General features: G+C 31.9%; 5 protein-coding genes and 1 pseudogene across 9 annotated transcripts; 3 read left to right on the forward strand and 3 right to left on the reverse strand.

Annotated features, from left to right (window-relative positions):
* The first annotated feature begins 8,533 nt into the window (after positions 1-8,533).
* LOC100810045 (mavicyanin-like) lies at positions 8,534-9,380 on the forward strand (annotated as a pseudogene).
* Positions 9,381-10,815: 1,435 nt separating this feature from the next.
* LOC100810576 (transcription factor ABORTED MICROSPORES) lies at positions 10,816-13,397 on the reverse strand. The gene is made up of 8 exons (XM_041013557.1): positions 13,309-13,397; positions 13,042-13,224; positions 12,859-12,937; positions 12,659-12,727; positions 12,364-12,570; positions 11,660-12,247; positions 11,168-11,431; positions 10,816-11,019 (listed from the first exon to the last, which is right to left on the reverse strand). The coding sequence occupies exons 1-8, from the start codon at positions 13,395-13,397 to the stop codon at positions 10,834-10,836; spliced, it is 1,665 nt and encodes a 554-aa protein (XP_040869491.1). The 3' UTR covers positions 10,816-10,833.
* Positions 13,398-24,214: 10,817 nt separating this feature from the next.
* LOC100811116 (uncharacterized) lies at positions 24,215-28,579 on the forward strand. 2 transcript variants are annotated; one of them, XM_003555167.4, is made up of 5 exons: positions 24,215-24,588; positions 25,041-25,220; positions 26,297-26,437; positions 27,308-27,519; positions 27,678-28,579. In XM_003555167.4, exons 1-5 carry the CDS (start codon positions 24,570-24,572, stop codon positions 28,431-28,433), a joined length of 1,308 nt encoding a protein of 435 aa, XP_003555215.3. In that variant the 5' UTR covers positions 24,215-24,569; the 3' UTR covers positions 28,434-28,579. The 2 variants fall into 2 exon arrangements, with proteins under 2 accessions (XP_003555215.3, XP_006605864.2); XM_006605801.4 differs by having other exon boundaries at positions 24,216-24,492; positions 25,000-25,220.
* Positions 28,580-32,045: 3,466 nt separating this feature from the next.
* LOC100811651 (pre-mRNA-splicing factor syf2) lies at positions 32,046-35,103 on the forward strand. Of its 2 annotated transcripts, none has more exons than XM_006605803.4 (6): positions 32,046-32,713; positions 32,850-32,994; positions 33,307-33,518; positions 33,599-33,839; positions 34,460-34,596; positions 34,683-35,103. In XM_006605803.4, exons 2-6 carry the CDS (start codon positions 32,871-32,873, stop codon positions 34,908-34,910), a joined length of 942 nt encoding a protein of 313 aa, XP_006605866.1. In that variant the 5' UTR covers positions 32,046-32,713; positions 32,850-32,870; the 3' UTR covers positions 34,911-35,103. The 2 variants fall into 2 exon arrangements, with proteins under 2 accessions (XP_006605866.1, XP_006605865.1); XM_006605802.4 differs by having other exon boundaries at positions 32,046-32,624.
* A 2,202-nt stretch (positions 35,104-37,305) lies between these two features.
* On the reverse strand, positions 37,306-41,719 carry P42-1 (conversion of hydroxypyruvate to glycerate). 3 transcript variants are annotated; one of them, XR_005890152.1, is made up of 15 exons: positions 41,339-41,719; positions 41,138-41,221; positions 40,847-40,987; positions 40,269-40,390; positions 40,016-40,097; positions 39,546-39,618; positions 39,376-39,467; positions 39,207-39,281; positions 39,005-39,112; positions 38,837-38,914; positions 38,485-38,529; positions 38,274-38,388; positions 37,973-38,136; positions 37,656-37,752; positions 37,306-37,433 (listed from the first exon to the last, which is right to left on the reverse strand). XR_005890152.1 is itself a non-coding variant. In NM_001248059.2 (13 exon segments), coding segments are annotated over 13 exon segments (1,161 nt in total). In that variant the 5' UTR covers positions 41,462-41,525; the 3' UTR covers positions 37,899-38,113.
* A 21,984-nt stretch (positions 41,720-63,703) lies between these two features.
* LOC102661645 (B3 domain-containing transcription factor VRN1) lies at positions 63,704-67,193 on the reverse strand. Its single transcript, XM_014772534.2, has 6 exons — positions 67,107-67,193; positions 66,354-66,858; positions 65,955-66,094; positions 65,587-65,805; positions 64,537-65,004; positions 63,704-63,781 (listed from the first exon to the last, which is right to left on the reverse strand). The coding sequence occupies exons 1-6, from the start codon at positions 67,191-67,193 to the stop codon at positions 63,704-63,706; spliced, it is 1,497 nt and encodes a 498-aa protein (XP_014628020.2).
* Between the last annotated feature and the right edge of the window lie 4,896 nt (positions 67,194-72,089).

Here is a 72,089-nt window from a genome sequence, read left to right on the forward strand (position 1 = left end):
AAACCACTAGACGTAGTCATTTGTTGGGTTTGAGCCTATTAGAGTCATTTGTTCCTTTTGGTCTATCGATACCCTCCGGTTCATAATGGTCATTGTCCTCAATGACGAAGGAACGTGCTGGAAATGTCGCAAACTTTGGACGCTTGAGCTGATTGATGAGAATCGAAGGGTTTGGAAGTTGTGTCTGCAGGTGAGTTAATGTTGGGAAAGTAGATGTTTCTTCTTCATTTGTAGTAAACACACCTTTTGTAGCTACGTTCTCAGAATAGACCTCAGGAGATAAACATGGTGTCGAAATGGGTGGTGGTCCAACATAACGTCGCAGAAGGGAGACATAGAAAACATGGTGAATGCGCGTGGAGTCTGACAAGTGTAATACATACACGACCATTCCAATTTTTTGTGATTGATTACGTTTAACCACACCTAGTCACCTTCATTGAAGGAGACTTCGTGTTGGTGTTTAGATGATTGATGACAGTGCGATTGTGCAGATCTGGAATATCGGAGGTCCCTTGAAGGTAAGGACTCATGCCAATGGAACTATGAAAAAAATTCCACCCAGTGAAGGAAGGTAAACCATTCACCTGCGAAACATCTTAAATAAACTCCAATTGATCTGTTAGGATAATAAGCAGTTGATAACTTTAACTTGGTTCATTGTTGGTGGAACAATTCGCGCCTGAGAAAGATGCAATCTTTATCGAAGATAATCGAGCGAGGAATTCCATGAAGCCAAGGTGTTAATTGTAAAATTCCTTGGGATAGCAATAAAGTGTGCGTATTTGGAAAGTCGGTCTACGACAACCCAAATAACAGGTTGCAAAAGGCCTTGGGACTTATTGGGAACATATTTATTTTGCTGACAGGTTACACAAGCTTCAGCAAATTTCTTAACACAATTGGAGATCCCTGGCCAATAAAAGGAAGCTGCAATTCGTGGAAGTTAAGGTGTTGTGAAATTCAGACAAAACCAGATATCCCAAGCATGGTTGTTAAACTCTCGATTTAAATCGTAAAATCTTACGATTTTACGATTCTACTAAGGGTTGACGAGTTAAATCGGAAGTAAAATCGAAATCGGAGTAGACTCGTCCGATTTTACGTAGACTCGGACGAGTTTGGGTAGACTCGCGAGTCTGCTCCGAGTCCACGAGTTTATGAAAATCCAAAACGGCGTCGTACAACAACCCTCGAAAATGACTCTCGCGACTCTTTCTACTCACTCACTCTACCTTGTTCAAGCTACTAACCCCCCAAAGTGACTCTCGTTGAGCTACTCGCGTCGTCGTGGTTGTCGTCATAGCTGTCGTGCTGCAGTGCTGGACTGCTGAGCTAATCGCGTCGTGGTGGTCCTTGTCATTGTTTGAAACTTAAAAGCCCGCACTCATCGAAAGCCCTCATTTCCTGACCTAGCTCCAAGCTTTGCTCCACGACGCTAAGGTGTTTTCTTTCTCAAAGCTTCTTTGTTAATTCATCTCTGTTAATTGAAAGTTTGAAATGATGCTTATTAAGGAAGTATCTGTTAATTGAAATTCTAGCAAGGCTATTGTTAGCTTCATTGTAGTGTTGAGTTTTGGGTTCTATTGCTAAATTAAGGGAGTATTTGTTAATTGAAATCTCTGTTAATTGAAAGTTTGAAACGATGCTTAGTGTTGAATTCTGGCAATGCTAAGGTGGTCCTCCGAACATGGACAAATTATCTGTTAATTGAAATTCTGGCTTCATCAAGGGTGGGTAGTGGGTTCTGTTGCTGTCCTTTTGAGTAAACTCTTACGAATTTACGATTCGATTCTACGAGTCAAGTTTACGGAACCTCCACGATTCTACGTAGAATCACGAGTTTAACAACCATGATCCCAAGGGTGGCTGGCTTTGAAGCTGGATTAATGCCTGGAAGTTAAGTCTGTTCTTGAAAAAAATGAGTCCCATGAAAGTGTCAAAAACTTGGTTTTTCTTTAGCAAGAGGGGGTATTTTTAAGTGCAATTTTCCAATCAGAGTTACTTTTAAAAAAATTACCCAAAAGAGATAAGTTGTGATCAATGTTACGACTTTTGAATTAGAATTCGTAACACTTATATTTTAATTTTATTTGTTTTAATTGAAGTCGTAAAATTATCTATCATTTCAGTTAAATATTTTTTTACAACTTCGAGGTCGTAAGTATTTTTTTTTTGTTTTACGACTTTGAAGTCATAAATTTTATTTAAAAAATTATTTGTTTTTTGTGTTTTTTGAAAAATATTTTTTTTTTATTTTTTACGGTTTATTTTTTTTCTTCTAATTTTTTATTTTTTTTAAAAAATTTAAATGTCAAATAAATAATTTGATTTTACTTAATAATATTTTTTATTTAATATGATGTATATTTTTTATGGTTTTATTTTATATGTTATTAATTTATTTTAATGTTTTATTATTTAAAATATATTATATATTTTTAATATTGTTTTATTTAAATGTTTTTTGTTTATTTAAAATTTAGATAATCTATTAATAAAAATACATAATAAAATTAAAAATAACATAATTAATACATTAATATAAAATGCATAATACAAATTAAAGAAAAACATAAAAAGTAAAAATTATATTAGTCATATATTTGTTTTTATAGACAATTAGTACGATTATGCCCTTCACTTCTACATAATGAGCATTTCTTAAACCTACTTGAAATGGTTCGTCCATCTCATCATGTATTCGAGTAGTGGCCAGCATTCCTGTTGTCTGTTGTCGTTTCGAAGGATCAGACATAAAATGTGGACTTAAATATTGAAGCCACGTGTCTTCACTTCCAAGGGAATGAAAGTGATGCTGATAAATTTTGAAAATATTTTTCAACTTGTCATGCATCATAATTTAAATTGTAAAAAACACACACTGCATAATTTAAATTGCATAAAATGTGGACCTAAATATTGAAGATGTAATAAAGCAAGAATATGATGCATGAAATAGGAAGAAACATACCCTATTGATGACTCCTTTTTTTAAGTCAACATTTTTAAACTATTTGTTGAAATTTGATGCAATCTGGAAAATGCAATACACAGACGAAACATTCGGTCCGTTCCACCCAACGTGTTCCGATTGTAAAGCTGCTAGCAAATTGGTTCCTCTGTCTGATATAATACACAAATTTGGTTGCGGTGTAACATATCTCCGCAAATAATGCAAGAACCACATCCAAGCTTATTTAGTCTCGCTCTCAACAATTGCAAAAGCAAGTGGAAAATTGTTCATACTACCATCTTATCTGAAGGCAGTCAATAAAGTACCACGATATTTACCAGTTAAAAATATCTCATCTACTTGCACAAGTGGCTAGCAATATTTAAAGTATTCAATGCGGTTAAACACCCAAAATACACGATTAAGAATCACCCTAGGAGACTCATCCTCACCTTCCTCCATTGAAGATGAAGTTTTGTATTTTACTAAGGTACTTGGTACAAAATGTTGAGCAGTTGTCAACCATATAAACAAATAACTGTATGATTGTTCGCAACTTCCAAATGTCATTTCAAGGGCTTTTTGTTTAGTTGTCTATGTTTTTTTTATGAAACAATGTAACCAAACCATTGATGCATGTTTGCAATCAAGGTTTTGATTTCGATACCAAAATTTGTTTTCACTAAATGAACAATATTATGAGCAATTACAGAAGAGTCTAACCTAACATGATCTTGTGATATGAAAGAATTTGTGCAAGTGTGAATACCGTTTAATTTCTTCAACTCCCACCTCTTGCGTATTTTGTTGAACGATATTCTCGCTCTCGAATAACATCCATTATCATATTGACTACACATAACAACGTACTTGTCACTCTTGTTCTCGACCACATCAAAATTAAATGAATGCATAAAATGAAATTGTTTAATGGCATTCATAGCTGCTTGTTTTGATTAAAATGTCAAGCCTTCGTAAAGGTCATTTGTACTAGCACTCCCTCTGTTTTGATAAGGATTTTCGTACTCTTGATTTTCTCAAAGTTGACTACTAATAGTTTCAAAATATGAAGATGACTCACTTTGATTGCTTGGTTCACCATGTTCATGAAAATTGTGTTGTTGCTTGTCATCATTGAAGTCGCTAGCATTATCTCTTATTATGGGTTCTTTGCTAGCCATATGTCAAAAAATACAAAAGTAATTTATTAGTAAAATGACATCAATTTGGTGTATCTATTGTTAAAAAAAACAAACCTTTTTAAGAATTGTTAAACAAATACGAAAGTGCAGTAAAAGTTCCTAGTGTTGTGTATGTAACACTAAAAAAAAAAATACCGATAACACTTTAAGTAACACGTGAAAATGAGAGAACAAACTGCTTGTTTAGATCGATGCAAGATTGTGTAAATGTGAATTATAAGTGTGAACAACACCTCCTTTTATAAATTACATCGAAGTAAACAGTGTTATAAATAGTGAATACTAACTAGTGCACCCACCGTCAATAAAAATAATAATAGCCACCATAAAATAATGCATTGTTTACCTAATTTAATATTCTAAAAACCTAAATCAATAATAACTAAACCCTAAATTAATAATAACTAAATACTAATATACTAAAACATAAAATAATAACTAAACAAATTCAATTTAACATGTATAATGATTTATCTAACTAAACTGTAAATTAATAATAACAAAGCACTAATATACTAAAACATAAAATAATAACTAAACAAAAATTAATTTAACATGTATAATGATTTATCTAACTAAACCCTAAATTAATAATAACTAAACACTAATATATTAAAACATAAAATAATCACTAAATAAAATTAATTTAGCGTGTATAATGATTTATCTAACTAAACCCTAAATTAATAATAACTAAATATACTAAAACATAATTAATTTAACACGTATAAACTAAACTAACCCTGCAATCAACATAAAATATATTAATATATATAATATATTAAAAACATGAATAAAGAAGTCGTATCATGTTCTACAACTTTGACAAAGAACATCCACCCTCCATTTTCTCAATGGTTGAATCTACACCATTCATCCATGAATAGTGAAGTCATAGACAGTTCAACAACTTTGAAGTCGTTTGAATCTTCTCGACTTCAACATGCACTTCAGTCCACCCAATTGCATTCGTTTTGCCATTTCGTTTCGCATTTTCATTATAGATTGCAGAAACCTTGTTTAATGCAACAACATTAGGTGCAGAGAATGTAGTTAAAGTGCTGGAAAATGCAGAATAAAACTGCACCATTTTGGTGTTTTACATGAAGCTGAAATAATGCAGTGTGTTGTTCAATCAATGTGCAACAATGAAAGTGCAGAAAACAACAATACTTAGCACTCGTGAAGCTTGCATATGCCTTCCATTTATGATTCTCGTGCAGTGTGTTAATGTTTGCACAAGCTAGCTTCAGAAGAGCCGACTGAATTGGCTAAAATTAAAGCTTCGTACGCTTCAATAGCTTGCATCTGTGAAGCTTGCACATGCATAAATAGTATAAAAGCAAAGTTTTGTGTAAGAAGGATGCACATGCTAGTCAAAGTTCTTATCTCGTGAAACATGCTTATAGGGTCTCTTACATGAAATGATCATACCTGTGGAATCTTGCCAGAAATAAAGCTAGTCAATAAAAACTTGTATCACAGACCACTAAAAAATTATAAGTTGTGTATATTGGACTCCAAGTGATGCATTAATATTATACAAGTTAAGATATCAGAAGGTAACACTTTGGCAAAAAACCAATACTTGTGTCAACCATTACCTTACACCACCCAACTTTCATTCTTTTCCATTGTTATTTTCATCCTTCTATCCATTTGTTGTGTTCTTGATTGTCAACCAATGACACATGCACAACCCAGACTAATTGATGGCTCCTTATTGCGCTTACAAGACAATCATATTTCAAATCAAGTGTAGGAAGGCCAAGAGAGAATGATTTGTTCGAGGTATAATTTTGTTTGGGCTTTCATCCACTTGGATCGGATAGATAATCGGGTAAAAAATGTAATCACTTTAGCTGGTTTCAGTCATGTTATAAATGTCAGAAAAGTTGATATTAACCAGCATTTGGTTAGTACGTTGGAGAACCGAGACGCACACATTTCATTTTTCACATGGAGAGGCAACCATTACTTTACATGATGTGGGCCTACAGTTGCGCTTGAAGATTGATGGATTGCCAGTAACTGGTATCCTCACCGATGATGTACGTGTTGCTCATTAGACATTACTAGGAAAAACTCCACCTGATAAGTATGTAAAGAGTAAAATGATTTATTTAAGCTGGTTGCGACAAAATTTTCAGCAACTTCATGATGTTGATGATATTGTCATTGCACAGTATGTTAAAGCTCATATCATGATGCTCATAGGCGGTTGTTTGATGCCAGATACATCAGGCGCAAGAGTTCATTTTATGTATCTCCTTTGATAGCAGATACATTAGGTGCAACACTCCACCATCTGCATATAATCTATCACCATCGAGCTCTTGTTATCGTTCATCATTACCTACTCAAATACATGACATGCGTCATAAAGATGAGGAGGATGACGATAACAACACTACCAACAATAACGATGATGATGATGACAACGGTGGTGATCATGTTCCTCAACAACAACACACAATTACACATGAGTATCCTGTAACAAGATGAGGTAGAGGTCATAAACTAAGAGGACAACAAACACAGACAGACAAATTCAGTTCAACAAGATGAGAGATCATGACGCATATCTAAAAATGATAAGTGAAGGTCATATTTAATGAATGAAATAAACAAAAATAATTAATTATATGAGAAAATTCACAATAATTAAATAGTTTTTAAAAAAAAAATGAAGAATCAAGATAAAAAAGTCAGAATATATAGAAGAATCATAATCATATTTAAGTATGATAATATATATAATGCATTTGTTTTTAAGTGAGGTGTTGCTACATCAGTGCATCACCTTGGTGTTCATCGTGATCCATTTTTTCAGAATATCGGTACCTACTCCTGTAAGTTGTTGGAAAATATTTTCGGTATTTAGCTTTAAAATTAATTTGTTGTCAATCCACCAAGTATAGTTGACTTATGAGTCATGTCAACTTATTTATAAATCCGTAATAATTCATCAGCCCACAGACATAATCTTGGTTTCAGCTAGAAGCTGAATAACAATGTATACTAACCCTCCAAATAAAGATCTTCAAATGTACCAACTCCCTTTGGTTAAAATATTGACTACGCTCTTGCAACTTGCAAGCAAGTGCACTTAATATAAGTCACTGTTGTCTAACAAAAAAGACCATAAATCACTCGCAAAATAAATAAATAATAAAAAACTTACAAATGAACAATTAATCAAGAAAGTAGTGAACAAAGAGATGCAACAGTGAGACACAATACACAATTTACAGTATGTATAATCATCCGAACTATATCTTAAGCAGGAAAATCCATTCAGGTAACTTACTAATTCAATTTCAAATTCAAACACTTATATAGCTCAATGTAAGATTAAAATTCGGTAACTTAGCTTATCTACACGGCAATAGACGTAATGAATAACAGGACACCCTGCTTAGTATCCTAACACAATGAACAACTTTCCCTAAACTCACAATTTTCAATAACTATGAACAACACGAGGGGGAGATTACTGTGAACAACAATGTCTAAACTCCTACGTACCCTAATCTTGTGTGTGTCTGGAATCAATTTGGTCCTACAATGAGTCGGCTATGATATTCAAGAATCCTCCGTGCAACACAATTTGAGGCACGATTCTGGGACTACAACATCATGATAATACTAAAACTAGCCCAATAGGAAATTTTGGTGGCTCATGGCCGAAGCCCAAATAATTTGACAGATGAGCCATGCATAAAACAATAAAAATCCCTTAAAATAACAATCCTTCAATCAACAGTTGTCCATTGGCAATTGTAAAATAATAAATAGATGTTCTTATTCAATATAGTGTGCCCATTTGCTATTTTTTTATTATTATTGAGATTTGAGGCCAAGGACGATTAAGTTATTAATGTCTAACGGCAACAAGAAGACCAAACATTGTCGATATAGTCTATGACCATGATGAATCGCCTGCTGGCTGAGAGATAGACATAAAATAAATAATGGACAAACAAAGTGCAACAATAATTATGAACCCTTATTGAAGTTTCACATAAAACTATAGCATTTGCGTAGCAATAGTTACTTAAGTGTGGCCAAACATAAAACACAACGTTAAGGTATCTTGGGTGTGAAGTTAACAATCATTCGGCCAGCTATGCCCTTCCAACTTTCAAGGTGTGATACTTCAAGTCTGTTTTGGGTCCATTAGGTAATTTTCTATTTAATTATGCACAGCTTATAATGGCAGCTCCCATTTTGTTTGAATGTCAAATCATGACGTAACACACTTCCCCATATTGATAAAATTACAAGATCATTTAGACCCCCACATTTGAACTGCTTCTTCAAATACAAGCAACTCTTGGCAAGTGGCTATCCACCCTCATTTCAGCCACTACTTCATGGCATCTTATTTTTCCAAGGTCATGGGGGTTACAAGTTTTCTCAAACATTGCACCTTCTTGCTGGCAATTCTTACTTTGCTATGTAGTTTTCCCTTGAAGCATGTCAGGGCTAGTGTTTACACTGTTGGTGACCAAGAAGAATGAAGTAGCCAAACAAATTATGCTTCATGGGCAGAGAGATACAATTTTAGCAGTGGCGATGTTCTTGGTATCTCACTCAATCTTTTATTTATTTATTTTTATCAGTAAATATTAATTGTTAATTTATTAGTTTTTGTTAGAGAAATAATTGAACCGGTGACCTTTTTCTCTCTCTTTTCTTTCTTAACCATTCAACCAACCTTAATCTTATCTTGATTATAATGTTTGATTCTTGGTTTTTTTGTTTTCATCAATACAAAACATTCCTATAATTTTATTATCTTTGAAAAGAGTCTCTATATTTCTTGATTATAAGTCTGCTGTTTTGGTTTAGTTTTCAAGTACGTGAAAGGGCAACATAATGTGTATGAAGTGACAGAAGACACTTTCCGATCGTGTGATGCAAGTAGTGGAGTGTTGGCCAAGTTTGAGACTGGAGAAGATCAAGTAGCACTCAGTGAGGTGAAGAGATATTGGTTCATTTGCAACGTAGCAGGGCACTGCCTTGGAGGCATGAGGTTCGGAATTGAAGTAAAAGATGGTAATAATAATGTTACTAATTCCACGGATGTTGCATTTAACCCACCAATTGAACCAACTCCCTCGGATAATTCTTGTACCAGTTATTATGTATCTGAAAGATGGGGAGTGATTAAGAATTTGACTCCTTTAGGATTATTATTGTTCAACTATTATTTTTGATAAATGGTCAGGTACTTAGGTACGTGGATTTGATTATTTATTTCTGCATATCGCTTTCATAAGTACAATTTTACAATTCATTAAGTACAAAAGAGGGGGTCTTCTTCTAAAATGGCAGTATAAAAATGAAAATTAGACTACTACCTGGGTCATCCATGTGTTTGGTGTGAAGGTCAAGCAAGCAATTTATGATGGTTAAGGGACTTTTGTGTGTGAACAAAAAGCATATATACCCATTTATGTCTAGCTATCAAAACATGAGCTTGCCCAACATTACATGTGGTCTATCCCGTTTCCCATGTTTACACGAAATCTTCCATGATACACAGCCATTTATAGAAAGAGCAATACATGGTGACATAAACTCTTCTTGTATTTTGTTTTTTTCAGACTGATTCAACTGTGACCCCAATAATAAACTTAGATGTCCAAAGGTATTGAAAAAAAAAATAGAAAACAATTTTTTGGAGTAAAAAGACTATTCCAATTATAATATAAAAAAAAAACCCTTAATAAATGAAAGAAAGAGACATCTTTTATACACTGTCAAAGGATTTAAATCAAGAAAAATTAAAAAAAAAAATGAAATGAGCGGGAACAAATGTGATGTGTCTAAATTTCTTGAAATAAGTTTATTAAAAGTTACAGTGTAGAGTCTAAAAAATATTATTTTGGCTTTACACACTTACATAAATATGTTAGTCAAAATTATGTCTCCAATCATAGCTGAGGGTGCACAGGCTGGTGAAAAAGTTAGTTTCTTTGGGTGGTGGACAAGTTTTATAGAACATTAGATTCATCTGGGTTTCATGGGTAAATTATGCATCCACCTTATCCAATTATTTCTTCCCAGTCACTCCTTTTGCTGAGAATGAGAATCAATTACTTTTTTTTTTTCATTGCTAAAGACTGACTCGAGTTTTCGTAAGAAAACAATTTAAAGGGAATCAAATCACATGTTATCCTAGTCTATGTAATGGATGAATTTAAAATTGATCCAAATCATTGTACAAACACCCCTTGTTTCAAAGTGAATAAAGTGTAATAATAATTTTCATTTGAACAATAATGATTTTTTAAAATTTTACTTAAACCTTTGATGGATTAGGCCTTGTTCTTATAACTAGATTTCAAAATTTTGGTTATAGCTAGATTTCACATCTCTCAGTTTTCATCACATACTTGAGCCGAAGGTAGAAATTCGACTTTGATTAAGAGATCCAAATCAAGGTCTAAGAGCAATTTTTGGTTTCAATACCTTTTCTACATAAAACTAAGTCTCAAATATATATCAGATTTCAAAAATTATTTTTAAGGGTTGTCAATGTTTTGCCATGTTGTAAAATAGAATTATTCCATATATTCATTAAGCATGTTAAAGTATTATTAATTCAACATTTTATTAAAAATGTCTAATAACAAAGTTTGTTAGAGAACACATGATGGTCAAAGGTTAACTATGAAACTCGTGCGGGTAGGCACCCATCTGGTTGTGGTTGTGGAGTTGATGTTGATCGCTTTCCACACTATTTCCCGACGTTGCTGTCATCTCATGAGTCCACCCTCTGTAACGGTTCCGCATAAGCTCTAGCAGTGAGTCTCTTACATCTTCAGCTTCAACCGTTTCACTATCCTTTTTCTGTTCAAACACCCACAAAAAATAAAAATAAAAAAACTGAATAATCATTGTCATACAACCAATCATACGGTGTATGCATATGAATTGACATGATATGCAAAATATAGATGGACTTAATTTTAGAGTTACAATTAAGAAGTTATCTTACTTCCACTTTAAAAACATTTGACACGAGTCCCGTGTGGCTGGTTACCGTGGCATGCACTACATCCATGCCAATAGTGTTCAATGCCTCCATCAGTTTCACAAACCCATCAGGCCTGTGCTCACAGAACACCTTCACAAAATACTCATTCCCATCTATCAGAGCCACTTCCACTTGCGGCTGCATTTCATTAAGCAAATTTGCACTCAAAATCAAGTCACAAAAGCACAATTTGTGCACAAACAATACAACACCACTCATGCATGTCTAATTAAACTAAAACAAAGGCTAAGGAAAAATTATTGTATAGTCCAAAACTATCAATGATCATGGTCCAGACTAATTAATCTCTTCATGACATGTACCTAATTTTATTAATTCTTTCTCGTAATTTAATAAATTTGGCTACATGTCACGTAAAGATTAGTCATAAATAATCATGAACATGTGATGGTCCCAGACCATACAATAATTTACGGTAAGATATACAGGTACCTCCATCTGCTGGGTCTGCTTGTCAATGACAGTAGTACCTTCCTGCTTTTGTTTGGAGACATAGCCATTCCCTGATGTTCCCACATGCAACCCAGTTTGGGCCTTATCATGTTCAGCATTTGGCCCAAGTTCACTTACACAATTCATGCAGTTGCTTTCAGTGTCTGCATTCTCCTCAAGCTCATCTTGGAGCTCCTTCACTTGCTTCTGCAAATCCTTCACATACTCAATGGCATCTCCAAGAATGGATGCCCTATCCAGCTTAGAGATCCTAGGAACCAAAGAACGAAGGTTATATAACCTATCATTGAGCTTCTTCCTTCTCTTCCTCTCAGCCACAAGGTTCTTGGATTGGTTCCCTTTCCCATTCCTCCTCCTATACTTTCCATCTTCCTCTTCTTCGTTCTGGTCACTGCAATCTGACATTGAATCTGATCTACCAACAACGTTTTTCAGCAAGTCCTTGTCCTCCTCTTGCTTCTCTTTTGCCTCCAAAGGCTCCACGTATTGTGAATCCGTTGTTGTCATGAGGCTTTTCTGATACGTGTCATGCTCATGCTCATGCTCCTGATCTTCTTGGTTGGTTTGCTTGTCGTGAAGAAAGGAACCAGCTTAGTATTCTTCAGAGAAAGCATCGCTCTTCATTCTGTTGTGCTGTTTGTAGTTGAACTGCTGCATGAAGTTCAGTGGAGAATTGCACAGACCAATACTGCGGAGGTCCATTGTGATGACATGTTCTGAAGGGTGGAAGTGTCCCTGCTGTTGTTGTTCCCTTCATTTTCATCGCCTATAAGTGGGTTTGATTGCATGTTGCTCATTGAATTCTCGTCAATGTGGAAGCTCATTGAGTGGTTCACGGCTTCAATGCACTGGTTTATGACATAATCTATTAGTTGATGATCTTCAGGCACCTGTTACAAATATATATGTAAAGAGAGAAAGTAAGTCTAATGTATTATAAATGCTCCCTAAAAGAACATATATATGTCATGACAGTACTTGTTTAGTTACAAACAGTTCAACTAGTCCACCTGGCACCGAAATCAAAACCTGGGTCCCAATTGTTTCCTGCAAAATAAATTGTTAGTACTCATCAATATATATATATATATGGAATTAGATGAAAAAAGTGAAATTCGTTTTGCACCTCATAGATGAAGTGAAAAATAAAGGGATTTAACGTGGAGAAATTGACTTACTTCCAAGATGTTAGGATCCATGCCATTGGAATAGTTCACCCAGTTGGGTTGGTTTGTTAATAGGGTCTGTGCATGAATCCTGTTAATTGTGGCATACTAGGTGAGAATACAGAACAACTGGTCTAAATTAATATTTGAATTGTAGATAAAGGGAAGGAGAATATTATAAGAAAATATACATACCCAGAATTATCTATGGGTATGGAAGTGGAAAGCTGTGAAAGAAGATCGCAGGGCTTTGTTCTGGGGTGTGGATATGTACTATCCCTGCATGAGGCCACAGAAGAGACAGGGAAAATATGTTCTTCCCCAGCATTTTGATTGCTTTCAGTGCCAGCACAACAGCATCCCAACCACTCAAGAAACCTAGAGCAAGTGCAAGCATCACATTTTAACACAATTAAGGAGAGATAGAGCAAACAGAAGAATGATTAGTTAATTATGTATAACCTTTGGTCTTCACTCAATTTCCAGTAGATACAATAGTCCCATCCGTTCAAACCCACGAGGGGTCTTAGTCTCTCTACTAAGTTTTGCATGATGATGTTCATGTCACCTGATGAAATTCATAATTGGTAAAATGCCAAATATTAATTGATGCTGAGAACCGCTAACAAGCCGACACAAAACCAAGTACTAAACCAATCAAAAATTTGTCAGATATCAAATATTGTTATAAGTAATGATTCATAAACATCTCATTATTTTAAATATTCCACCAACATTTTTTATTCTTTTTATCTCTCTTCCTATCACATTATAAATCTTATTAAACCTACATATTTTCTCTCTGGATGTTCAATGGGTGACTTGGGTGTTCATGTAACATTTTCTATTGATATATGCCTGATGTCTTATATTTTGTGTATAATGCATATATCTAGCTAGTAAGAGTTTGTCAGTCATACAGTATGGTTAAGATTTGATACGCTTATATATATATATATATATATATATATATATATATATATCCCTTGCACTTTTGAAACACCCACATGCGCATCCACGCAAATATCCCCATAAATAGAAAACTAATGAGATGTATAGACCTGGATGATGATAGTGGAACTTCCTCTTTGAGCTCACAAAAGCAAAGTGGCTATGGTTACTTCCTTTGACTAAAAGCAAGAGCAAAATTGAAGAAAAAACAGACCAGAAGAAGCAGAAGAAACAAAAACTGATATCCATAAAAACTTAGTTGATAGCAACGGTTAACTGCACCATCATCCCAAAAGTTTGAATCATATCCACCTTATGCCGAAAGTCCCATCTCAGCAAACTCAAAGTTCTCCTTGTATCAATGCCTAGGAAGAAAGGAAGATGCAAACAATATCGAAAGCACACACCCGGTTCCTTCCTTCTTTATATATCATAATAATCATACAATATATATATATATATATATATATATATATATATATATATATATATATATATATATATATTGGAGCGTATGTGGCTGTTACTATGGTAGGTGAACTGCAGAGGGTGAATGAGAGGGAGGGAGGGATTTTTGCAATGAAATAATTCTTTTGCCTTGTGTTCTGTTAAGGAAGAGAAACGAGAAATTAAATGAGGAAAGAAAGGTGAATATTGAAAGACATAGATGAGTTGGTGATGATGGCAGGAGCATATTGCATGATCCAAGATGGCGTAGAAAACCTTAACTACCTTGCTAAAGTTTTTCATTCGTTTTGGATTAGTATATTCTCTCAAACCTCAACTACTAATGTAACTCAATATTAACCCAAAAAAAGGAAACTTCATATTACATGATGTATATACAAAGACTATAAATTAATAAAATAAGGAATTTATATGCACTTAATTATGCATGTAAGTTTAATTGAGACATGCAGGAGAATCATTCCGTTCGCTTATCATTTTGGTACATAATTTAAGGAAAAATGTTAAATTAAAATTCCATTTTTAGGTGTATGATTGGAAAGAAGAGAGAGATGAAAAAAATAAAGAGGGAAAAGTTAATAAATATAATAAATAATGTGATGATAAATGAAGAGGGAGATAAAAAAAAATAGAGAAGTAATTATTTCATGTATAGATCTTGATAGTATTTATTTCAAGTTATATATTTTGATTTTTTTAATTAAGTGGAAAGAGAGATGATTAATTTTAAAAAAACTAAGAATAATTTTAGAAAAATATTATAAATTATTGATAAATTTAATTACATTAATTAAATTAACTAACATTTTTAAAGATGTAAATTAATTAAAAGAGTTTATAATAAATGACGAAGAGAATAGTTCTGTTTTAAAAATCTTAATGGTATTAGAATTTATTATAAGTTTAAAAATATATTTTTAGTTTCTCAAATTTAGATATTTATCCTTTTTTAGTCTCTTAAATTAAAAAATTTATATTTTTTAGTTTCTTAAATTCATGAATTATATTATTTTTAGTCTTTCTTGACTAATTTTTGGTGGTTTACATGTACAATTGATGTGGATTTTTTTACCGCAAGAGGGACTAAAAAATATTTCACAAATTTAAAGAATTAAAAAAATAAATAATTTAATTTTGGAGAACTAAAAAAAGACAAAATCCAAATTTAAATGACTAAAAATGTATTAAATTTTTTTATTATATTAGTATAATTTTTTTAGCTTTTCAAGAAAAAATAATAAACATTTTAAAATTTTGGGAACAAATTCTCTCCTGTATAAAAAAAATTACATGGTCAAGCGTTGTGACTTCATTGCTTATTCCACTAGTAATAGCAAGTTTTTTCACTTTGTGTTTTTAACTTTGTATGTGAAATCAACCGATATAAAAAATATGTACTTTCTAGATCCATTTTAAAACTGATTTAGAAAGTTAGTTTTTATATTAGTTGTAACAAGAACTATTGTTAGAACTTAGAAGTATCCACTTTATACATCAATTGAGGCAAGAATCATTCTAAAAAGTCCACTCTTTCATCGATTCTAGTAAAAATCCATGTAGAATGTTTGATTTTTTTTTTTTAAAAAGGAAGAAGCCCAATATGTTAAATAAGTCTCTAGAATATCAAACAAGCCTCTAAACTTAATTATTGAATATTTTCATTTTAGTTCCTTAAATATATGTTAATATTATTACTTTATTCACTTTTTTTAAAAAAATGGACTAATTTGATTATTGAGTTACACTTTTATGGATATTTTTAAAAAAAATTCAATTCAAGAACTAAAATGACTATGCTTTACAAAATTAGTGACCAAGGTGACAATTTATTAATTCTATGAAAATAACACACATATGTATATGTATATATTATATAGAATATAAATTAATTACAAATTAAATATTATGATACGCTCCCTAATTTTCTCGTTTGTAGACTTCACTATGTTATTTTACTCATTAGTAGGGTTGGCTTTGTCCCAATGGATATTACAAAACTCTTAAAGAAGTCTGGTCTAGAAAGTTGCTTTCTATAATTGTTTCTTCAAAATTCGAACGATGTAGGAAGTGAGGTCTAAAAACTGCATGTATAGTATATTAGTATTAACACTTTTTTTTTTTTTTTATCGTTGTAATGGAAACTGATATAGAAGTTACTTTCGACATCCTATAAATTAAAACAAATATTAATTTAGAAAGTCTGGTCTAAAAATTAAAAAAGATTGAAAGAAATGTTCACATTTTTGAATTAGTTGATAACAAACTTAACTGGTATATTACATCAATTCTAGTTACTACCAATCTAGAGTGTAAATATCAGTATAACAAAAAATGTCATTGTCTCATGTACTATATTAATTTTTTGAGAAACTTCTATAAATTGGAAATGTGATTTTTTAAATTTTTTATAGTAGGATTCTTTTAAACCTCAACTTTAAACTATATTATAGGCTAGAATAAAATTTTGATTCTCTTCATATTTTGTTTAATAATTGATTTTGATTCTTACGTTTTAAAATAAAAATATTTAGTCTCACAAATTTTTAAAATAAACAATTTTGGTCTAATCATCAAATTTTGCCTATATGTTAGCCTATATTTTGAAATGAAAAATTAAAATTGCAAATAGAAGAAAATAAGATACCAAAATTATATGTTAGCCTATACTATATTTATAAAATTGATTTAAAAAACATAGAATCTGATGTAGTGATAAATTCGATGGAGAGAAAATGGATTCCATTTTATATTCCTTGTACGTAATAAATAAAGGTCATAGTAATTTCTAGAAGAAGAAAAGTTTGAGTACAAGCAAACTTGAAGAAAAATGACATATAATTATGGAAATTATTTTGGCCACATAATAAAGACTTGACTGTAGACGTACATGATTTTACGTATGCAATGTAAATGGGAATGGTCCCAATCAACAACCCATTTTGTCCATCTTTTTCTTTTGACCATAAGGGATTCCTTAGACCATGCATCATGGCACCACAAATAAAATGTGGTTCTAAGGCCATCCAGGGACGTATTCTTCTTCTTCTATCGCTTTCTGCGGCTAAAGGTTGCAATCGGTGAAGGACCAAAGTCGTCGCGTGGAAAGAAAAAAAAGGAAACTTATTGCATTCACATCATTCCGATACCCTCTTCTATTGTCTACTTGTTTACGGATGCTGTTTATTACGACAAAATAAGATCGCACCAGGGAAAGTGGGAATACATGTATCCCATTAATTAATTACTTGTTTCTAGTGACATACTTGTTGTTTAAATTAAATCTGATTTTTCACGATCCCTTATGTCATGATCCCACGTCTCATACAATCTTATTATGTCTAAGATTCTTAATTTTTCTTGGGATAAATGATCATTCTTATCCTTGGAAATGTAATACAATAACAATTTAGTTCCTAACTGAAAGTTTTGTTCCAATATGTAAAACAATAGGACAATTATACCATACCGTACAACTTAACTTAATATGAATTTGATGATTTGTAAACTTTACAATTTAATACCACCGTCTTACAGTTATCCTTATAAAACCACCCAAATCATAACTTAACAAGAAAAAGTCTCTCTTACAAATCACAAATCCATACCAAGCTGTACCTTAGATATTTCTTTCCTTACTTATATTCTTTTGGGTTTGCAACTGACTTATTACAATCCTTGCAATACTCCCACCACCTTATTTATAATCATGAATATTTCCCAACACGGTAGGCAACATCAACATATTAAAATAACAATACTTATTTAATTCGAAACTTATTCACTATCAAGACTTTAGTTTAAAATTCTATTTACCAATCCATAATTTTTTCAATCTAAAATTCTACTTCAAAACAGGCTGTTTAGTTTTCTGAGAATATTTTCAGTTTTCATTTCTTAAAGACTTTTTATTTTGAATATTTATTTCTTTTTGAAAACACGTTTGCGTTGTTTTTTTATTATTATTAATCTTTTCCTCATAAGAGCATTACTACTTTTCATGAGTATAATCCAAAAGCTGACATTGAACAAAAGTATTTGTTGCACATTACTCCCAGTTGGAAAAAAAAAAAAAAGTCCCATAACAAAAAGGCAATATATTGATATTGAGGCAAAAGTGGGCATCATTACGAGACAATAACATAATCATAACTTATTATAAAAACTAATTCTCCCCATGAAAGTAGTAAAGAACAAAGTATAAGAAAGGGTGTTGTGCATACATTTGGAATTGGGTTTGGGGGCTATGTTGTCCGGGCCAATCAACGAAGAGGGAACTGTTGTCATTGATTACCAAGAGAGAAAAAAATGCCACTGGCCAACTACAATATAAATCTATGATGACTTGATTACTTTGTTGCGTTAGGAATAAGAATTAAGGGGCAATTGTCAGTCTAATTGGAAAAGAGATTGTGAGTGGGGAATTAGTGTTTGTTGGAAATCAGAGGATGAGACGGATCGATGTAGATGCATGAGCAAAATTCAGAGAACAATTCTCGAGAGATTTCATATTGATTATAAGATACAATACTCTTCCATCTTGTAATTAAGTCATGGGAGTTCATAACAATGGAGTTTGTAAAGGTCAAGGGACTGAAAATGATGGAAAAATAAACCAATATCTCTTCAACATCTAAAAAATGCTACCCTGTGTAGATTGAAAATGATGGAAACTACTTCCTCATGCAAATTAAATCTTTTTGTTGCAATTTTCTCTAAAATTGACTCCACTTAACTATTAGAGGTAACAATCAAGCTTATCCATTGTAACTAAAGCCACGATGGGTGGGTGGTATTAATGTTTGATGACTTATCTAAAAAAAGAGGCACACAAAGTTCTAACATGAAAGTGACGCTTTCGCTATGAGGAGTCTATGGATTTTGATTAGTCGACAATTTGATGGATGTTTCTAAAGATTGTGCATGGACGGCGGGACTCTAGTGACTGGTTATAGAAATTTGGTAGTTTTGTGTAAATGAAATGGGTAATATTATATTGTAGATGCTCAATATTTGAGTTTCGTTTCGTATTCTAAGAGTGTTTAAACAATGTACGTCTTGGAAAAAAAAATTAGAGGTAATGTGAGTTAAAGAAAATTACACGTACAATATACTACTATAAGTTTTTGACAGCTGGCATGTTGTGATGATGAATAGTATAAACTAAAATACATGTATTTGTTCATTATAAATATAATATTTTTTATTTTTTATTTAATACCTACTGCAATATTAATAATTCCAGGTTTTTAAGCATAATGCATTGTTAATATAATAATATTTTTGTTTAGGCATTGATATTTTAATCTACATCGGCACTGAAGGTGTTTTAATTACCCATTTGCGTTAGTTATTACAGTACTTGAGATCAATTTTTACGGGAAAAAAATCCCTCCATTTTTTAGCATACCAAATGGAACATTAACTCTAATACGCTAATAGATCCCAAAAATTAAAGTAGAAGAATAAAAAAAAACTCCTTCAAAAGCATGTTAGTAATGCATTAAAAAACGTGATTAATTTATATTTAAATTTTTGTTGACAAATGTGCTTATATTTAATGGTTCATCTTAGGGATAATTAAATTTTTATTCACTTAATTTTTTATATTATAATTTTTATTCTTTCAAAGTTTTTTTTTGGCAATTTATAGTCTTTTATTAATTTTTTGTTATTATTTTTAGTGTCTCTTTAAAAAAATTATTCATTTTTAGTCTTTTATTTATTTTTATTGCTCAAAGTAATCTCAAATAAAAAATACACAATTAACAAAACAAGAATTAACTTTTTGAGCAATAAAAATAAATAAGAGACTAAAAATAGACAAAATAAATAAATAAAACTACTAATCCTAACAAATAATTAAGAAATAACTAAAAATTATAAAAAAATTGAATATACAAAATCGAGAAACTAAAAAGTTAATTAACCCTTAATCTCCTTCAAAAGGAAAATCACACAGGTTATTGAGTAAATTTTTTTATGAAATTTATAAATTATAATTAAGCTCGACAATTGAGAAAAGAGCAGCCCCTCACATGTAAAAAACAGATGATGATGACTTGCAAAACATAATGAAAAAAAGGATATTCCAAGCAGCTGGTTTCGTATATACCGCCAAAAGAGAATTATAAGCAATAGTGGCATAGTCCTCTCCTCATTTTCTTGATTGAAATGAAGAAGGATGAAGAAATGCCAAAGTGGAAAATTTTGCGCCTAAAATTCGGTCCGCCATAATGGGAGGAAAAAGAAAAGTAACTTTTTGCAAGCGGCAAGATTTTCGGAACTTTTTTCCAGTCTCTTGCATTCTTTATATATATATAGGATCTTAGAATGTGTAATTCAGAGTGCAAATATCTAAAATTTATGTTTTATATCTACAGTAAATTGTTTTTATCAATTCATATTAAAAAAATATTAAATTCAATTTAAAAATAAAAAGCATAAATTAAAATAAATAAGAGATTTAAAAAAATTCATAAAAATATTGTTATGGAAGAAAACTCATAAAAATGTTTTATTTAAAATAAATATTATTTTTTTACACCAATTTAAAATAACTATTCTAATATATATGATAAAAATAATACTTGATTTTATATAATTATTTTTTATTTTAATTATCTAAAATAAAATATAAAAAATAGTCGAAAATAAGTATTGCATGAATACTAAAAATGTACTCTTTTGAGTTTTGACCAATGTAGACATTTTATGTTGTTATGTTTTACAAGTAAAAAAATTGTAATTTAATTTTACACAAATTATATATATAATTCTGAGGTGTATACTAATATGAGTTACCTACTTCCTTTCTCGTCTTTTATTGTTTAAATTTTAAAATAGAATGTAGCATGCATAGTGTATATATATTGTGGGGGTGAATGAATTGTTTTTAGACTTCGTACGTCTGACATGGAACCTGCAGCAGAGGGATTCTTCTGTGCATGCACAGGCCAGCTGGGTGGTGAACGTCATCCTTATCATCGTTTGTTAGCTAAGAATATATTAAGGATTTCATGTGGAGCCAGATACATATTAGTTGGGAACCAACTTTAGAACTGTTTTCTCCACCGCTATGGAGGGAAGTGAGTCACCAATCAAAGCGACAAAGATTAAAGTAAAATTATTCTGTCACTTATATTATCCTGTCGTGTATTTAAGTAGTAAGGACTACAACTACTAATTTCAGATATAAGTTTAACTTGATATTGCAAGATTGATTGATTTTAAGTTTAGAATTAATTTTAGACATTTTTTTAAGGAGTATTTTCCTTTTAAAATATTATATTAATAATTAAAAACAGTCGATTGTTAATATAAACACTTCTTCCTTCTTCAAACAAAAATTCAAGTAGGCAATGAGTTTACCTTCTTGTCAAAAGTGGACCCTTTTATTCTTAAATGTAGTGTACTATAACAGTGTATATTTTTCAGGATAACTTATTGTGCAGTGATATATGAGTCAATTTTAAATTTAAATTTATAAGATTCTTTCAGATATATTATTTCTAAATTTCAACCAAAGAAAAACGAAGAATATATAGTCTATATTAATATTATTAATGACTATCATTAAATATTTTTTTGGCTTTTATGAAGATCAAAACTTCCCATATTTTTATTCAATATTATGTATATATAAGCTAATTTATGCAAGTGATTTCAACTCAATTTTCATTTTTTTTACTAGTTAAAAAAATGTTTGATTATTCCACAAATAATTTTTTTAATAGTTTTTTTAGTAGTTTCCAAGTAATGTTTTGTAAAATACTATTTCAAATAATATTTTTTAAAATATTAATTTTTAACTTATAACTTTTTATATTTTTTTATCTTTAATATATTTATTCAGTATCTAGTTATTTTTGTTACTTCGAAAACTAATTTAACTGAACACTTATAATATATAAATCAACTAATTTTTCAATTCTTAGTTTTCAGTTAATTTTTTAAATAAAAATTTCAACTAATTTTCCAGCTAGTTCTATAATTTGTTATTTTAGAAAAAAAATATAATTATTTTCTTAAAAATAAATTGTTGATGAATATTCATAGAAGCGTGTAAGGATTTGAACTAATATTTTTAAATAAATAAAATGTTAAATGTCTTAAAATCCTAATAAATTTTAATATTTTACTTTTAAAATAATTAAGAAATTTAATGAAATTTTGAAGATACATCTTTATCGAGATTTCTCTAGTCACCACAAACTGCAACTGGAATGGTAACAAGAGGACGCCGAAATTTGTCAATGTAGTCAAAGAGAAGGTGACGTCACTTTAATTCGATCAAGTGATTTGTGTTAAGCAGGACTACCTGAGTGTTAGCTTTATTTTGAACAATATTTAAGTATTTACGTCTTTTAATTTACTAAAAGAGAAAAAAAAGCTATGTTAAACAAAATATCTATTCAGTAAAAAACAAACAAAAATAGAAAATAATTAAAATAATATTATAGTATTTGAAATTACATAATTGTGTTATAATAAAGTATAAATTATATCAGTTTGATGATTTTAATTCAAGAGTAATATTAGTTTATTTGTTATTACGTCTCGTTTAATATTTCATTTGTATTTACTATTTAATATTCATATGAAGCGTCACTCCATTAAACAACGCAATAATACATTAAAGAGAAAAAATATTTTATGTAACTACTCGAAGAAATGAATTTAAATTAGATTCTAGATGTGTTGAATTTTAAAATTAATTAATTAATAACTATAACAATTAACTGAATCTGTCATAACTAGGAGCTGGATCAGCATGTAACACGTAACAACAAAAGCTGTTACAGGCGAGACAATTGTCTAGTTTCTTGAATATTTTAATAAACTTCTAGATAAAGTTTTATTTAAGTGTATAATCATCATTTACTAAGAGTGTAACGTCCAAAATTAATCATAAAATAATTATCATAATGATGGATTGTAATTCTTAACATTGTTAGTTTATAGTTTTATTTATTTAAAACAATAAAATACATTTTAATAGAATAGTTTGTGAAAAACAGTCATGTACTATTAGTTAGGGGTATTTATGAATTGAAAAATCAATAAAAAAAAAACTAATGACCGAATAAATCGAAAATCTAACAAATCAAAATTATGAAAAATTTATTTTTTTATTAGATCAGATTTTGGATTTTAATTTTAAAAAATCAATCCAATTTAAACTAAACTTCTATCCATGTATATATTTTATTCATGAATGTATAATATCACTCTATTTATATTTTTATTTCTTATATATTTATAAAATTATCACATAATTTATACTTATTTATGAAAAATATATTTAATTAAACTAGCATTTTACTAATTATTTGAGTTAAGATAAAGAAATATAATTGTCAAATTATGAGATATGATAAATTAATGTTTCATTTATTTATTTAAAAATTACTAAATAAATTTGTTTTTATTTTTTAATATTATTAAGTGGTAATTATTTTAATTTTAAAAATTTGTGAAAACAAAAATAAATTTTTTTTTTACTTTATTTTATCTAGACTATATATATTTTTATAAAAGATAATTGTGCCAATTTAATAAAGTAAAGAAAATAACGTTATAAAGTTATTTAATGATAATATATGATATATGATAAATTTATTGATTTGTACGATGATTATTTTTAAAATTACATCAACTATTTTTTATTATTGATAAAAAATAAATAATTTGTTATAAAATGATAACGTAAAATTCAATACTAATAGTACATGACAATGAAACTCAATAAAATATACGTGTAGCATCTTAAGGAAAAAAAATATTAATTAGAAATGAAAGCATTTGTCAAGCGTAAAGAATGAAACGCTTTCACACGTACGAAAGCAGCGGCAATACGTACCAGACGCGCGTGAGTTTCTAGAAGTTTGACAAAATTTGCATTTGCTAAAAACTTTGAAATGCTTCCTTCCTTACCCTGTCTGCTAGTGCCAGCATTCAAAAAGTGGTTTCCGATTTCCTTGTTTCATTCATTTCTTTTTTTAATATTTCCCTGCTCCGCTGGTCAAAGAGCAAAATTCTAATCGTCACCCCCGCATGGTCAAAAAAACAAACGCTTCCATTTTTTCATTCACTCTTTGCTTCCTTCCTTGCTCAAAAAAAAAAGAGAGAATAGTACTCCAATCAACATACCCCACACTGTTTGATTAGGAATTCGGGTTGCACACCTACTCCTTCTACTTTCCAACACCGCTGTCTCTGTCTTTCTAGGTTGTTGTTTTTTGAAATCCCTTATCTAATGCTCATCTTTTCCTTATTATTCGCTGTTCCTTCTTTCTGTTTAATTCATGGGTGTCTCTTTCTGCTGTACGTGGATTACCCTTCTTTCTGTTTCATTTGCCTGCTCACGTTTTTTGTGTTTTTTTTTTCTGTCAAAAAAATGTGTTTTTTGATGAGAAATATACATGCTTTAAAATAAAATATCCTCTGAAAACATGTATGAGTGGATGATTAAGGTGGTTCACTTCTGATTATTGTTTTTTTTTTGTTCCTTGTTGTGCAGAAAATCGTGTCTCTTATTGTTCTTCTTTTTTCCTTTTCTTTTGGAACTTGGAAAGGGATGGGTTTGATTGGATAGATATTACTTTTTTGTTTGTTTGTTTGTTTAACCTATAAATATAAGTGATTTTTTTTTTTTACATAAAAAATATAATTTGTTTTGCTCAAATTTGAGTGAGAATTTTTATTCACTTTTTCTTTTTTTCCCCTATATGTAAGGATTTGATGTTCAATTCGAGTTTGTTGACTTGATGCAACAGTCACAGTTGGGTGGGTTGGTACCAAAGGTGAGGCAGAGGAGACTCAGAAAGAGATGGCTGAACACGGAAGAGTTATGGCAAACTGTGTATATGCTCCCAATCCCTACCATGAATGCACGGAGGCTTGCGTGCAAAGAATCAAGGAAGCCAAGCCTGGCAAGCCATCTAAAACTAAAAAGGGTACTGATCAGTTGTTCTTCCTGTTTACTCAGTTTTTCTGATTAATTAATAGCTATTAATTTTTTTTTTCTGATTAATAACTATTAATATATGTTGTGCATCCTCCTTGCTCTACAAGAGTTAAACCTATCCTGGCTTTTTTCCTGACCTGGATTTCAGTTATAAATGAGTATCAATTAGATATTTATTGCACGGCTTTTGGATTTTGGCTTATAGCATTCTTTTTACCCCTTAAATCACTTCTTTAGTGCTATCATGTGTTAACTGTTTTTCTAAAAAAAAAAAAAGTGTAACTGTTAACTTGGGATGATGTCCCCTTTAGACACCAAATAAAAACAGGATCTGGATTCCTGTCAAGGTTTTAAACTGCAGCCGTAGTAGTGATTTCGTGGTGATCCTTGACTTTGTAAGCAAATGTGGCCGCAATTGCAGTTGTGATGTAGTTGTAGTGAGTAAAAAACCTTGGTGTTGCACCTAAAATCAAGGTCGCGAATCGTTTTTTAAACCTTGTTACCTGTGTTTGGTTTCCCATGCATTTACACCTTTAACAACTCGGAACTGACGGATGAAGATCAGACAGACAACTTGTGTTTTATTTCAATAAATCAGACTTAAAAACATGCATTCAAAATTTGAGTCGTCCAATCTTCATTTATCGGTTAAAAATGCAATGATGACTGTATGAATGCATTCATAATTGACTACACTGAATCCGATTACATCAAAAGTGTAACTACTTACTGGTCTATGCTGCTGTTCTGTTTGTGTCTGTTTTCCATGAGCCCTTCATGGATATTAGTGATTTTTTGCTCAGGCTGTTTTGAATTGTTTGTATATATATCAAGTTTTGTTTGAAATTGTTATCAATTAGATGACAATGTAAGAGCAGTGCATAGAAATTAGTCTAAGAATTTAATTTGAATGAGTGTAAAAGTTCTTTACATAGTCATTTAGTCATAAATTGTCATGCATGACTATGATTGTTGACTTTTGTACTAACTACTTAGTTGGGAGAGCTGCTAGTTGGTAATGTCTGAACACTTGTAAGATCTGTCTTTTTTCTTTTTGGTTTTTAGTTTTCAAAGATTATCGCAGAAGTGTTACAGATGGTGAACTTGGCAAAAAGATGAAAGAAGAAAAACGCAGGCCCTCAGGTTGCCCTAAAGCGTCTAATCCTTACCATGTCTGTGATGAATATTGCCAGAAGGCTGATTCAGGTTTCCCTCCATTTTATATTTGCTATTTAAGGATATCTGTGGTATACAATTCAATGACATTTTTTTCTTTTTCATCTATTTAATTAAGAGCTTAAAGTGTGTCTTGAACTGAATTTCTTTGCTCACTGAATTTTAAAGCAAGATTTCTCCAATTATTTGGTTTAATCTACTTTTAAAAAAAAAATTCTCATTCACCCCATAGGCCCATATGAGAAACTAGTGGTTTTGAAGAATGTGATTGTCTCAAAGGGAAACCTGAGAAATATTTCTGGTTTCACTTCAATACTGAGTGTCAGTTCTTTTTCCAATTCAAACATGTCATGTTAACCAGCCTTTTTTATTCAAATGAGGGTAGCATGGCATTTATCTAGAGTTTAGTCTAGAAACAGATTGATTTGGAGACTAAAAAGAAGGTCTCATTTGATATAACTCAGTTATCAACAGCTTGTACAAATCAAATAAACTGCATGGACATCATGATTTCACGATTAATGGATTAATCTTCTTTGACAAAACATTATATTATACTGTCCATTGCCTAAAGCTGCTGCACTATCTGTGCAATTGGTTTGCCAAGTTCACATAATATAAGGATAATATAATATGATGACATTGACTATATATATTGTAATATGAGTGGAACTTATGCTTCAGGCCACCATCATATTATTGATTCATATAAAAATAATAGTGGCCTGAAACATGAACTTTGAATGATGGTTAAGAAAGCCGCTAGCAGCCTACCAAGGCTTGCCTGCTGATTTGTTGGACTAGTCATAATATGCTACTTTGAGGTAATAAACAGATCATTGGTATACCTGAGATCCTTAACTATATATAGTTTCTTACTAGTATTCTCTTAAATTGCAGGTACCATGTCTTTAAACTTTGACAGGAGGAAGAAGGTTGGTTCAAAGCCAGAACTCCCCGTTCTTGACAGTGTTCCACCCTCAAAAATTGGGGCTATTTATCTCTCTGATGCTTCATCGCCTTTATCAAATTATTCTGAAAAGACAAAGGAGGAGTCAAAAAGCAATGAGATCATACCAGTTTCTGGAGAAATACATGTCCAAGATGTCATGGTAGTTACCTCTCTTTTATCGCATTCATTCTCTTCTCTTTTTTTTTTGGTCAAACCTCACATTTTCTTCAGTCAACATTCTTTTATAATTATGGCCTAATACAATCAAACCCAATAAGCATATAGTTGACTTGTCTCTTGTCCTTGTTTCTTTGAAAGCCTACCAATCACAAGGTCCAATCAAAGCACAATGGGGACAAAAATGCTTCACCAAAAGTTGTTCCAATCACCTCTGTTGATGACACGGGATGTCTTACTAAACCAGATGGTGGATCCATGAATTTTTGTTTGTCTGGTCTCCATGATAATGAAGACAGTGATGGAGGGGAGACTGAGTCTGTGGTTTCTGAGTCGCGTGTCCCGGTTGGAAAATACCACGTGAAGGAAAGCTTTGCTCCCATCCTGAGATCCATCTTTGAAAAGTATGGGGACATAGGAGCAAGCTGCCACTTGGAATCAGTTGTTATGCGGTCATATTATGTCGAGTGTGTGTGCTTTGTGGTCCAAGAGCTACAATCTACCCCAATAATGCAATTGGCAAAGTCTAAAATCATGGAATTGATGGCTATTCTTAAGGATGTAGAATCTGCTCAGCTTCGCGTGGCCTGGTTGCGGAACATAGTTGATGAAATTGCTGAAAACATTGAACTCATTGATGAGCACTGCATGGCGGAGATGGCAAAGGCTAACTCTGATCGTGAAATGGAAACATTGAACAAAGAGCTGGAATCAAATCTGGAAAGTTTGGCTCAGAAAGAACAAGAGGTAACTGATATCAAAACAAGAATTGAAGAGATCAGAGAGCATTTAAGCGAGCTTGAGCTGAAGTCTTCTGATTTGGCCAAGAACATCTTGTCAATCAAGTCCAAGGTTGATAATTTAGACAGCAAATCCTTGCTAGATGAACTAGTTTAATGAAATTGTTTTTGTCTTTGAATTTCGTCCTCAGAATTATGGTAATGCTTAAATTGTAGAATATGGTACTGAATAAACGCATGAGCTATATTTTTAAGCTAGGCAATGGTATGAATACATATTGCACATGCACATTTTTAAGTTTACTTCAATTTATTATTATTTTTTATTGATATCTAAATATCCCAACAACTTTGGGTTGAAATTGCAGTCATTACTGAGAATATTTGTTTGTATGCTTACGCGACACTTTGTTTGATCATCCAGGATATTATTTGCCTGCAAACTTTATACTTTTTTTATTTGCCATATTGATAGTTCATACAGTATTGTCTGTATTTCACACGGGTTTGTAAATATTTTGGTTTGTTGGATGAAAATGAGAAAAAGGGCTTTTGTTTTTCTTCATTTTTCTTTATACGTGCTTATTTATAAATGAAGAGAACTGAACTGAGAATAGCTATTAAAAAGAACATTTATTGTTAGCAGTTGAAAAACAAAACCTGAAATAATTTGGCTCCAAAAAGAATAGAGAAAAAAACTTTTGACATTAATAGCGTGTGTTTGCATACCTTTCGAGACGTGACTTTCCATGGTTGTTGCTACACGCACCCAACACAATTGTTAGTACACTCAATAATTGTGTGCGATTCCTATTTTATCCTTTTTGTAAAATTGATATGGATTGTCTAATTACCCAAACGATTTTTTCAAAAAAAAAAATTCAAAAATGTTTTACAAATTAATAGCCCAGGTAGGAATCAAACCAATGACTTACTTTCACATTATTAGCACGACACTCTAATCATCTGAGCTAATAAATAAATTATGTTATAAAATAATTAATTTATATTTAATACACACGTAAATTTAGATAATAAATTGTGACAATTAATTTTGATCTAATAATTAATTTGTTTACATATATAAAATGTAAATAAAAATCATACATGTTTATTAACATAAATTTACTAATGTATTTTTTGACCTTACTACAATTGATTTTGATCTAATAATATATTTTTTACATATATAAATTTTAAATAAAAATAATAGGTTTCATAAAAATTCATATATGTAAACATATTAATTATTATATCAAAATTAATTGTCAAACAATTTATTATTTAAATTTACATGTGTATTAAATATACATTAGAAATTTTAGTATTATATATAGCGACATTAATTATTTTGTAACATAATTGGCTTATTAGTTCAGTTGGTTAGAGCGTCATGCTAATAACGTAAAAGTCATATGTTTGATTTTTACTTGGGCCATTAATTTAAATTAATTCATAAAATATATTTTTAAAAAAAATTAAAAAAAAATCGTTTGGAATACTTACGGATTGGACAAAATGGAAATCACGCATAATTACTGGATGTACCAGCAATTTTGCTGAGTGTACATAACAATAGCCTCAAGGTTCAAACACACGGTAAGCAAAGGATAATTGGGCTCATGTTAGTATATAAGGAGCAAAATGGAGAGATGAGTGAAAATACATGAGAATTAGTATAATAAATCCTATCATTTTTAAATTATTTTTATCTTATTTCTCCTCCACAAAACACCCAAGATTATTTTCATCATCCCTAAATTATAGAGAATATTTTCATCTCTCAACCAAACATCCGGAACACGTTAGTGGTTGGGTTGGATTGGATTCAAACAAAAAAAAAAAAAGACAAGGCCGTGAATGTATTTCTTTTTACATCTCATTTTTTTCTCTTTGCACATCCTTTCAGTATTTTGTATTTTTTTCGGAAAAATGTTTTCTCTGGAAAAGAGCTTTTATGCAATTGGTAAGGGAGATGCTGACATGAAATGAGAGGGATGCAGGGCCGCGGGGAGTAGGAGAAGGAGAGGAAGTGTGAGTGAGAGGAGGATATTTTAGGAATATGAAAAACAAAAAGGAATACTAGTAGGGTGTGAAGAAAAAATGGGGGTTTTCAAATAGAATCACTCGCTAATGAAAATTGAATTAACCACTATCTGATCCATTACCAATAGGCGGGCATCAGATTTATTGGATTGTGGGTTGGGCGACTGAATGGATCAATGTGTTAGGCCTAAATGGGGCTGAAATATTTTTCGGCCTCACCAAAACTTTTTTTTGGTTCATTTTTTATGAGTTTTTTTGTTTCTTTTTCACTTTATTTACTTTCAAATTATGTTTTCTTATATTTTTTAGTTTATTGAAATATCGAATTTGACTTATTTTAAGTGAAAGAATGAATAAAAATATCAATGAAAAATAAAAAAATTCAAGACATCATGAATTTAACCCATTTTAAATTAAAAAAATTATTAGAATTTACTGATAGTATAATTGTTTTTTAATACTATTATTTAACCATAGATTGCCATGTAGGTGAATTACTTGAATTTTATAATAATCACTTTTAAGTTTATATCTGAAATGATTTTTTTATTAGTTAACATTATAAAAATCTTTACAATGCATAAAGAGTAAACTCATCAATTAAATAAAATAAATTCTTATTTTCACATTTTACAATCTTAAAATATTAACTTACATAAAACTTAAAATTTCTTTGTAATTTAAATTTTATATTAAATATATGTTATAATATATAAATTACCTTATAATAAAGTTTTATAATAAATAAATAAATTTTAATAGGTAAATTATATTTTAAATGTATTAATAATTTAAACTTTGATCCGAGATTATTTTTAATTATTTTTATTTTTTTAAAAAAATATTAAAAACTAATTCAGAGATAAAAATAAAAGATTATACAGTTAAATAGTTAAGAAGATGAAATATATAAATAAATTTTATATATTTAAGAATGAAAATTTTGACTAATTACCAAAATAATTAAAAAGAGAGAGAAAGTCTATAATAAAGATGATACTCAATTTGATAACTATTTTTTTGTCTCCATTTTTATTATACCATTTTACCTTCAAAACTTAGATTTAAATACAAAACAAAAATTCAAATCTACCTATGTGGATAATTCTTTTCCCCTACTTTCTTCCTATAACTAAGAAGGTGGTTATTATCACTCACATCGCATCAAACAAAAACCAAAACTGAAACTGAAACCCAAATCTTGAGAAAACTGAACATGGTGGAGAGTGACAAAGGACCCCACCGGAGAGAACCGTTTTTGGTGTTGCCAGAGGAAGAAGTTGCAAAAGCTTCGTGGAGACTTAACGTGAAAGAATTTCGTTTGCCAAGCCAAATAAATGATCATCAAAATCATCGATCTTTCATTTTCTTTGGCTTTCTTTGTAAATCCACTGAGACATTCTTTCATCCTTCTTTTTCTGTTGAAATGTTTTTTTTTTTTTTTGTCTTAAGTTTATGTTTTGTGTAATGGGTGTGGTTTGTTTACGATGATGACGTGTTGAATTGTGATGAGTCTGGTCTTGTAGTGCTAGTGTGTGCTTTGAGTAAATTCAATGTACTTTGTTTATTCTTTTAAACTTAAGAATTAAAATTATGTATATATTACGCAACATATTAATATACATATTAATTTATATAATAAGAAATATTATTTTAATATATAATTTTTTAAAAAAAATGATAACATAATAGAATTGTAAATATATAAGTCGGTTAGTGTTTTTGTTTTTGAAAATTGACTTCTCTGCTATTCTTGAAAATTGACTTCTCTGTTTTTCATACTGTCTTTTTAGAATGATGTTGTTTTGATTGTGTTTTCAAAACCACATCGTTTTAGATCAAAATTAAATCATTTTGAAGGGATAAGAAGAAAGATAACAGAAAAATTATGTCCGTATTTTTGTTATATTTATAACTTTTTTAATATCTAATGCATATAATAGTTACATTTTTTGTATTATAACCCATTAATAAGATAAACCATATCAACTTTCATAATAAAACTGCGGACACAATACATGTGTTCATCGAAAAAATATTTTTTCATTCTTTTAGCAAAACTATATCCGCAATTCAGCCTCTCCGGGGCGGGAGGCAGAGATGATCAAACGAACCGTAGGGCGCTGCATTATTACAGAATAATAACACAAACCCTAGTCCCAAAAATCAAAAAGGAAAAAAAAATCAGATAACAAACTTATCACTTCGCTGCGAGATTCAATTCCCATCTTTAAAATTCTCAAATCCGAATTCGATTCCCAATTCCGCCTCTTGTTCAGAAATTGATTCTGTGTCGTTACAGGTTCGTTCGTATCTCTCTTCTCTTTCATTCGTTCGTTCAATGTTTACTGCTGACTGGCGGAACATCAAACAGCAACATAATCCTCAACTGTAATCTTTGTTCTTTCAATTCCAATTTCTGTATGCGCTACATGCTTTCAGTTTTCCAAATAGAGTTCGATTGATTAGGGTTTTTGACACGAACATTTTTGTTTGCTATGCTGCAACGCAACCGGTCATTCTCCAGGGGAAAATTTCTCTGCACGACATGTCTGATGAACGAGCAGTGCATCCTGATTGCCGGAATGCTAGTAACCCTTATCATGAATGTAGTGATTACTGTTTTAGAGTAATAGCTGAAGCCAAAATTAGGTCACAACAACAGGAATCAGGTTAGTTTTCTCGGTTGCAATCTTTTTCTATTGAGAATTCAGGTGATGAATGGTGCATTTTTTGTAGTTTTCTCTACTAATTGGATAGTTATCTATTGATTAATAACTTCTTCTGTGGCCCGTTGTTAATCCGTAAATGGTCACTGTGCTAAGTAAGTTAATAACTCTATCCTTCCATATTTCATAAGGTTACAGAACTTTTATTTAATTATGTTGAATTTTTCTTTGATAAAAAAATTTGGTTGTATTTTTGGGTTATATGCTGCTAAGTTTATCGGTCTATATTTAAGTACTGTTTTCTATATCTATCAGAAGTTGGACAAGCTAGTGGTGGAAACAACTCTAAGCAAGCCATCCCAGATGAATCCTATGTGGAAAAGGAAATACACAATGGCAGACCCGATCTTGAAGAAAACTCTGATAGTGATCCTGACCAGCCTGCTGTGCAGGAAGCAGAGCAAGAGGTTGACTACACAAAACTTTCTGCGAGACAGAAAAAGTGGATGGAGTTGAGATCCAAGATGGTAAACTGGTGAAAAGTTCCTTGTTTTTAACTTTATTTATTTGAAGAAAACCTAAGACTGATGCCTTGTTTCCCTGGCAGCAAGAAGCAAAAAAGCGTAATCAAATTGAAATAGCTGCTGAGAAAAAGAGGATGGAAGCTCCAACCGAGTCTAGGGGTGTTTCTAAACAGAAGTGGCTCGAGGATAGGAAGAAAAAGATTGGAAAACTTCTTGATGCAAATGGATTGGATATGACAAAGGCATATATGCTTGACACACAGGAGGCAGCAGAAGAAAAATACAAGAAATGGGAGAAGGATCCTGCTCCATTTGGGTGGGACGGTATGTTTTTGTTCTTATCCAAGAAATGTTATTGCACAATTAGTATGCTACTTTTGTGGCTGGCATGGTTATTCATTTTATGGCATGCGTATACTCTTCTCTTGATGTGTAAGCTTCAACGCAATTCCCAAAAAATCCAGATTTTCAAACCCACGTTTTAAAGCTTATGTCTTGGTTGTTGTTAACTGAAGTGTATGGTGCTTTTTCCTTTAAAAAATGTTCCTAGATGGACTGTAGATGTTTTCTGGATTGTTAGTTCATTACCTCTTTGGAATTACACAGATTTTTTTAGAAATGATCTATTGCTAAAATCCTAGTGAGAAAAGGCTTGATTGCTGTTGTTATTCTACTGTTAAAAATGTTCATAACGTACTTTTTATACACAGAAAAGCACATCAAAATACTTGTCTAGATTGTTTTTTTCCCACTGTATACTGCTCCTACATATAATTTTGGAGATTCACATTTTTGTTATTTGAAATCTAAGGAGAGAGGTTTATCTTACTAGAAATGTATGCCTTCTTATTGCTGTGTGTAATTGATTGCAAAATTATCCCAACTCCATAGCAAATTTCATGTTTTAGAGTAGTGATGAAGCTAATATTATTTTATTTTATCAGTCTTTAATCAGAAGACATTATACAATGCATACAAAAAGCGGACCAAGAATGTTGAAGTCGATGTAGAAGAATATAATAGAATGAAAGAAGCTGATCCAGAGTTTTACCGTGATGCTTCAAGTCTCCAGTATGGAAAGGTGTACTACCGAAACATTAATATCTCTTTTCAATATTTGCACTCCATTAATTTTTTTGTGACGAGCTGTCTTTCTTTTCATTATAGGCACCAAAAATCTCAGAGGAGAAGATTGATAGGATGGTACGGGAGCTAAAGGATAGGGATGAGAAGCGCAACTCTTTTAGCAGGAGAAGACGCTTCCATGAAGAGAAAGATATTGACTCAATCAATGACCGTAATGAGCATTTCAACAAGAAGATTGAGCGAGCCTTTGGTAAATACACGCTGGAGATTAAAAATAATCTTGAGCGAGGAACTGCATTGCCTGACTAAGGTACTTATGTAGTGATGTGTTTTATTTCACACTGTCCTGATAGTGATAAGTTTCAGTGGTGGATTGCACTTTTTAGAGTGCTTTTTAATCATGTAATACTATAGTCTAATATTTTGCAATGCACATGGAGCATTGCGGAGTCATTTCGAACTTCAAACATTATATGCTTGCTTGAGATATGGGTTCTTCTTAGAGGTACTCTTTCCAGTCATTATGTAGATATGGAATTTATACCTCCCCACGTATATGTAAGTCTGAGTTTGATCGGGGTTAGGTTTTTTTCCCTCTCCTTTCATTTGGGATCGTGATCTAATGCATTTGGGATTTAATTTGTTATCACTTTTCGTAGGGCTCTAAAAATTGTAGTTAACTCATTTGAATTGATGGAAAGGAGTAGGAATAGAATGAAATTTAGGCTTTGTTTGGATTGAAGAAATGGCATGAGATGAAGGAATGAAATGAACTTTTAATTAGTTCTATTGTTTGGATTACTTAAACCACAATGGAATCAAAAAGAGATCGAACATTTCCTTTCAATTCCATCCAAAACACTTATTTTTTTCATACCCTCCAATATGGGAGGTAGAGGACAATATGTTGGTTGAAATTAAATGAAACGTTGAAAACTTAACCTGCTCATTGAGGGTTCTTCCGTTTCAGTTGGCCATGCACATTGACACACGGTCAAGGAAGTCTTCCTGAACTATTTAGTACCTCACTCATTTTTTAAACAGTGAAATGGATTTTTCTTTTCATCATAAAGTATCCAATGAAATGGTATTTTTATTCTATATTTTGCGTTCTATTCAGTTTCATCCTATTTCGCATTATTCCATTCACTATTAGATACCCAATTATAGCACTGAAGTTGTTCCATTTTTTTGGGGTGAAGTTGTATAATTGAGTAAATCAATAATTTGATCTTCTGAAGTTACATGCATTATCGTATTAGTCCTCTTAAAAATTTGGGTCTCCAATCAATTTTAACTCTTTAAAGATTTTGTCAGTAAATGTGTGTTTGGATCAGTTCATTTTGAGAAAATATTAGCTTAACCTTTAGCCTTTTGATGGAATTTTTTAAAATAAAGTGATTATTAAGCTTAACCAAATATGCTATAAATAGTCCCTTGGGATTGAACTTATCTGTAAAATTAACCTCCACTTACTATATGATAGTCGCTAACAATTACTGTCAAAACTAAAGGTTTACTGCTGGTGTCTTTAAGGCACAAAATTTATACCATCCCAAAATATCATGGTGGAATCATAAAAAAGTAAAAACAACTATTTGTTGCTTCATCTTCATCATAAAAAATTGAAGATTTTTCCTCACCATGAATCTATTCTAGTAGTTGTTTAATTATTATCATTAATTTAATTATTCAACTATATAGTTAGTGGAGAGCAATATTAATTTAATTATTTAACTATTATAATAAATAATTTATACTTTCAATAATAAGAAGAAATAAGAGTGAGAATAAAATCTAACATATATATATATATATATATATATATATATATATATATATATATATATATATATATATATATAATGGTAAAAAAAAATCTTAACATAAATATGTTAAGATTTTGTGTTAGTGCGGGGTTAGGTAAAAAAGTATATTTCCAAATTGTTATCGTTCTTGTAAGCCAAAGAAAATTCTAAATAGTCAAAGTGATTTTATTTTTTTTAATTCAAGTTGGTTCAATCATTTTTATTTGTAAGAAAGACAATATCTATCCTTAGTCATTAATTTGTTTGAAAGGTAAAAAGAAAGGTAATATTGTTCTTCTAAGGAACAATAGAATGTATTCTCAAAATTACAAATTAAATAAGTCATATTTTACTCAGACTGATAAATTGAGATGAAATTATAATTAAAATTGCTAGTAAAAAATCGAAATAACTAGTTAATAGTGAAAAGGACTTCGAAATTACTAGTTAATAGGGAAAAGGACTTTAAGGGTAGGCACAGGTCCAATTTAATTACATGCATATTCCATATCAAGGAAAGGGTTAAAGGAGAATTACAATTATTAATACACACGTGATTAATTAGAACAAAAATAATTATGTGTGTATAATGTATTAATAATTGTAATACTCCTTCACAATAATAATAATAATAATAATAATAATTGTGCCAGTAAAAAAAAATTATATTCTCCTTCTCTTAAACAATCCAAAATTAAGTGATTGTCTGCATAGAAATGAAGTGAAAGAAAATAGAAAGAAAAAAAATATAAGATTTAAATACCAAAGAAATGTTTACACTTCAAATGAGAAGAGTGAGATAAAATATATAAATATAAGAGAGATAAAAAAAAGAAAAAAGTTTAATATATTAAATAATGTGATATGAAAAGAGAGAAATATAAGATGGATATATGAATTGAAGCATAAAAAAACTAGAATTATAATATTCTTACGCAATTAATGTCCTGTGCCTGTAGCAAAATTATACAGGCCATTTCCCACGACACGAAACGCGGATCTGGTGCATATACCTTGTGAAATACTACCGAAATTGAGAGACAAGAAGGAAACAGAGAAAAATCAGATATATAAAAATAATGTGATGTTTATTCTACAGAGGATCCCGGAGAAATTACAAAAGAAAGAAAAAAAAAACTTATAAAGCTTTTCTGTAATAGGACGATGTGTATTCTATGCTTTTCTGGTTTTTGCTTTTGTTTTTGTAAGTTCAGGATGGCTAATTTGTTAGTTTGAATTTACGTACATGATCTGTCATTGTTGATATGTTGTGCACTACTACAATGCTTTTGTTAACATTTTGTTTGCTTGTGTAAGAGTCATTGGACATTTTCTATGAAGATCTGTTGACAAAAAAAAAAGAATAATAATTTGATGAGAAAAAATTTATAGAAATTAAGTGCAAAACAATCAAAATTGTAGTGAGAATGGAGGCTCGTAATATGTTGTTAACCTTTAAAAGTAAAAACAATCCAACTAAACTAGTGTAGGGACATAAGGTATAACTTCATTTATGTTTAATTAATGTTTGAAATACTACAAACACATGATGCTATTATTAACCTGACAGTCTTTATATGCACAGTGCCATCAGCACCCCACATACACAAAAAAAAGAACAGACTAGCCACAGAGCCCAACTCAACAGACAAAAATTGGTCATTTGTGCAATTGAAGGCCCTTGTAGGATAGAACCATGTATGTTTATAGCTTTGAAGTTGGCAAACCTGCAATTTGAATTCAATTAGAAAAAAAGGCAAAATGAATTAAACTTTTTAACTTCTCCAAAAACTAATTTTAACTAGTAAGATATTTTTTTCTTCTGTAAGTTTTATATTAGCTCAAGTGTACAAAATGTTATTACCCAGGGCTTTTGCATTAACAATGCTTGGGGATGCAGCTGGTGGTTGAGCATTCTCATTGAGGAATGGTTCAACCCTATTGGCATCAAACCAAACTGGGTACCCTTTGATCTTCCCCTGCACATTTTATAATTAAGGACTATAATCAGTTTTACGACACACTTAGAATTTACAGTGACCACAGAAATAAGTCAAAAATGGAGAGACATATACCAGCACGTTTAGAGCTGCTAGTGTAGCCATTCCCTCACGAGTCCACTGAAAGTACATTTACATGAAATAATTGAAAGTGAGTCAAGCATAAAAGACTATATTAATACTGAAAATCCTTTAGCATATAATACTATAGGGTCTTGCTAACCATTGTCCTAAGGACACTGATTAAGAAATTAAAAAGAGAGATTTAATATGTAAATCATAGGGAAGCACAAAAAAACATGGAAAACGCAATTCTGTCTCCCAATAAAAAACTTTTTACTCTCAATTTCTTAACCAGTGCCCTAAGGACACTGGTTACTGGTTAGCATTTGCCTATATTATAGGGGTTAGGATTTATAATAATTACCTTGGAGGCAGATGCAATGTGGGGTACCACAATGGCATTCTTCAACTCTGCAAGCCCGGGTTTCATGTAGGGCTCTTCCTAATAAATATTTCAATTTCACACAGACTTAAAAAGTGGTTTTTGTAATATTGAATCCAATTATTAAGTGACAAAAGAAGGGTCAGTTACCTCAAACACGTCAAGGCCTACTCGAAACATCGGGTTCTGTTTTAAATGCTCCACAAGTGCAGCTTCATCAATAACAGGTCCTCTACTGCAGTTTATAAGAATTGCTTCCTGTAATAGGGACAACAACATTACAGAAAACAATTTTCATCACTTGATTTTTGTAAATAATTGAGAGCAAAAACATGTTCCAATAAACTCTTACCTTCTTCATCTTAGCTAGTCTTTCCTTGTTGACTAGATGATAAGTGGTTTTATCCAAGACAGGATGAAGACTAATCTATAGAAGCACACATGACAAACCATATTATTCGGAATAATCAAATGTAACATGTTTCAGCTAGTACATTAAATTTTCAGAATCAAATTCTTACTATATCTGCCTCCTGGAGGACCTCATCCATGGTTGCTGCCCTTTTCCAAGTCACGGGGGTTTCACCACTTGCTTTCAAGAATGTAGCATAGGCTGCAATGGGTAAAAAAGAACCATTAGTTCACACTTCACAGTAATTTGGTTTATAAATAGGACTTGGTAGGACCATGCCTGTGATAAACTTTTCTAGTCGTGTGGACTGGTAGAGATCATAGTAAATTAGGTTCATCTTGAACCCTTCAACCTGATAGTGATACAGTGGAAAACAATTTTTTTGTCATCAACAGAGCAAAACCATTATATGGATTAATATTATTGAGCATCACAATCAACTTGAAGTCACTAACATCAGCAAACTATATAATGCACTTCCTTGCAAGATTCTAAGTTAAAGTTTTTGCAAAGCACCCTTGCCAACTTTAAATATGATGATCATATGAATAATCAAGTATTATCACCAGCTTAATACATTACAGCCAAAGTGCTTTTCCAAAATTTTGACATAAAAGAAAAATCAACTAAAGAAACCAAGCCATTTTTATGAGTGTGACAAGTTTAGCATACAACAAATTCAACTCAATCAGATGAACCTGAAATTGGAGAGACAATCAATGCGAGACTGCAACATATTGGAAACTTACCATCATTCTTGCATAAGCGGATCCAATTCGACCAGCTCCAATTACACCAACAGTTTGTCCCTTGAGCAAGTTTCCAACAAATCTACCACAGAAAGTAAGCAAAAACAGTTTTATTCCAGCCTTCTGAAGAGTGTGTTACTTACAATTCAGTGTATGAAAACTGACAGAATGATGGTAATAATGTTCATGATATTTAACATTACTCTTCACAGCAAGAAACAAGAAAGGAATGTGTAATAAAAAAAAATCATACAGATGAGGTAGCCATCCATCATATAATCCTGCCCTCATGAACTCATCTGCCTCAACTATCCTTCTAGCAGCTGCCAAAGACAATGAAGCTGCCAACTCAGCTGTTGTCTCAGTGAGCACTCCCTACAAAATAAGGAATGATACTAACGTTAAAATAAACACAACCTCCTCAAGGTATCACTTCCTCCATAAAACGTGCACAACATAACTAAAATCCTGTTTAGATAAACTTCTCTGTAAATACTTATAGAAGACAAAATGACTTGAACTTCTTCCATGAGAAAACCAACTGATGAACTTCATCTTTTGAACAAGTTAAATGAGAGAATTTTTTCAGAAGTTAAGTGTACAAGTTGATTTAAGCTTATGAGAAAAGCTCGATTCGTTTTATGTTCTTATTTTATTTTTCTATAAGTACTTACAGAGAACTTATACAAACTAAACCACTTCAGCATCACATATGTACTAGTAATCCTTGCAGCACCATTTATATTTTATTAAAAACAAGAATCTTCAACCCATGTTTAATGTGTAATGTAACAGTAATATCGATCAGAGAGGAGAAAAGAAAAAGCTTACAGGAGTATTTCCAACAGCAACACCATACTTGTTTGCAGCATCAACATCCACGTTGTTATAACCAACAGCCATGTTACTGAAAGCTTTGCCTCCGGCTTTGCTCAAAGTAGAGAACAACTGTTCTCCCCAGTCTTCAGTCAGCTGCAATAGGAACTCCATCACATACCCACAAAGCCAAAAGCAAGAAAAATCCACACTAAAACCAAAATTATATTTAATATGAGATCAGTTTGCAATATGAAGCTCTAATTTCTTGATCACTATCTATCTTGTAATTCTTATTACCATTACCTGTCCAATAACTCCATCACACTTATCACCAATCAAAGCAATGATGTCTTCAACTGACAGAATCGTTTTCTTCTCGGTACATATCTGAGTAGCACATAGGAGACAAATAATGAATAAAAAATTTCATCATATACTAAAATATTATATGCTTAGAAGCTGACTCAAAATATAAAAAGAAAGATAGAAAGTGTGATTAATTACTTCAAGGCGAACATCATTTTGAACGAGAAGATTGATCCAACGAGTTCCAGGCATTGGTTTGGTGCTAACAACTCTGTATTTGCCACTTGGGTTCCATACCTCAATGGACACTGGCTTGGCCATGAAGGCAACAACACAAGAGTGAGTGTAAAGTGGCTATGTATGGATAGTTCAAGTTGAGGTTATAATAATTTCAGTTCTTGGTCCTTTAGCTTATAATATTAGAAATAGATGATCCAGTGTGAAATACTTAACCATACTAACTCATTTCTGACCAATAAAATTGGTGCATGGAAATGACTTTGACATATGATTCCTTTAACCTTATATTGTTGATGACTAAACTGTGGTGTAATAGTTGGAAGTTGGATATTGGATTTGGCTCCTTTCAGATAACGTGACCACATTAGGATGTGGGGAAGAGATGAGTTCAAGAATTGGGAGTGTCTTTGGGCCTCTCGTTGGGCACTACCATCGGATAATGTCCATTCTCTTTCTCCAAAGACTAAAATAGCCCTTCAGTTTGTGGCTGATAACGATTAAAATTTGTTCTCTTTTCTATCGCTTGGACCTTTGGTCATGAAATACTTTATATTATTTAATGTTGCATAAGTACCATTTAGTTATTATTAACAAACAACATTCGAGAAGTTAAACTCTTTCAACAATGCATTTTTCATATTGTAAAATATGTAGTAAGAATTCATTTTAATTAAGGTTAGATCTTCTTACCAGACTAAAACAGGTAGCGATATGGAACATTGAAGAATAAAATTGGAACAAAGTGGAACAATCAATTAAAAAAAAATTATCATATACATGAATAAATAAATAAAAAAGATTAAACATATGAGTAGAATGAGAAAATGAGATAAACACATAAAAATAAGAGGTATAAATATGAAAATTTAAGATAAATACTTATAATTTTATTAATATAAGGGAGGAAATTTATTTATTCTTACATAAAAATAAGTAAGGAGGTTTAAACATATAAGATTAGGAAAGTAAAATATAAAATTTTAAGATAAATATATCCAACTTTTTTAAAATGAGGAGGTACATTTCTCCACCTCAAATAAGTGTAGTTCTGCCCTCTGAATTTTGAAGTATTTTTAAAACTTCATTATTTTTACTTATAGTAAAGGAAAGTAATCCAAGGATTTTGATGTTCATGCAAATTAGCATTACCTAGGGGATGGACCAATCAAAGAAATTGAGGACTAAGGCGCAGCCAATTATCATGTTTGAGAATTTCGGAGGAAACTTTATAAAAATCGATAATGGCAAGATTTACGAAGAAATAAATAATCGGAATTCCTTAGTTGGTAAGTTCGAAAGAACATTTTCTTGTAATACGGTAAATTTACAATCATAAACTCGGACAATCGTATTGACAAACATTTTCTTTTCTTTTGTTGCATTCCCTTTTTCTTTTATATTAAATCTGATATTAAAGTTGCAAGTAAAACATTCTAGTAAAAAAACGCAAGTAATCAATAAAAAGTACATAACTTCAGACACTAACATTTACGTAGTGCAATCAAATTTCAAAGCAAGGATTTAAAAATACATATGTTTGGTCATGAATTCCAAAGATACTAATGGCAATTACAGCAACTCAAAATCGATGCTGATGCATCTCGTAACTCTAACTTGAAACACAAATTTCTTCTTATCGATCAACTCAAAGTGAATAACATCTCCAGCCTCCACATTATGTTGACTCATAAAGTCATGCAAACCCGAAGTAAACCTACCGTAACAGTCTAACTTCACATTCCATGATCTCTTCCCAACTTGCAGCGTCACTTCATTTATACCATCCATCTCATGGTTTCTGATGAATTTCTTTGGTACGTTCTGCTCAGCATATCATGAAGTGCATTTAATTATTTACTCATATGGTATAGACGTTTGCATGTGCAAAACATCGAGTCTAATTAATCATTAATCATTAATCATACCATACAATAGAATTGACAAGGCTTGATCGAGAGGGTGAAGTGATTCTCAGACACTTCGTTGTTGCATCCACGAAATTCAGAATCTAAGGGAACAAAAAAAATGTTAGAGAAGGTCAAAGAATAAAGTGTCCATCACTGCCCCTATTAGCAATAATACTTTCATGGCCTGCTTGTTTGATTCCATTTGCCCCATCCTTAAAACGAAGTAACGATTTAAAACAAAAATGTGCATATCAAAGGGATCTAATTTTCTAATTCAGTTGATTGAACAAATTATTGTTCGAGTCTTACTCATTAAAAAATTGTGTATATTTAAACTACAATGTTAATTATAATTTTTAAATTACCTGAAAAGTTGGAAGGACTAGATTCTTCTCCGTCACGGAAAATAAAAACTCTAAATGAAATTCTTGTTTTCTTTATTTGCTCAAAAACACACACATTCCCTATTTTCAAGTTATTATCCTTTACAAAATCCACCCAACCAGTACTAAGATTTATTTGTCCACTGCTACGATTCGTATAGAACTTGACATGCCAAGCTCTTTCCTCGGAGATCCAAAGAGTAACACTGTCATTCTCCTTTTGTTGGTCTTCTGTTAAGAAATTGCCTGGCATGACCTGTGTTAATAAAAGTTATTTTTTCACGAAATTGCAATTAGATAATTAATTACTATTTAAACATAGATTAAAAAATTCCAATGTAACTTAGTTACGAATCTATATTCCCCCTTGATAATAATACATCATGTAACATCAAATATAGTGATTAATCTATGTTTTTTACAGAAGGGGTACCATAATATATTTATGAATGTATGATGGATGCATTTCACGAATGAAGAAGGGATTCTCAGAGCGGAAAGCCTTGGCTCTCTCTAAAGCAGTGCTACTTTTTAAAGCATTAGAGTTAGAGCATCTCCTTTTTGCATTCATCATCCCTCTTCCTCTGCCACCTGTTAATAAAATCAACGTGACACAAAAACCACAACGTAATAATACTTGCAATTTTGGAACGGAAACGACAAAAGGAAAGTAAAGAAATGGCTCGTTCGCATGCACCTCTTTCAAGATCCTCAGCAAGGAATTCTTTTGAAAACTCAACCTTTGTCCTTTGAGATTGAGCACGTTCAGTTCTCACACCATGGCTGGGATAACTAGTAAGTGTCTTTCCTTTCACCTTCTTAATAGAAGAAGAAAATGGTAAAGGAGATTTTGCCCTCTTATGCTGGCATAAAGAATTACCTTTCTCATCACCATCTAATGTTCCTCCCATCAAAGGGTACTCCATTTCCAAGCCATTTTGATCAAATATTACAACCAGAAACTGTGACTTCCTCAAGTATTCGAACACCAAAAGATGGTCTTTATCCAAAGAACAAAATTCTGCAAATTCCTTCCAATCTTCGATCAACAAAATGTCAGCATCAAGTTTTTTCCATTTCACTTTCCATTCAACACCGTTAGGAAGCAGAAGGAGCACTGGGTTTGATATTCCTTCCCAACATTTGTTCACAAAACTTCGAGGAATCCTCTGCGAGGAACTTATTGTCAATATAGTGTATTGCATTCAATAGTTTTGATGTTAACATAATCACAAATGAACAGGAAATAACCCTCACATTTGAAAAAATGTATGAATATGATCATAAAGATGAATAAAGATTAAACAAGCCGTGCACCTACTATACATAAATTGACTTTGTCAACAAGACTATTTTACTTTTATTCATAGTACGCACAGACATTTTCGTAAATTACATGAATATAAGAGGAGAAGAATGGTTACCAGCTCTCCATTTCTAGTAATGTCTTCGTCAATCCTCTTGAAAAAATGAACGGTACTGCCAATAGAAAACATAGTTTAACAAGACTTTGGTGCCTCAAATGTACGAATATTGTATCAGCTTAATAACTGCAGTGATTTACTAAGCCAAAACCTATGTCTTATAAATACTCACTACTGTGAAAGGGCTTAGTTATGACCCAATTAATGCTTACATTGCAATTGTCCTCCTTCCCAAATCCCTTGTTACTTGGTAACCCAAAAGACATTATGAGTGACGAGTGAATATTTTTAATCATTATTGACCATTGAATTGAATATGTTTAACTATAGTCTGATAGCATTAGATTCAGTGGACCTATCAAATACTAGTACCTAAGTTAATAACACACTCTTTAGCAACACTCCTTTAAATATATTTTCTGTAATTAGTTAAAATTTACTAAAATTATAAAATTAGGGAAGAGTTATTTAATATCTTGTGAGACCCACCAAATTTTATTATTTTAAATAAGTTGTGGCTAATGAGTATGTGATTGAAAGATTATGTTAGACAATATATTTTTAACATTTTTCTACTAGTATGTATAGTAAATAGTAAAAATTTAAAACTCTAACCATTAATACATTATACTTTTATATATATATATATATATATATATATATATATATATATATATATAAAGAGATCAAATTATATAAGTGTAACTTTGATATAAAATATGATTTTTATTGATCAAACCGTTGAATTATATCGATATATTACTAAAATTGTCTGTTGTCAAATTTTGTCAAAAATTAAATAACAACAAGAAGATAATCAAATGATTCATATTTTAATATATTTATATTATGTTGATTTAAAATTTATATGAATAAGGTATTAAATGATTTTGAATTAATATGAAATTTTGAGAGGGAATGTAATTTTAAATGAACATGCGATGACAGGGAATGTAATTTTAAACAAATATAACAATACAAAAAAGACAAGAAGTCAATATATCATAAATTTTGAGTATTTTTGTGTCTTAAAAACAGAAAATAAAACGTCAAATCAAACATGTTTTCAGAATTCTAATCTTTTGAGAATAAAAAAATTTTAAAAAAATAAAAATAAAAAATAAAAATATAAACCAAACATAAAAATATTGACTTAAAAACAAAGCTCAAAAGGTTAGATGTAATAACAAGATCCACTAGATCGGATCTACGGAAAAAAAATATATAAAAGGTCCTTTATCTTCGTGAATCAATGTACATGTCTTTCAACTTTCAATTGTTTTTACTGATTATATAATTTTCAAAAAAAAAAAAAGTTTCATGAATTTCCTGCTCGGTAAGTGAGCGAATTTACAAATTATTTTGTCACTTAAATACATTAATTGGAACCACTAGTAATTTATTTTATATATTTGTTGATTTTTTTTATATTTATTTGTATTTATTACTAAATACTAATATTTATTATTATTATTTAATATTTGCGTAATAAAAAAAGGAAAATGCAACTAAACAATAAAAAGTACATTATTTCACATAACATTTACATACTATACCAAGTGCCAACCAAGCTGCACAGCAAAGATTTGAAAATAGAAATGCTTGGTCATGAATTTCTAAAATATACTAATAACAACTACAGCTACTCAATCGATGCTGATGCATCTCTTAAATCTAACTTCAAACACAAATTTCTTCTTATCAATCAATTCAAAGTAACAAACATCACCGGCCTCCAAATCACATTGACTCATAAATTCAGACCAACCCGAAGTGAATCTCCCGTAACAGTCTAGCGTCACATTCCATGATCTTTTCCCAACTTGCAGCGTCACTTCTTTTGTATTATCAATGTCATGGTTTTTGATGAATTTCTTTGGTACGTTCTGCTCACCACATAAAAAGTGAATTTAATTAGTCATGGCAAAGATTTTTGCATGTGTGCAAAACATGAATTTAATTAATCCTACCATATGACATAGTTGACTCGGCTTGATAGAGATGGTGAAGTGATTCTCTGATACTTTGTTGTTGTTGAATCTACGGGATTCAGAATCTACGAAGACAAAATAAATAAATAAATAAAGCAAAAAGTGAAATAAAATGAAAAAATATGTCCACAATAATGAAGAAAAAAAGTATGTAGTATGTTATTTGGTAGTAACTAGTAAGCAGATCTACCATCAAAGACATTCCTCCCTGAATGCTCTTTTGGAATTCCATCACTACCACTTTTAGCAATAATATTTTGAAGCCCTGTTTGTTGCCAATATGAAAAAAAGAAGTAAGGATTAAAAAGGCAATATGAACATTAAAATAACAAATTAAATATAATTTTTAAATTACCTGGAAACTTGAAAGGACTTGATTCTTCTGGGTCACGAAAAATAACAACTCTAAATGAAATTCCAGGTTTCTTAATTTGCTCAAAAACACATACATTCCCTATTTTCAAGTTATTATCCTTTACAAAATCCATCCAACCTATGCTAAGTAATATTTGTCCACTGCTATGACTCAGATAAAACTTGACATGCCAAGCTCTTTCATTAGAGATCCAAAGAAAAACATGGTCATCCTCCTTTTGTTGGTCTTCTGTAATGAAATTGCCTGGCATGAACTGTTTTAATAATAAAAAAAAAAAGGAGCACAAAAACAGCAATCAGAGAACTAGTTACTATTTTAATTTTTAAAATTGATAAAATCATACCAATGGAACTTAGATACGAATCCATATTTCCATAGACAAAATATATGGATAATAATAAATTATGTAAAGCAATATTATAGCAAAATTGATCACAATTACAGATGTATGATACATAATTTGTTTAAGGGGGTACCAGCACACTTCTTTCAATGTATGATTTTCCCATTGCACGAATGAACGAGGGATTATCAGTGCGGAAAGCCTTGGCTCTCTCTAAAGCAGTGCTACTCTCAGTATCTTGCAACAACTCATCTCTTTTAATAGCCCTAGAATTGGAACACATGATCCTTCTTCTTCTTCCTCCTGTTAAACCAAAACCAAAGGGAGACAATACTTATTACTTTTGGAACGAAAACAACAAAAAGAAAGAAAGAAAGAAATCCCATATTCCCACCTCTTTTTTTGGGCTTTGCATCATCAAGATCATCTGCATGGAATTTTTTAGACAACTCAACCTTTCTCCTTTGAGATTGTGCAGGTTCAGTTTTAACATCATGGTCATGGCCTGGATAACTAGAAGGTTCCTTTCTTGGGTTGGTCTTCACCTTCTTAATAGAAGAAGAAAATGGTAAAGGAGATTTTGCCCTCTTAGGCTGGCATAAAGAATTACCATCTATTGTTTCTTCCATCAAAGGGTACTGCATTTCCAAGCCATTTTGATAAAAAATTACAACCTGAAACCGTGACTTCCCCATGTATTTGAACACCAAAAGATGGTCCTGATCCAAACAACAAAAGTCTGCGAATTCCTTCCAATCATCGATCAACCAAACATCAACATCAAGTTTTTTCCATTTCACTTTCCATTCAGCACCGTTACGAAGCAGAAGGACTACTGGGTTTGACATTCCTTCCCAACATTTGTTCACAAAACTTCGAGGAATCCTCTGCCAGGAACTTATTGTCAATATAGTGTATTGCATTCACTAATTTTGATGTTAACAAATAAAATATTTTAAAAAAATGTATGAATATGATCAGAAAGATTAAACAAGCCGTTCACCTACTATGTATAAATTTACTTTGTCAATAAGACCATTTTAATTTTATTCATAGTACACACACATTTTCGTAAATTACATGAATATAAAATAGGAGGAGGAGAATGGTTAATTACCAGCTCCCCATTTCGAATGGCATCTTCTTCAATCCTCTTGAAAAAATGAATGTCACTGCAAATAGAAGACATTGTTTAACAAATGAACTAGACTTTTGGTGCCGATTATTGTATCAGCTTAATAACCGCAGTGATTTACTAAGTCCACACAACCTATGTCTTATAAATGCTACTGCTGTGAAAGTGCTTAGTTATGGCCTAATTAATACTCACATTGCAATTATCCTCCTCCCCAAATCCCTTGTTACTTGGTAACCCAAAAGACCCTATGGGTGACGAGTGAATATTTTTAAATTTACTAGACCTATCAAATATGTATAGTAAATAGTAAAAAATAAAAAATAAAAACTCATTACACGTTAATTAATTAATACATTTCATATAGAATAAATAAATGGCATATATTAATAAGTTTTTAACTGTTACTACTATTTACTATGCATATTTGATGGGTCTAATCAATTAATTCAATGCAGTCAAACTGGAGTATTTTATTTTTATTTGATTCATTTTTCATTTTCTTTTTTATTCGAATTCATTTTTTCATTTGATTTCGTACATGCTAGTCTTTCACTTTTCATACACCATATGTATTATTTTTTTGTTAAAGATAATCTTGTTTAAACGGACTAATTATGTATCCTTTATTTTTTTCTCATATAATTTCAAATTTCTATTGTATAAATTGATTAGATATTTTTTTGTCAAAAAAAAAGAATTGATTATATACTTTTCAAAAAGTATGTCTTGAATTTCTTTTTGTTGCAGTATATAATCAATTTATTAGTAGCTGTTCTAAGTAAATATTACATGTCTTTCAACTTTCAGTTTATTTAGATTGATTATAATTTTTTTTTTTTTGAAATGTCTTATGAATTTCTTCTTCAGTAAGTTTAGCGAATGTAATTAGTTTGTCACCTTACTACATTAGAGACACGAGTAATTTATTAGTATTTATTATTATTTAATATTTATTATGTATTAAAATAAAATATTCTATATACTAATGATATTATTAGTATATAGTAGTAATAAGTATTTTAGATTAATATATAATAAATAAAACATAATATTAAATACAAATTATTATTTACTATTTATTAATTTATATATTTGATAGGAGTATATTATTAATTTGATGATATTTATTCATTATTAAATTATATATTGCTTACTCCTATATAATAATTTATTAATTTTTTATATTATTAGTTTAACTAATAGATTTATATAGTTTAATGTTGCATAAGTACCACTTAATTATTATTAATAATTTGAATTTAAGAAAAAAAAACATTTTAGAAGTTAAACTCCACAATACACTTTTCATATTTTAAAATACCTAAACGATAATTCATTTTAATTAAGGAAGGATAGATGCCACCGGATAAAACTGTTTGTTTACAGGGTGGCGATATGAAAGACGAAATTCAGGTGAAGAACAAAATAATGATCTTATATTTCCTTTTGCTGAATTTTGAAATATTTTTAAAATTTCATTATTTTGCATTTTGATAGTAAGAGAAATCCCAGGATTTTAATGTTGATGCAAATCACCATTACCTGGTGCTGGGCCAAACAAAGAAATGGAGACGAAATGCCCAGCCCATTATTATTTGACATTTTCAGAGGAAACTGTATATAATCAATAATTGTAATCCTTTTTTTACATTAAATCTGATATTAGTTGAAATGTAAAAAAAGAGTAAATAAAAAGAAAGTACTATATATATAATATCAAATAAGATTTACTCTGCCAAGTGCCAAGTTTAACAACAGATATGAAAATATACATAATTGACATCACGTCCATACCAAATTCACATCCAAAAACCAAAACAAGCTAGAAGTTGCGTTGCACAAAACGTGTTAAATATTGAGTTACCAAGCAAAACACACAGGGAAGATACAAAAAGCAAGTCACAGTCATTCATCTTCAGCCTTTAAACCAAACTCACAGCCAATGATCTCTCCCCAATCCAATTCTTAGGGTCACATCACTTACATTGTCATGATTTCTTATCAATTCCAATGCTGTTTCTGCTCACCACATAATTAAAAAAAAATAGATACTTGCATGTGTAAGTAAAACTAAAACATTAGTCTAATTATTCCCACCTCGTGATACAATGGATTAGGCTTGGTGGAGAGGGTGGTGAAGGGATTCTCCGGCACTTCCTTCTTCACCCTAGGACTTTCACAATCTAAGAGAACAAAAATAAATAAATAAATCAAATGGAGAAACATACCCACAACCACAATAAATGAAAAAAAATATATAGCATGTAAAGCAGACCATCAATGACTATGGATGGCATCATTCTCTGAAATCTTTTTTGGAATTCCAGTACTATTTTGAAGCCCTATTTCTTTACTTGGGTTTGCTCCATCCTCCCCATAAGCTGTCCAAGAAAAAGAAAAAAAGTAACGATAAGATAATGCAATTTGCATATTGAAATACCAATTTAAATATGAATTTTAAAATTACTTGGCAATAAGGAATAACTTGATTCTTCTCCCTCACGGAAAATATGAACTCTATATAAAATTCCTGGTGACTTAATTTGCTCAACCACACATGCATCCCCTGTTTTCTAGTAATTTTCAGACGTCTCAAGAATAACGCTGTCTCCCTCCTTTCGTTGGAGTGCTGTTTTAAATCTGCCTGGCATGATCTGTTTTAATAAATTTTATTGGCACAAAATTAACAATTAGAGAATCAAGTAACAAAGATAAAGATAACAAGATTTTGATGTAGCTTAGTTATGACTAACGAGTCCATATTGTATTGTTAATAAATCAACAATATAGCAAAACTTGTCATCATCTCGAGTGTATTACACACAAAAATCATAACTTTGGAACAGAAACAAAAAAAGACAAGAAAAAAATCGCACACTCCCACCTCTGTTAGTCCCTCGAGATTTAGCATCAGGGCGTGTGCAAGATGCAAGATAAATTAGGTATCAACTTAAAGCCAAAAAAATAAATTTTAGGTTCCTAAAATTTTTTTATTACTAACTATTAACAAATTTTAATTGGTCAAAATAAAATAATTTAGAATCTCTCTCTTCCCTCAAAATTAGTCAATCAATATCATCTTTTTAAAAATTAACCAATATCACAATTAATGTCATTTAAAGTATTTTATTTATCCCAAAAAGTAAATCCCTATTAACTTTCTTTAACTCATCCCTATCCCCTAACTAACGTATGTCACTCTCCAGAGTCCATTCTTCACGTTTTTTCATCTTCTCATCTTCTATTCATAAAAAAAAATATATTTTTCTCCTTCCCTTGAATGAAACATATTGTCTATTAATCAAACTTTGTCTCCGCGACTCAACCTCTCTGGATTTGACATCGTCTGGATTCCGAACGCCTATAAACCGCATATATCCCGGCGTCCCGCGTACGGAGCCTTTCATCTCCATCCCGGTGGATTGGTGGAACGATCCATTTTACGGGCATGACTCTAGGTACGCAGCAATACAACACATATCACGTAGCACCCTTGCGACTGACACAACATCTAAACAACAAAATCTCTGTCTATTTCCAATTTCATATACTATCGTTCTGTTCATCGATCATCATTTTCTATATTTATTTTAGAGTTTATTTTAGAATTTAGTTTATTTAGATTTCTTTAATATTTAGTTATTTTTTTTTATTTTGATTATTTACAAAAAGAAAATGTCAAATAGAAAGTATGAATCTGGTTATGAAAAATTGAAGAAAAAATGAAAAGTTGAAAAGCTAATTGAATCTCAATGTGGTGCCCTTAATAAATTTGTTATTATTCATATAAATGACGCAGAAGCAAGTTTAATAGGTGAAAATGTGATAGAACAACCACTGATAGATCATACTGACAACGAGGAAAATGTTATAGAACAATCAACTATAGATAATACTGACAACGGTGTAGAACAACTACCTAGAGATGATACTGACAATGGTGAAAACATGATAGAACAATCACCTATAAATAATACTAACAATACAAATAGTCATAATTTCAATCAAGAACTAGAAGACAATATTTTAGAAATAGGAGTAGAAGGGAATGTTGAGCATAATAACACTTCTAGTGAAGTACCTACAAATATTTATGACCTAGGTCTATGAAAAAATATTGATGGAAAATTTAGAGATTTAATGATAAAAAAGGGTCCTATCAGACATGACAATTTTCAATATCCAAAAGATGAAAATAATAGATATTTCTATTCATCATGTTATCAACGAACACTGTCAAATGGAGAAAAACATGATAGAAGATGTCTAGTTTATTCTAAAGATTTAGATAAAGTGTATTGTTTTTGCTGTAAGTTATTTGGTTCAACAAATGTTAGTCAACTAGCAAATGAAGGGACTAAAGATTGAAAGAATCTTGGTTCCAAACTTAAGAGTCATGAAATAAATTGTGAACATATAATTAATATGACCAAGTGGGTTGAACTAGAAAAGAGATTGACAACAAAACAAACAATTGATAAGCATATACAAGAACAAATTAACAAAGAAAAGGAACGTTGGGAAAAGGTTCTACTTAGGATTATAGTTATAGTCAAATATCTTTCTAAAAATAATCTTGCTTTTCGTGGAACAAATGAAAAGATATATGGAAAAGGTAATGGTAATTTTTTGAGTTTGATTGAGATGCTTGCGGAATTTGATCCAATTATGCAAGAACATGTTAGGCGCATAAAAAGTAATGAAACTCGTAATCATTTCTTGAGTAATACCATACAAAACGAGTTTATAGAAATGATAGCCTTCCAAGTTAAAAAGTCAATCATAGAGAAAGTTAAAGATGCAAAATATTTTTCTGTTATTCTTGATTGTACTCCCGATGTAAGTCATCAAGAACAAATGACTCTTTTCTTGAGATGCGTTGATACTTCTAAATCTCCAATTAAAATCGAGGAGTATTTTTTAGAATTTTTAAAAGTTGATGACACATCAGGAAAATGTATTTTTTGTTGGATCAAGTGGCCTTAGAATAATTAAGAAGGAGGAGTTGAATTAATTATTACTAGACCTTTACTAATTAAAAATTACCCTTCTTAGGCTTTTACTATAATGTTAAGAAAATAAAGAACAGAGATAGAAACTTAACCAAAAGTAAAAGCGATAATTAACGTGCACAACAGAAATTAAAGAGTGTAGGGAAAAAAAAGACAAACACAAGAGTTTTATACAGGTTCGGTAATAACCCGTGCCTACATCCAATCCCCAAGCGACCTGCGGTCCTTGAGATTTCTTTTCAACCAAGTAAATTCCTTTACAAGCAAAGATCCACAAGGGATGTACCCTCCCTTGTTCTCTTTGAACAACCTAGTGGATGTACCCTCCACTAGAACTGATCCACAAGAGATGTACCCTCTCTTGTTTTCAGTCAACAACCCAAGTAGATGTACCCTCTACTTGTACCACAAAGGATGTACCCTCCAATGTGTTAAGACAAAGTTCTCAGGCGGTTAGTCTTTCGAAACTTTGTGAAGGGGGAAACAAAAGAATTCTCAGGCGGTTAGTCCTTTGAAATCTTTTGTTTTAGGGAAAGGGAAGAATCAAAAGAATTCTCAGACTGTGTCGTTTTGAATTCTTTGACAAGGGAAAAGGGAGACACAAAAAAATTCAGGCGGTTAGTCCTTCGTTCTTTTGGAAAAGGGAGAAGAGAAACACAAAAAGAATTCAGGCGGTTAGTCCTTGGCGAATTCTTTTTGACAAAGGGAGAAGGGAATAAAAAAGATGAATAACACAAGTTTTTGAACAAAGAACTTTTCTTGGAAGAGAAAGTTTTGAACAAAAACTTTTAGAAAGATGAAGAGAAGATGAAACCAGAAAGTTCTGATGAAAGAGATGAAAGATATTGAAAGATAGATTGAAAGAGATTATGGATATGAATGAGATGATTGTTCTTATGTTTCATGCCAAGGTCACATATTTATAGTTTCTTGATTACTCAAGTCAAAACTTGTAACTCTTGGTAATTCCTTTAAAAATTAATCACTTAAAAAGATATGGCTTTTGAAAGAATCTTCAGAAACAAGTCACTTGAAGAAATGTGACTTTTGGAAATGAATTTTTCGAAATCAGTCACTGGTAATCGATTACCATAAAGGTGTAATCGATTACACATCAACAGATGTGAATCTTCATTTTGAATTTTGAAAATCTTAACGTTTTAAAACCACTGGTAATCGATTACTATAATTTGATAATCGATTATCAAAGAGTAAAACTCTTTGGTAATGATTTTGTGAAAACTTCTTGTGCTACTCAATGTTTTGAAAAACTTTTTAATACTTATCTTGATTAAGTCTTCTCTTGATTCTTGAATCTTTGAGTCTTAGATCTCGATCTTGATTATTCTTGAATTTTGAATCTTGATTCTTGAAATCAAATTTTCTTTTGATCCTTGAAGTGTTCTTGACTCAATCTTGAACTTAATCTTGAATGTCATCATCTTTGTTATCATGAAGTGATCTTGACTTTTGAGTTTTTTGTCATCATCTTTGTTATCATCAAAACTCCTTGAATCAATCTTGATTTATCATGAAGCTTATTTCTACATTTTTAATAAGCTTGTTAATATTTTAAAAAAATATGTCCTTAATATTGTTAATTAGTTGATAAGGTTTTTTGTTTTCATTTATTTTTGTAAGACTTTAAAGTAGTATATTTTACATTTTGTTATGATTGTTATCGGCATTATTTTATCGCTACCAATGTACAGCCACTATTATTCTTTTAAAATTTCAGAGAAAAACGTATATATAATACAAAATGGAATTTATTCTAATAAGATAAAATCAGAAGTGATACGACATGTGAGTTTATACAAAAACTGACAAGCTTGACTTCGTACATTCGTATTACCAAGAACTTTCTTTTCTTGTATTCCCTTTTCTTTAATACTAATTCCGATATTAATTGCAAATAAAAAATCCAGTAAAAATATGAAACAACAAAAAAGTACTGCATATTTACGGTGCCAAAGTTTATAAATATTTGAAAATAAACATGCTTCACATCTAGACATGGCAATGGGGCGGGTCGGGTACAGATATTGTCTCCCCAATCCCTTACCTCGACTCCTCGACATATCTCCATACCCATACCCGATAATCGATGGGTTTGAGTTTATTATCCCATCCTCATACCCGTCAGGTACCCGTCGGGTATCGGATATCCCCAACCCCGTTCCACACACCATTTAGAAAAATATTTTTTTTTTGTAAAAAAATATTAAAAATTTGATTTTAGAAAAAAATAAATTGATTGTTAAACATTTATTTTTAACTACTTATATATCAATAAATTTATTATAACACGTGTGACTACATAAATAGTTAAGAAAATAATATTAAATTATGTAAAAGTTTTAAAATAAAATTAACTAGTAATAAAAATTATATGCCTTTTGATTAAATTATGCAAAAATTCTAAAGATTTTAAGTGGCGGGGCGGGTTCGGGTTCGGGTTCGGGGTCGGGACGGGTCTAGTAATCCCATACCCGTACCCGTACCCGACTTTTGGTTATCGGGGAAAACCCGAACCCGTACCCATACTCGGTCAACTCAAGTATTACCCGTCAAAGTCGGGACGGATTCGGATGGGTACCCACGGGTACGGGTTTTCTTGCCATGTCTATTCACATCCATACCAAATTCATATCGAAAACAAGGTAGACAAAACTAGAAGATACTAGAAATACACCTCAATGGGGACGTGGCACAAAACGTGTTATCACTTATCAAGCACACAGGAAAGATACTAGAAGCAAGCAAAGCACAGTACAGCTTCTCAATTGATGCATCGATCTCGTAATTCTAACTCACAAATTTCTTCTTATCAGCCATCTTCATTCAAGCCAACCTCACAGGCCATGATCTCTCCCCAATTTTTAAATTACCTGGAAACTTGGAAGGATTTGATTCTTCTCGGTCATGAAAATTAACAACTCTAAATGAAATTCCTGGTTTCTTACTTTGCTCAAAAATACATACATTCCCTATTTTCAAGTTATTATTCTTTACAGCATCCATCCAACCAGCACCTAGTATTATTTGTTTACTGGAACGATTCAGATAGAAGTTGACATGCCAAGTTCTGTCCTCAGAGGTCCAAAGGGTAACACTGTCATCCTCCTTTTGCTGCTCTTCTGTTATGAAATTGCCTGGCATGGCCTGTTTTAATATTTTTGTTTGTACGAAATTAGCAAGTAGAGAATTTGTTACTATTTTAACATAGATAATAAAGTTTCAATGCAACTTAGTTACGAATCCATATTCCCATTAGCAAAATGAAAATGTTTTTTTGATAATGAATAGTGTAGCAAAACTTGTCACGATTTCAAATGTATTATGTATAATACAATCTGTTTATTATAGCATAGGGGTACCATAAAATGATTTTCAATGTATGATGGATACATTTATGGATTCTCAGAGCGGAAAGAGTTGGTTCTGTCTAAAGCAGTGCTACCTTCAGTATCTTCTTGTAACAACTCACTTCTAACAGCCTTTGATTTTGAGCATCTCCTATTGGCATACATGATCCTTCTTCCACCTGTTAACAGATGAATGTGACACAAACACCACAATGTAACAACACCTCAAGGACTTAATTTGAAACAGAAACAAAAAAGAGAAGAAAAAAAAATCACACATCAGGTTATCCATGCATTAATTTTAGAGATGAAACACTATAGACTGGTGAATAATTTATTTGAACATCCCACTGTTTCGACCCTGCTTCGTTCTAGACCTTCCACCGTTTCGCCGATGTCACCCCCACACCAAATCCCTTATCAAACATCACCTCTTCCCCCCTCAAACTCCGAACATGATGATTCAATTTCTCGCACCCCGTCACTAAATTATGAGTCTGCTTGGGTACAATTATGGCTCCATCTCCAACACTTACATGACTCCACCTGTTGTAGGGTCTCCTCCACCACTCTCACATTACAAATGATTCCATTTATCCTCACATTGTCACAAAATATAATCGTTGATGGCGTAGCTATTTGGACCATCACCCTTGCAACATCAATCTTCTCCCTACTAGCAGTGACCTTATCCACGAATATGAACTTCCCAAACTCTGATACTAATTTTGAGAAGCATACTTCGTTCCATGCCTTTAGCGGTATCCCCAAGCACTGGACCAATGCCAATCTATTTCCAGAATACTCTTCATCATTCCACTTATGAGCACTATGAAATATACTCAGCAGGCTGTCCTCCTCATTCTTCATCTCTTCCACGATTCTCTCATCTGAAATTCCTTCCATAATCACAATATCATCTCCCACATACTCTAGTTTTACATTCCCAGCAACATCTGATACGAAAAAATATTTATTCACTATTTGGGAAGTATATATCACTATTTGGTAACCCAAGAAAGACTGGTGAATATTTTAATCTGACTTATTTAATTCTATAGTTCTAGATGTCTACAACAATACAGTAGTAATTTATTCAGTTGGGATTTTTCCAAAACATGTCATCATTATCTTGCCGCCAGTTATATAGGAGTACTAATATTATTATATTAGACTTTGTGATTGCAAATACTTTCAACAATCCAAAAAGAAAAAAAAATTGGAAGCAGTTTTAAAGGTCTGTAGTATTATTTGACAAGCCATGCAATATTAAATGTGATATTAAATTGCAATAAATTTCAGTAAAAAAAAGTACTTCAGTACATATAATGTCAAAATATGATTTACAATTGTACCAAATTCACATCCAAAACAAGGCAAACAGTTGCGTTTCCAATCCACATGAAGGAGCACAAAACATGTCACTACCATTTACTATAAGCAATTAAAAATTGACAAGTAAGTATGTCTTCTAAGTGACAGCCTTCTTCAAGCTTCAAGTTACATTGAGTCTCAAATTCAAACCAAACCGCAGGTACCATAATTATGCTTTGGAAACCTCACAGGCCATGATCGCTCCCCAATATGCAAGTTCACATCATTTACATTATCAATGCCAAGATTTCTGATCAATTCTAATGGTATGGGCTGCTCACCACATAAAATAAGGTGAATTTAATTAGTTATACTTTTGACAAAGATGCTCTCATGTGTAAAACTAAAACACTAATCTAATTAAATACCTCATGATACGATGGATTAGGCTTGATAGAGAGGGTGAACTGATTCCCTGACACTTCTTTGTTCATTCTTGGAGTTTCAGAATCCAAGAGGAAAAAAAAGTGAAATTAAATTGACAAACATGTACACAATAAATAAAAAAATACTAATAAACACAAATACATTAGTATGAGTTGGTAGTCAGCAAACTATCCAAGACATTTTCCCTCTGAACTTTTTTGGAATTCTATCACTGCCCTTTTTGGTTACTTTGGTTTGTTCTACTTCCATCCTGGTAAGCTTGCCATGAAAAAAAAACAGTAACGATAAAAAAAAAATTGAAACTTGCATATTAAAATGCCAAGGAAAATATAATATTTTAATTACCCGAAAACATGGAAGGGTTTGATTCTTCTCCATCACGAAAAAATATGAACTCTAAATGAAAATCCCCGTGACTTAATTTGTTCAAAAACACATACATCTCCTATTTTCAAATTGTTTTCCTTTGTAAATTTCTTCCAATCACCAGTAAGTTTCGTTTGCCCATTGCCACAATTCAGACAGACGTTGTTTTATCCTCTAACGACCAAAGAGTAAGGCTGTCACAGTCCTTTTTGTAGGTGTTCTGTTACAACATTGCGTGGAAGGGCCTGCTTGAATATTTCTTTTTTTTTGGCACAAAATTACCAAATAGAGAATTAATTTTCGGTTTAAACAAAGATAACAGTTTTCTTTTATGTAACTTTGTTATGAATCCATGCTTCCTCTGTTAATAATACACCATGCAAATCAACATTATAGCAAAACTTTGAATGTATTGTACACAATTTATTTGTTTAGGGAGAAGGGAGTACCAGCATATTTTGTTGAATGTATGTTGGTTGCATTTCACAAAGGAACGTAGGGTTATCAGATTGAGAACAGAAAGCCTCTCGGCTCTCACTAAAGCTTTTAGCCCCTCCCTTTAAATAGCCTTAAAATTTGAGCTTCTCCAATTGGCATGCATGATTCCTCTTCCACCTGTTAACGAATCAATGTAACACAAAATCCACAAGGTCACAATACCTTCAACTATGGAACAGAAACGAAAAAGGGAAGAAAGAAATCCCACACTCCCACCTCTATTTGTGGACTTTTCATGATCAAAATTTTCTGCATTAGCCTTTCGAGTTTGAGTGCCTTTAATTTCAACATCTTGACAATTTGTAGGGTCCTTTCTTGGGTTGGTTTTCACCTTCTTTGTAGAAGGAGAAGGAGAAAAATGGTAAGGGAGATTTTGCTCTCTTACTCCGGCGCAAAAAACTACCATTCTCTTCACCATCTAAAGTTGTTTCCATCAAAGGATATCCCATTTCTAAGCCACTTTGATTAAATATTACTACCACTGTGACTTCCCCACATATTTGAACACCAAAAGATGGTCATGATCCAAAGAGTATGCTTCTGCAAATTTCTTCCAATCCTCTATCAACAAAACATCAGCATCAAGTTTTTTCCATTTCACATACCGTTTATCACCGTTGGGAAGCATAAGGTGTACAGGGTTTGATATTCTTCCTTCCCAGCATTTGTTCACAAAAGACATGCACATTTTCATAATTTACATGAGATGTGTAGGGGAAGAGAAGAATGGTTACCAACTCCCCGTTTCGAAGCGTATCCTCCTCAATCTTTTTGTAAAAATGGACGTCACTGCTGCCAGAAGACATTGTTTAACACGAGCTACAGTTTGCTGCTTCAAAGGTAAAGAGTTTCAGCTCAAATTAAACTAAACGAGCCATCTTATTAATAGTTATATAGAAGTATTCTGAATACTTGCAGGAAAAAATTATGATCGTAAAAAAAATTGATTCATTTATAATTTTCTGTCAATTGGATTATTGGATCATCGAATTTGAAATGATAACAAAATACATAGGCTGTTGTAAGAAGATCAATTAAACATATACAAATAGTATACCATTTAATTACTTTATTTCCTATGGGGAAATAAGAAAATTAAGGAACCCCTGACTATTGGCAAAATTACAATAATTGTTAACTAAGGAAAATAATTTGTGATAAAAATAAGATATACTTAGACTAGAAAAATTCGTGCTTAAAATAGAAAAGCATTCAATAATATACAACAATAATAAATAGAAAAAAATAAGTTTGTGCACCCGAACTTACATTCTTGAAGTAACATTTCAATAATGTGAAGTGTATAGACTAATTTCTACTTTTAATTTTTTTTTATGAGTAGAACTTTAAAGAGTAAATCCTCAATCTACTCTTCCGGTATAAAATTAGGCTTGAATTTTCTTAATTTGTGTCTAATAACCATGTTAAAGAGACATGGATTGAGACATTTTTTTAAAAGAGAATAAAAGGAAAGATTTTATTTAAAATAATTTCATATCTCTATATCTTTATAAAAATAAAAATCATATGATCTTTTATTACAAGGAACTTCCTTACACAAGACAAAAATAATTCATAATTAATCACTTGACTAATGATAATAACTAATCACATGATTTGATTATGTTGTGTACTAATAGAATATTATTCTTATTCTATGACCAACTTTCACATTTACGAAATAATATTCTTTTTATATTAATTACGTTTTTTGTGCTAGCAAAGAATATAATAATATTGCACTCAACTATTTATTTGATTAAATTAGATTCTCTAATTTAATTGTCAAATTAACTATTTATTTTGCAAATATTTATGTGTAATTTCGTAGGTTGAATGCTAAACCGATAGTAAATTAATTAGAATTAATTTAATGACCAAGATAGGTGTTTAACAACACTTCTTAATGTCCGGATAGTATGAAATAATATATTTTACCTTTAAGAACCAATAGAAAGATAATGTAATATTTTTTTCATCATTTACTGCTCAAGATTAATGCTAGAGTATAATATTATTGTCAAACTCTAATAAGCTAACAAATCTAATAATGACTTAAGAAACTCTTTTTTTCTTTCATTCAATTGTCCCAATCAATGTCTTAATTCTATTATAGAGCTCAAACTCATTACGTTGATGGATTCCTTCTTGATTAATCATTAATTATATCCAATATTCATTCAACTAGTGTTTTAAGACATTAGGTGTCCGAAATTAAAACATAATAAATAACTTGTTAATTATTATGATAATCTAAAGTAAAAGGAAACTATTATATTTCTTATTGAAAACTTTCTATTGACATATCAATGTAATATTAATTGTTAGAAATTTTTAATTGAGTCAGTTCAACGATGACATTCATGTATATAATCTATATATGACATTTAATAAATGAGATTTATTAATCTTTATCTAATAAAGACCATTACATATATATTGATATATCCCGATTATCGATATCAAGTTCACAATAATCTAATGATCAAGAATAATTTAAATTAAAATCATAAAGGTCTTGTTTCTCATTATCATAATTTCGGCCATGATAATAAGTCTCTAATTTTAATTAAAGACTTGTCAAATTAACAATTTAATAAAACAATAAATATGATAATAAAATAAGAACAATTCTTTACTAAAATTGATAATATGATGAATTGAATCTTAAGCATATACATTTATAACCCAAACACTTATTTCAATCCAAAACCAATGTCTTATATTTGCACTCCTCACTTCTACTCCTCTTGCTTCGAGACATTTTGGGCATTCAGTTTAGAGGGGGGTTTTGGATATTATGTATTTGGGAATTATGTTTCCTTGAAAATAAATAAAATTTATTTAGTTTGTCATAAAAAATCTTTAAATAAGTTTATTAGGAATAAAAGAATTATACATATTTTTATTAATTATTTTAATTATTTATCACATTATATAATTTAATAAAAAAAATAATATGTTTAAATGTAATAAAAGAAAAATTAAACTTGAGAAGGAAAGTTTCTCACCTCATATATGAAAAAGTTTTCGTGAAAAATTAATTAAAAAACATTATAAAAAATATTATTATTTTCTTAAACTGCATACCAAACCTAACATAAAAAATTGAAATTTTTAACTCAAGAAACCAAAACTTTGTCTCCCACCAAACACCCTAAATCTTCTAGTATTTAGTCCTTTGTCTTGGGCCTTTAATTTGGCCCTCCTTAGACGAATAATAAAAGATTTTGGAGTGAGTGGAAAGAATTTTAGCTTCCAAAGACGAGTTAGATATAATATGTATTTGAAGAACCTTTAAAATTATGATAAACCATGATAAACTGTGTGAATCTTAATTTTGATCAAAATTTATAAATTTAAATTATTTTCAAAATCAATTTCTTAAATCAGTAACAATAAAGGTATCAATTGATGATATAAAATGTAAGTTTTAATAGCAAATAAATAAACAATATATTATCTTAAATGATGGAGACATGGATTACAACATTCTTTCTTTGACTACAACATCCAGAATTCCAGATTAAGGTGACTTTCCCCATTCTAATGGAAAGTGATACTTGTTCAAAATTCTCCAAGAAGAAAATGCTCCAAGTAGCGTATGGATTAAGTTTGATTTTTGAAAACATGGAACTTTAAAACCTGCGTCTTTTGTGCTATTCAGTTCAAAGATACAAACATCTCTTATTTGCAATACATTCTCCCTTGCAAACAAGCACCAACCGCAAGAGATCGTGCGACAATTGGGCAACTTCACACTCCATGATTCTCCCCAACTTGCAGCATCACAATCTTCGTGTTCCCAATATAGCTTTTCAAATCTGGTACATACTGCATAATACTATAATAATTTAGAAACAGAACCAGGGAGTAGGACTTCATATGAATATGTAAATATATATGTTCCATCTTATATTGCTCCAGATTAAAAGGTTTTATGGAAACCGTGAAAAATGGATTGAATGAGACGAATTTTCTTGCTAATTTCTGAGCTCTAGCTTCCTTTGGCCAATTCATTGATAAACTTCCTTCACCTGTGATGTCAATGAAAAAGAGAAAAGTCTCACCCTTTCTCTCCTTTTTTTTCCCTTTTTCTCTCAAGTGGTATACAACTTTAAGATCGTTCAAGAAAAAAAAGAAAAAAGAAAACCTTAGCCACCTAATCAAATTTTAAATTCTATGTTTTGACTGTTTCAGCAATAGCTTTTTACTTCTTTGGCCGAATGTTTCCATCCAATGAATTATGTTTCACTTTAAAAAAATAGCTTTTAACATAACACGTACAAACTAATAATTTTGATTACACATAATAATATTCAAAATATTAAAAAGCTATCTCTCGATGTTTATTTCATATTGTTATCAACATTTAAAAAAAAAAATCATCTGTATAAAATATGCATCAGTAGTTTTGTGCTTAAGCAAAGAATACAGAGGGGGAACGGACACGTTATTGGTGGCGTCGTGATTCGTGAATGTAAAGTTAAAATAGAAGATCTGACCAAGCAATATCAATTAAAAGAAACAGACAATGAAATCCATACCTCTCATTTTCTTTTCTTATTAGATCGCGTAAAAAATAATACCTTTGATTTGTGTAGCATTCTGGTGATGCCATTCATCCAAAACTTGAACTGATTCATCAGCAATATTCTGGTCAGGCCCTTCATCCAAAACCTTGACTTGTTGACAAGGTTGTCATTTTCTTCAGCATTCTTGTCAGGCCCTTCCTCCAAAACTTGAACTGATTCATCATCACTCTGGACAAGGTTGTCATTTTCTTCACGAGTATGAGAAGAAGGGTAGTGAATTTCTAGTGTAGTATGGTCAAGTATGAGTACATGAATCTGAGAAGTCCCTTCATAGTTGAATAAAACCAAATGGCCGTGATTCAGGAAATAATTTTCAACAAATTCCTTCCAACCCTTTTCAAACCAAACCTCACCATTCTGTTTGGTCCATTGTACTTCCCATTCAGTGCCATCTGGAGGCTTCATAAACACTGGATTTGACAAGCGATCTCCATGTCTTTTAGTAAACTTGTTGGGGATTTGCTGTGAAGAATTATTCCTTGCTCAATTTTTTCAATTAATTCTGTTGTAATTTTAATACTGTTACTTTCTCCGTCAGCTTCTACTGAATTTGATCACCACAATACTCCATTGTCTACATATAATTAGAGACTGAGTCTCAGTAATATTCGTTCCTATTATCCCGTCCCAATCCAACAAGCATGTTTATTTTCCGTTACATTTTAAAATAAATCTATTATTTCATCTAAATTTCAGAAGTAATTATACTTCTTTATATTTTTACATTTGCCAATAGAAATTCTTAATCTGAGAAAATATACCAAGATTGATATCTCTAAGGAAAAGTGATCGTTAATTAATGTTTAAGAGAAAATATTATTAACCGTTATGTCAATCAATGTTTTTTCTGCACCAAAAAAAAAAAACTAGTTAAACTATTCCATTGAACATAAATATTTCATTCAAATTTCTCAAAATTAATCATAGACAAGTGCCACTTTAATTCACCATTACATGGAATAAATTAAAAACAGAGAATATGCAATAGCTTCAAGGGCATATATAAGTTACTAACTAGATCTATCTAGCTTTTGTAATATGAACTTCAAGAGTTGGACCATCGGGGTCAATCAACTCAAAGATACAAATGTCACCAGCTTGCAATTTACTCTCTTTTGCAAACAAAGACCAACCAGAAGTGAACCGGTCATATTGCATATCACCACCACCATTTGTCAACTTCACAGGCCACATCCGATTCTCAATCTGCAACATCACATTCTGTTTTTTCCTCTCCATATCCAAGAACTTGGGAACAACTTTCTGCATAAAACAACATCAACCGTGGGGAAAAAACAAATTAAAACGGAACCTATATACTCCAGATCAGATATTGCAGCTGCATAAACATATAACTTTTAATTAACTCAATGTTTCACAATGACTTTAATTAATTCAATGTTAAACCATACCCATGCACCTTCTTCCAACTGAGGCCGGGCTATGACGACTGTGAAAAAAACATTGTTCGAGACAAAATTCCTTGCTACTTTCTTAGCTCTGAGTAGCTTGGGTGTATTCAAAGATGAAGTTCTTTCAATAGCCTTCTCACCTGTGAAATGCAAATTACAATATTAAGTGGCAATCTAATTGTAGAGAGGCCTTGTACGGATATGGAATCTTAAAACAAGTTTACTAGTGTCAAAACTATTTTTAATTTCCTTCCTTTATGGTAAAAACAATACTAACAATTGAATTTGGACCATCTTGACAATGTTAACGTGCTATGCTATCATATTAATCGATGTTCATGAATGCCTGGAAAATTCCATGGGCAATGAATATTTATCTTCCATAAATTAATTTCATACCTCTTGGCTGGTGCTTCACAGATTTTCGAAACTTGGCCCCTTCATCACTATGAACAACGGCATCTGCATCCAACTTTTGCAGATTGAAGTTTCTTTCCACATTCCGATGACTGCCACTTGGCATTTTATTACGAGGTTCAGAAGAGACCAATGGTGACCTTGGTCTAACTCTAACCTTGGTCTGATGATGATCAGAACGAACACCCTTATCTGCATGCAACTTTTCCACATTTGGATCAACAGTGCCCATTTCATCATCAATTTCTATGGCACTACGATCAAGTATGAGTACATCAATAAGGGATGTTCCATTGTACTTAAACAAGACAAAATGTCCGTGTTCCAGGGAATAATATTCAACAAACTCTTTCCAACCCTTTTGAAACCAAACCTCACCATTCTCTTTTGTCCAATGCACTTCCCATTCCTTGGAATCCGGAGGTCTGAGAAACACTGGATTTGACAAACCACCTCCATATCTCCTTGTAAACTTATTCGGTATTTTCTGCAAAGAAACCCCCCGTTAGTTTACGTACGCTAAACAAATGTTCATAATTCCTACCAAAAACATAGCAGTAATTAATACTAATAACTTTTTTTTTTCCTGTTCTTATAAAAAATCTAGTACAGGTTATCTACATGCATGTAATTTATTCGAAAGCAAGGAGGAAAACAATAATAAATATCTGATTAAGATACATATATATGTTACTATGGTTTGAAGGCTAAGTAAAAAAATATAACAATACTTACCATCCATTCAACATTAGATTCAAGAATAGTCTTGAAGAAATGGATGGGCAGGGATGCTTTGCGCTGAACAAGAGGAGGAGTAGCCATGAGCGGAATCTGATGTTCCTACTAATTTAAATATTGTACTACTCCTCAACTTCATATAGTATGTGATTCAAAGTCATGAGACTACATGCACTTATTAGTGCGTAATTTATAGTACTATAATTAATTAATTACGTTTCAAGACTCCTCGTGTCTGACGAAGGATTCAAATTACGATTAACTCAGCCAGTCGCGTTCTTTGCTGGACTTGTAACTTGAACTCATCATTCATTACCAAACACTCGTATTAATCTCCTCATTTGTGATTTGTGTGTATAAAGTTCATGTACCAACACATAGAAAAGATTAAAATTTAGGATTTTGTTCCTCAATTATACTTCCTCGGTTAATAATTATAAGAAATTTCCAACTAATTCAAGTATTTTAAGAAAAATAATTAATTTAGTTAAATATAAGTAAATCTTCAATCAATTGCACTATCAAAACAATGACTTAAAACTCCGTATATATTACATTGCAGAGTCTAAGGTGAAGCAGTAAAATAGAGGTATACCAGTGAAGCATTAGATTTACTGTTTTTTCTTCTTTTGTCTGCACATCAGATTAACTGTTAGATATAGGAGTACTAACCCAATCACAGTGTTGTTACCAGTTACTGTATTCTACATTATCTCGGCTGTATTTGTTTACCAGTTGCAACCACTATAGATATATTTGCTAGCTTATTGTACTAGCAATATTTTATAGTTGCTGCTCCTAATCTATAGCTATCTGTTAGTGTAGTTTGTTATTCATGTGTGTATAAATATGCATGCCTCGTGCATCATTGATTGAATAAGAAAAAATACCTATTTGTTATCTCTTTATGGTATCAGACTAGCCTACAGCCTAACAGTGTCACTAATCCTTCTATGGCTTCCGCATCTGCTACCTCTAACCCCTCTGCTCCGTCTGCATTGAAATCCTACATGGCACAAACAAATCAATTCTCTTCTCATTGCCCGTGATCTTGTTGGCTTTGTGACAGGTGAAACCTCTTGTCCCCCTCAAACCATTGGCGTTGGTGCTTCTGCATCACCCAATCCTCATTTTTCCTTATGGATCCGCCAAGACAAACTCCTTTATCTTGCTCTTTTTGGCTCTTGTGATCCTGAAGCACGCTCTGTTATGTCTCCTACTGACACTTCCTGTGATGCTTGGCTTGCCCTTCAACGTGCCTTCTCCAATAGATCTCGGTCTAGAGCCATGTCCCTGAAGGAACGTCTCAGCTCCATCTCTAAGGGCACGTCTTCTATTTCCTGTTTTATGCAGTCCATTCGGTTCATTGCTGATGAATTGGCCCTCATTGGACACCCTCTTGATGACCTTGACTTGGTTATTCATACTTTAAATGGTCTAAGACCATCCTTTCGGGAAATTGTTGCCTCTGTTCGCACTCGCAACTCCCCTATTCTCTTTAATGAGTTGCATGATAAGCTAGTGGACTTCGAAATGTACTTACAACGTGAAAAAAGTCACGCCACTCTCACGCCTGTGACAGCAAATAATGCTCAATGTCGTCACAATGGTACTGGACGGGGACGCCACTCTGTTCCTCATCCCTCTGATCCAGCTGCTTCCAACAACAAGAAATCCTCTGTAGTCACTGCAGCTCTTGTATGTCAATATTGTGACAAGCCAGGTCACTCCGCTAAACGTTGTTACAAAATTCATGGTTATCCTAGCAAGTCGCACCCATCTGCTAATGCAGCACAAGCGACTACATCCAACCCCTTGTCTCCTCATCATTGGCTTCTTGATTCTGGCGCATCCCACCACATTACCAATGACTTCAACAATCTCTCCATCAAGAATAATTATACAAGAAATGATCATCTATAAGTTGCCAATGGTAATAACCTACCTATCACACATATTGGTTCCACCACTATCCTTACTTCTCACTCTTCTCATTCGAAACTATCAAATACTTTATGTGTTCCCACTGTTACGCAAAATTTAATATCCGTCTATCAACTGTGTCGTACTAATAAAGTCTCCATTGAATTCTTTCCTTGGCATTTTGAGGTGAAGGATATACGCTCGGGGGAGATACTTCTGCAAGGACTGAATGAAGATAATGTGTGCAGATTCTCTCCAAAACTGCTCACCCCTCAAACCTCCCTTGCTATGACAACCACGCTATTCAACTTTGGCATCACCATCTTGGCCATCCAACTACTCAAGCTGTGACACCCTCTACCCCACACATACTACCCCACACATATATGTATTAATAATAAAATCAAAATTAATTAAAAGTTTTTAAAACACATTTAAATAAAAGCATTTCAAAAGGGTAAAAGACTCACATTCACTTCATTATTACTAAATAAAACTTATCAGAAACATTTTTGGCTCAAAACATCATGTAATTAAACAAAACTCATACCTCAATGTCACATCCTATCAGAGCATTGTGTTCCGACGTCTTTCAACACAAGATTCCTTAAAGCAATTCACCTAGTCATCTACTTCCATGAACATAAAGTTTGAGATCATCATAGGATCTAAACACAAACAACACATGGGGAGTGAGCTATCACATACCTAACTAGAGTTGATCCGGAGGGTCTTGACCCAGAATGAAGATGGTCACATTGACGTGGCCTTGGTCAAGGAGTTTTATTCGAATTTGTACGACCCAGAAGACAAATCTCCCTGCCAGGTTCGAGTCCGAGGGAAGCTGATCAAGTTTGATGGGGAGACGTTGAATGTTTTCCTAGAGACACCACCTATCATCCATCCAGGAGAGCAGTACACAACCTATTCTTTGTTTTACAGGTCACGTCCAGATCCTCAGGAGTTTGCAGCCAGATTATGCATCCCAGGGTGCGGGTTTGTTCTGAATGCTGAAGGAGCATCTTGGAAGCTCCTGAGGAAGGATCTCACGACATTAGCACTGACCTGGAGCGTCCTCTCATATTCTAACCTTGCCCCCACATCCCACACATCAGATTTAAATATGGATAGGGCAAGGTTAGTTTATGCTTTGGTTATGAAGATGGACATGGATGTGGGCTCCTTCATTTCTAGACTGATTTCTCAGATGGCCCAGTCCAACTCCTTGAGGCTCGGATTTCCAGCTCTTATCACAATATTGTGCATAGCCCAAGGAGTCATTTCAGATTCTCTAACCTTTGAGTCACTCAGCCCAACCATTAATTTGGCCTACATAAAGAAGAACTGTTGGAACCTGGATGACCCTTCGATCACATTCCCTGGGACTGACAAGGCCAGGGCTAGAGGATCTAAGGGCCCATCTTCATCCGCTCCCCCTGCTTCTACTACACTAACTCCCTTACCACCATGAGTACCAGCTACTCTTGGCACCTCCACTCAGAGTTTAGACATTGTAGTGTCGATGCTACAGAGCTTTCACCATGGTTTATACCTGGTGATCCAGAGTATCCATGCTTTGGCTCAGCATCGGCCCATTATGAGCATGGAGGAGTTTTAATCTCAGGTGGCCTGGCTAGGAGTTCAGCCTTCTTCTTTTGGAGGCGGTGAGGCCTCCACAGCCCAGGAGCCTCAGCCGGAGCCAGAGGCCGCTACTCAGGAGGTTGATCCAGAGGATATTTCGGAGGCCACCCTAGTTGCTTAGGAGGACATTGTAGAGGTTACTCCAGAGACTACTCTGCAGGCATCACCAATGACTACACCTGTGCTGGAGCTCTCTAAAGAGGAGGACAATGCTACATATATGAATTATGCAGCAGATTTGGCAGAAGCACAAAGTACCTGGGACCCATGGCAGGCTTCAAAGCAGGATACACTTCAGCCGGCCCAGGATACCCTTTCTTCTCCACATGGTGACCCCTCTGCAACACCACAGGACCCATGAGAGGATTTGGATTTTATTTTCCTGTCTTTGAAACACTTTATTATTATTTTCTGCGTTTAGTACATTTTATGTTTTGATTTATATTTTTGTTTCAGTTTTTAGTTGTTAACTTAATTTGCATGTTTTAAAGCTTGTCGAACAATTTACATTTTCATATTTATGCAGTGGTTGTTTGATTCAAAAATTCCATGTTTGTTGAATGGTTTGAAATGATCGATTGCATGATTTAAGTGAAGTGTAATGCGTAGATCATATGCTTCAAATAAGCATGCAGTGATTAGAAGAGAAAGAACATGGATTATGATCATGATTGAAAATGTTAGTTAGTTTGACAAATTGAGCGTGTGATCTTTAATTTTGAGATAACGACTAGCATTGAGTAATGATTTTTGCATGAATATCTGATTAGGGAATGAATGCATGAGTTTGAAAATGATGAAGGCCATGATTGATTGAAACAACCACTTAGCCAAAAAGCTTACCTTGTGAATGAATGATATATCCCTTACACCCATGCTGAGCTGAAAATCTGATTGCTTGACTTGAACCTTGAGCTTGTGAAATTATATCTCCATCTACCTTGTCTTAGGTTACAGGAGAGCATTATGGTTCAAAGCAAATTTGTCCCAAATTTGGGGGAGTTTATTGGGTGACAACAATTATGGTAAGAAGATGACAGCGCACACAATAAAATCAATAAGCAGCAAGTAAAAGGCTACTAAATTAAAAAAAAGGAAATCTCAAAAATAAAAGCTGAGTGTGTGTTCTTATCTAAAAAAAGTAAAGCTAAGTGCTGAAAGACAAGTAATTGAAGCTGGAAATCAAAATGAAAAGACTTGATCTAAGGATCAATGCTCTCCTAGAACTTAAGCTTTTGCATCCTAGAAAAACCATGATTTGATTGCAGCCCGGCCTCAATACAAGCCTAGAAAAGTCCTTTGGATTCAGTTTGTGTGTTTATGAATGTATGGCATGACATGAATTGCAATGATTGAGACTTGTGTTGGTTGTTGATTAAGAAATAGCCTTAAACACTTGTGCTTGAGTGAAACAGT

The sequence above is a fragment of the Glycine max genome, chromosome 20 (assembly GCF_000004515.6).
Source record: "Glycine max cultivar Williams 82 chromosome 20, Glycine_max_v4.0, whole genome shotgun sequence".
In the NCBI taxonomy this organism is placed as follows: Eukaryota; Viridiplantae; Streptophyta; class Magnoliopsida; order Fabales; family Fabaceae; genus Glycine; species Glycine max.

Coding starts and splice junctions, on each gene's coding strand:
- LOC100810576 (XM_041013557.1), bottom strand. CDS start 13,397: ATGCAAAACTTAGTAGAGAGACTAAGACCCCTCGTGGGTTTGAACGGA. Junction 11,432..11,659: donor AGCAGACCCAGCAGATGGAG/GTACCTGTATAT, acceptor TAGTTTAATTAG/ACATGCATGAGTGGTGTTGT. Junction 11,020..11,167: donor CAAATGTTTTTAAAGTGGAA/GTAAGATAACTT, acceptor GTGTTTGAACAG/AAAAAGGATAGTGAAACGGT.
- LOC100811116 (XM_003555167.4), top strand. Junction 26,438..27,307: donor TTGCCAGAAGGCTGATTCAG/GTTTCCCTCCAT, acceptor CTTAAATTGCAG/GTACCATGTCTTTAAACTTT. Junction 27,520..27,677: donor TACATGTCCAAGATGTCATG/GTAGTTACCTCT, acceptor TTTCTTTGAAAG/CCTACCAATCACAAGGTCCA.
- LOC100811651 (XM_006605803.4), top strand. CDS start 32,871: ATGTCTGATGAACGAGCAGTGCATCCTGATTGCCGGAATGCTAGTAAC. Junction 32,995..33,306: donor GTCACAACAACAGGAATCAG/GTTAGTTTTCTC, acceptor TATATCTATCAG/AAGTTGGACAAGCTAGTGGT. Junction 33,519..33,598: donor TGGAGTTGAGATCCAAGATG/GTAAACTGGTGA, acceptor TTTCCCTGGCAG/CAAGAAGCAAAAAAGCGTAA.
- LOC102661645 (XM_014772534.2), bottom strand. CDS start 67,193: ATGGCTACTCCTCCTCTTGTTCAGCGCAAAGCATCCCTGCCCATCCAT. Junction 65,005..65,586: donor CCGATGGTCCAACTCTTGAA/GTTCATATTACA, acceptor AATTCTTCACAG/CAAATCCCCAACAAGTTTAC. Junction 63,782..64,536: donor GAATGCTACACAAATCAAAG/GTATTATTTTTT, acceptor AGTATTATGCAG/TATGTACCAGATTTGAAAAG.